Source organism: Lactuca sativa, chromosome 4 (genome assembly GCF_002870075.4).
Source record: "Lactuca sativa cultivar Salinas chromosome 4, Lsat_Salinas_v11, whole genome shotgun sequence".
NCBI lineage: Eukaryota > Viridiplantae > Streptophyta > Magnoliopsida > Asterales > Asteraceae > Lactuca > Lactuca sativa.
In genome coordinates this window covers 202,455,019-202,527,107 of record NC_056626.2, presented here as the reverse complement: position 1 = coordinate 202,527,107, position 72,089 = coordinate 202,455,019, and the positions used below count along the sequence as shown (strand labels likewise).

The following is a 72,089-nucleotide window of genomic DNA, read 5'->3' as shown; positions in this document are numbered from 1 at the left end:
AAAAAAACTAAAAGTTTAAAAATACTAACTTAAAATTCGTTAATCGTTTAAGGTTTGTAAAAAATGCACAAGGACTAAAATATGACCTTTTTTTTATTCCTAAATGAAACTTTTAACGAGTCGTGTTTAGTTTGTTTTAATGGAACTTGTGACTTGTCATTCTTTTGGAAAAAAAATTAATGTGATCTTCTTAATGTTATCATGAGTTGAGCTTTTATTTTCCATTTTTATTCATGAAAACATAATTTTAAAGTGAATATCTATTAAATCTTGTAATGTTTTAATAAAGGGCAAAAGGCACTTTAATTCGTTGCTAGAAAAAGATTAACCAACATAGGATTTGTTAGTAACTTTTCTCATTCATTGGTCACTTTATTGAAAATTATTTCTCCTTCGTCAACATTTTCTGTATTTTCTTCGACAGGTATTCCATTCAAATCAAAAGGAGCTCCTTTATGCATAGTTGCCCAAAAAATTATATGTAAAAATTGAATCTAAAAAAATGATAAATAATTCAACATTCCTTAAATTTCAATAATTTATTTTTTTCACTTCTTACAAAGTTTAAGATATTTCGGCTTAGAGCATGTTCCTCGGGAAATGGTTCATTATTTGGTGAAGATACTGAGACGTCTTGCCTTGCATTCGCAAGGTAACACTGCATTACCCTTACTGATAATCTTGATTGAAACTTCTAGAATTTAAACTTTAAACCTTCTCTATGTATGCTTACACAATGAGTCATCATAAAAATGATTATTTTAGAAATACAATAAGAAATCAATCAATGATTAACTATACATAATCAGTTTTTTCGAAAAACAATATAATTTCAACTAATAAGAATATTTCAAAAATTAATTAGGGTCTCTAATCCTCAAACTCCAATAATAAACCAATTTATTAAAGAAAAAAAATGGTCGCTTACCTTCTTGGACAATGAGTCACGTGTCTTTTTTTTGGTAGCCAATCCACGCATAGGAGTAACCCTTTTTTTTTTCTTTTTTTAAAGATATGTCCAATTTTTTTGGGTGATTAAGTTCTATTATTCGGCTTTTTTCTATATTTAATGTTTCAATCCTGTATATCAACTTTTATTTTTTTTAAAAGATTTGTTAAACCCATATGTTTAATAATGTTTATTAATAAAGGATAAATACAATTATATTTATGATTATTAATTTCTAAAATGAAATATAATATTTAGTCTTATTATTTTTAACTGTTTAAATCTTAGTTTGTATTGTGTTTAATGATTTGTAGGCATATTTTTTTCAATAAGGATAATATATTTATATTATATAAAAGAAATACTCCCTCCGTCCCAAATTTATTGTCCACAGACAAAAAACACACAAATTAAGAAAAGCAATAATTAGTTTTGTTTTTTTTTAGTAAAATGACTCCCTTGACCTTTTTTAAAACCAATGGGAAATATGTATTTGTAATTATTATAGTTTACTTTATTAAATGTTAAGGGCAACATGGTAAAAATGTATATCTAGTTTTGGTAGTGGACAATAATTTTGGGACAAACTAAAATAGTAAGGTGGACAATTATTTTGGGACGGAGGGAGTATAATTATTGTTACTTTATACTATGCTACATAAAAAAAATAGAAAACATTTATATGATTACGTCAATATGAACAATTTATTTAAGAAAAATACATCTTTTTCTATTTGATTTGATATATAATTTTAATATATAATAACACCTTATCGAACAATGTTATAGACTAATATAAGATTAAATGGACTTTAAAAAATAGATTTTACTTTTAATTTTTGTCCTATAAGTTTTATTAAATAATATATTTTACAAATTAAAATTAGGTTTTTTTATTAAAAAACAAATTTTTATTTGTATTATATTTATTAATTAATAATCATTACATAATTATTATTGTAATAAACTAATAATGACATTTGATAAAAAAAAGTGTTTTTAATCATTATTGAGAAAATAAATGAATAAAATAAACCTAAATACTCTCTCCGTCTCAAAATTATAGTCAATCTTTCCTTTTTGGTTTGTCTCAAAATAATAATCTACTTCTAAAAATAAATAACATTTTTACCAAAATACTCCCTCATTATTACTAAACAACTAAGCATTTAATGGAACATTAAATGTAAAGTAAGGACAAAACTGTCATTTTATTATATAAAGTTAGTGGTAATTAATGATTTTCTTAATCTGTGTGTTTTTTGTCTGTGGACAATAATATTGGGGCGGAAAGAGTATAATAGACTAGTGTGTCTAAAATAAGACCCTTACTTTTAACTAGAAAATGTAAATTACCTATTTTGTATTGCATTTATTTTTGAAATATTTCGTTTTGTATCTTTTTACCTATCAATAATTATTATTGATTCAAATTTCTAAGTTTAGTTAAACTTTCGTTGTGTTGTATGTACAAGATTTTAAGTGTTTGAAACATTTATTAAAATGTGAATATAAATAAGTTAGATCAATTACGTAGAATATTTCTACCAAATTTCAATTAAAGGTATTTTATTTTATCTGAACAATTTTGAAACTAAATTAAAAACGAGTAGAAGAAGTTGTTAAATATGAAGGGAAAATTGAGAAGTTACATAGAAACGAAGGAATTGAGAAGTTACATAGAAACGAAGGAAAGTTTAAAGTGAAAAAGAGAGATGACGTACGTGCATGGATTCTTTGTTTTCCTTTGCCTGCAAGTTATTGGTTTTCATTTATTTTTTAATGATGCAAATTCATATATTTATTTAAAGATATATGCACCTTATTGATGTGTCTTGCACAGATTTCGGAGCTTCTAACTTCTAATTTTTGACAAAACGTTTTAGTTTAAATAAAAAGATTCATTTGGCAATACAAACATTTAGCTTTTATTTTAAACAAAACGCTTCAAATCTAAAAACTACTTCATGTAACGTTTAACAAAAACGTTACTGAGTTTTTTAAATCAATTTCTAGAATTGTCCTTAAAAATATATTGTATATTTATTTTTTTAAACAATTGTCCTTTTAAGTAATTTTATATATTTCAAAGGTTTCCAACTATTTTTGTCAAACACTCATATAACAAATAAAAGTTACAACTTTCACTTATCAGCTACCTGCTATCTGTTGTCTGCTACCAGATAACAGCTACATTTGTCAAACACGCCCATATATAATAAATAAAACTAACATTCGGGCATTGCAAATTGCAACAGAGACTTGTGTTCGTTTGAAAAATACAATCTACAAAATATATAGGAAATATAAAAAAACAAATTATAAAAATGAAAAACTCCTTCAAAAACATGTATACATACAAATATGTAAAAAAAAATGTAGAGTTAAGCTCTTGAATTGTGTTTTAGAGCCAAAGGGGTAGAATGTAACATCTGATTTTCAGGTATTTCCATTTTAGCCCTTGGCCTAATTAAAGTTTGCACTATTGGTCCCTTGTTGTTAAAAGACTCGCACTTTAGCACGTACGTTGGGCGTACGCGTGAGGTACGCGCAACGTACTTGTGAGAGATCTAGATCGCAGGATGCATGCTAGTACGCGGGGCGTACATTTGGTACACGGGGCATACTAACTCAGCTCCTAAACCCTAGATTTAGGGGTTTGTTCCCTATTTAATCCACCTTATGTCTCCCTTGGAATTTTTTTTATCAGCCTCCACTCCTTTCAAGCCCTATTCTCGAGCCTAATCCTTGTGTGTGGATATTTTGAAGCTTGTTAGTGATCTTAGTGCTCTCCTGTAGAAGAAGAAGACTATTGAAGAAGGTGGTGTTGCTTGTAAGCTTGTGGATCCAGAAACTACCTCACCTTGTGCATCTTTTGAAGGTATAAAGTTTATACCTTGACGTGTTTCTTTTTAGATCTCTTAAATGGGTTTTTATGAGCTTTTTGTCCCAAAGATTGGACCTTTGTGAGTATGAGTTACTCTAGAGTATTTTGGTTGTCCTTTTAGATGTATTAGAGTGCTTAGATTCATAAAAATGGTTGCTTGATGGTCCCTTTCCAGCCATGCAAGAGTTTGGTGGTTTGAGTATAGCTTAAGTTAGGGTTTTAAGGTTTAAGCTCTTTTCAGCCATGCAAAGGCTTAAAGTTATGGACTTTATTGATTAAGATGTTCTATGGAGGTTAGATTTATGCTTGGATTGCATGTCTTAATGATTAAGACATTTTTGAGTGATTTTTGGGATCAAAAGACGTACGCCCAACTACTTTTGGCTACGCCCCACGTAGCCAGGCGTGACCCCGACCCACATGATTCTTTGAGTACGTCGTATGTAGGGGGAGTGTACACCCAACGTATGCGCTAGGCAGTTGACTTTTGCCGAATTTTGAATTTTGGTAATGATTTAGGGTTTTGGACCATGGGAGGGGCAAAATGGTCTTTTTGCCACTAAGGGCCATAGTTGCGAAATTTGGACTTGTAAGTTGAGTTATGGACCTTAATTATTAATTAGGTTTAATTATTGTATTATTAGGCGAAGTCTAGTTCTAGCAGTTTAGGTGTGAGATTTATTTGTCATCGGTATCAGGTCAGTCTCATCACTTTTTCTTACATGTGTGGTAGAATAGTTGTATTTGTGCTGACCAGCTGAGTCTAACTATTATTATTGTGTTATGATGTTTACGTGTAACTGAGATTGCGTATAGTCTCTAGGGTTGTTGATAACCCACAGGGGGTGTGACTGTCACACCCCCAAACCAGAATGGCGGAATCGTTCGAGGGCGGATGACTTCATGTAGTATCGTAACAGTTGCATACATAGTAAAGAAAGTAAACACAACCATCATATATATAATTTAAAAGTTACATTGTTGAATGATACTTGTTTCAAAAACAAATTACAATATGATGACAAAATGAGTTTTAAAACCGACGCCTTAGCATCACTTCTCCAAAAGCTGAAGTTTACCTGTATTACTAAATCCCTGAGAAATACAAGTAGATTTGAAAGAGTAGATCAGCATTTAAGCTGGTGAGTTCATAAGTATTTAATCTTAATATGTGTATAAATTTGAATGAAATTATTTGTAGATATTTGAAAACTCCTAGAAAATCTCATATTTCCTACTAGTATAAAAGTAGTCTTCTACCAAGACTTACTTTTTTGAATGTTTGCCTTTAGAATTCCAATATTTGTCCATAAGTGTGTGGTAGTTTAAAAGTTCCAAAACTGGAATGCAAGTGTTTTTCATGCCTAGAATAGTGGATTTATGTATGTATAAAATCGCTAAGGCACTTGATAACCCCATAAATCAACGTGTTCTTAATGCTCCATGTGAGTTTTACTACCATGCTATTGACCCAGACTGCGTGTAGCAACGTTCTTCAGGCATTGGAATGTTATGACATTTGTCACCCCAGACCTGCCCGTCTAACTGTAGCTAACAGTTTAGGTGCGGGATTGTCAATCCTGTATAGATCTATACACAAGTATCACGCTCTCCCTACAAGAGATAATGGTATATAATATAGGACTTTAACTGCATACTTGAAAGTACGTGAAGTTGAATGTCTCACAAAACTTAGTATCAAATAGATTTACGTATGAAAAGTCCATTTGTTCTTGTATATGAAAGTATTTCCTTGATATATTAGTTATAGTATGTAAAATCTCATGATTTCCTTGTAAACTATACCTATTATAGTTTTTCCAAAAGTGTGTTTCGTTTGTATGGTAAACCCTAGTGTAGTGTCGACTTTGTATGTAAAGTATAACATTTGAAATAACATTATTTAACATTTATACTCAAAATATAAATAAAGTGTTTGATATTTATATAACAACATGTTTCATTTTAAAAGGACAAAGTGTTATCGTGATATGTTGCATGAGAACGTTTTCGTATAATAGTTATAAATCACATATGATTGATTATAACCAAAAGTATAGCAAAAGACCTATGTTATTCACACGAGGATAATCGTGTGTTTACTTGTATTTCCCCCCTTAAAAGTGTATAAAAGCATTACAAAGCATTTGAAAACGTAGTTATAGGGGTATGAACTCACTTGGGAGAGTGAAGATGGTGAGATGAAAACCGAGTAAAACTTCGACAGGAGAATGTTGATTTCTCGGGAATCTCGGAAGTGTAAAACCTTCCTTCGGAACTTGGATGTGAAGACCGGGGCTTCGGGGGTTAAAACACAGAGCTTTGGCACGAGAGAGAAGAGAATTTAGCACCTAAACCCGAAACCATCGGTTTTCTATTTATAGGGGTGAATTTTGAGAATTCACGTCGTGAGCATGGGTGGCTCACGTCGTGAGCTCGGCCTGGTCTTCCTCCTTAGACTTGACAACTCGTTGATAGGCTCTGGAACCCATCAGTTATAGGTTCACGTCGTGAGCCGCCTGACAGTCTCGAGTTTCGTGTCTCGAACTTGTAAAATCCAAAACTTCCGCGTACGAGCTCCGTTTTCAACGTTCTTTGTATCCATGCGTAGGTGAGATTATGCTCTACAACTCTCGTTTAGACTCCGTCGGCTAATTTTGAATTTATTTTTAATATTATATTTTTAACAGGCCAGGACAGGAAAAGTCTGTTAAAAATCCATAACTTCTTCATCCGGTGTCCGTTATCGTCAGACTTTTTACCGTTGCGCTACTATTATTGAGATCTTCGATTCTTATTTAGGTTATTTCAGCCAAAAATCCCTCGATCTCTACTTCGAGTTTTTAGTTGTCTACCGCTATCCCGAAACTTAAAAAAATCATAACTTCCTCATACGAAGTCGGAGTTTGATGTTCTTTTTATGCATGTTCACGGTTCAATGATATCTACGATTTTCATTTAGATACTTAAGGATAAAAAGTATTTTATTAAAACTTCGCATTTTACGTTTAATCGTATTGAGGGTTTTGTTGTGAATCTTAGGTTGGTTATAACTTCTTCGTTATAACTCGGATTTTGTTGGTCTTTGTATTTCTGAAAACCTTGACATGATAACTATCATTTTAGGCAACCCAATAGAGAATTTTGAACATTTTATTTTTGACGCTAATTTCATTATATCAAAAGAGATTACAATTCTTGACTTTTTAGGTCATTACATTTATTTGAAATATCGGGTTGTCACATCATCCCCCCGTTAGAGAGAATTCCGTCCCGAAATTAAATGTAAAGTAAATATTTGTGGATTAGGGAAAGAGATGCAGATACTTTTTTTTCATCTGATCTTCTCACTCCCAAGTGTATTCAGGTCCCTGTTTTGCATTCCAGCGGACCTTCACAATGGGTATGTGACTTTGTTTTGTTCTTTTAATTTCCCTATCCATGACCTCAATTGGTTCCTCTATAAAGTGGAGACTCTCATTGATTTCGATTTCGTCTAGAGGGACGACGAGGGTCTCATCAGAAAAACATTTCTTCAAGTTTGACACATGAAAGGTAGGATGTACATTATTGAGTTCCTGCGGTAGTCGAAGTTTGTATGCTACCGGTCCGATCCTCGCAAGGATCTCGAATGGTCTGATATACCTTGGGTTTAGTTTCCCACGTTTTCCTAAACGTATTAACCCTTTCCAGGGTGAGACCTTTAATAGCACTCGGTCTCCAACCTAAAATTATAAGGGCTTCCGTCTTTTGTCCGCATAACTCTTTTGTCTGTCTCTTGAAGCTTTTAGTCGTTCCCGAATTTGTACAATCTTCTCAGTTGTTTCTCTTATAATTTTCGGGCCTGTGCGAGCGCTATCGGGCACTTGTCCCTTGGCTAGTTGCGTGTCACCCACTTCAGCCCAACACAGTGGAGATCTGCACCTGCGGCCATAGAGGGCTTCGAATGGAGCAACTTTAATGCTGGAGTGATAGCTATTGTTATACGAGAATTAGACTAGTGGTAAATGGGTATCCCATGCTTTACGAAAATAGATTACACAAGCTCTTAGCATATCTTCCAAGGTTTGTATAGTCCTCCCACTTCAACCGTCGGTTTATGGATGGTAAGCGGTACTCATGTCTAGTCTCGTTCCTAGTGATTTTTGCAGCGACTGCCAGAATCGCGAGGTGAACCTACTATCTCTGTCAGAGATAATGGATCTTGGTACACCATGTAGTCGTACAATCTCTCAGATGTATATTCGAGCTAGCTTCTCCATCTTGTCGGTTTCCTTTATTGGTAGAACGTGTGCGAATTTTGTTAACCTATCGACGATTACCCAGATGGTGTCTAGCCCACCTGCTGTCTTGGGTAATTTGGTTATGAAATCCATGGTTATCCGCTCCCACTTCCACTCGGGTATTTCAGGTTGTTGTATTAATCCTGAAGGCTTTTGGTACTCTATCTTGACTTTGGCGCAAGTCAGACACTTGCCCACATAGGTAGCGATCTCTACTTTCATGTTCGGCCACCAATATAATCTCTTGAGGTCCAAATACATCTTGTCTGAACCTGGATGCACGGAGTATCGAGTCTTATGAGCCTCATTCATGACCACGTCTCTGAATCCACCAAACTTCGGTGTCCAGATCCGACCCACGAAGTAATGAACTCCGTTATCCTTGACTTCAAAATTCTTATCTATTCCCCTCAAGGCTTCACCCGTCACATTCTCTGCTTTCAAGGCTTCCTTCTGAGCTTCCTTAATTTGCGTGGACAGGTGTGAATGGATCGGCATGGTTAAGGATTTCACTCGGCGGCTTGAGTATTCCTTTCGACTAAGAGCATCAGCTACCACATTCGCTTTTCCTGGATGATAACGAATTTCACATTCGTAGTCATTCAACAGCTCAACCCATCGTCTTTTCCTCATGTTGAGTTCCTTTTGATTGAGGATGTATTGAAGGCTCTTATGATCGGTAAAGATTGTGAATTTCGTGCCATAGAGATAGTGTCTCCAAATCTTTAAGGCGAAAATGACTACTCCCAGTTCGAGGTCGTGTGCAATGTAGTTGACCTCGTGCGTATTGAGTTGTCTCGAGGCGTAGGTGATGACATTTCCTCATTGCATCAGAACACATCCAAGACCTTGATTAGATGCATCACAGAAGACCACGAAGTCTTCTATTCCTTTAGGCAAGGACAATATAGGTGCGCTGCATAGTGCTTGCTTCAGTGTTTGGAATTTTGCTTCTTGTCTTTCTCCCCAATTGAAAGTTACACCCATATGGGTCAAGGTGGTAAGTGGTTTAGCAATCTTCGAGAAGTTTTGTATAAACCTTCGGTAACAGCCAGCAAGGCCCAAGAATTGTCGGATTTATGTTGGGGTTCTAGGAGCTGTCCAGTTCTCGATTGCCTTGATTTTGGAAGGTTCCACGTGTATCCCGTCTTTGCTAACTACATGACCTAGGAAATCTACTTTTCGAATCCAAAATTCTCACTTTGAGAATTTTGCGTATAGCTTTTCTTTTCTTATAGTTTCCAAGATTTGTCGGAGGTGTTGACCGTGTTCTTCTTTATTCTTCGAATAAATGAGTATATCGTCTATGAACATGATCACAAATTTGTCCAGGAATGAACGACACACTCGGTTCATTAAGTCCATGAACACCGTTGGTGCATTTGTTAATCCAAAGGGCATCACTACAAACTCGTAGTGACCGTAACGAGTTCGAAAGGCTGTTTTGGGAACATCTCCTTCCAAGACTCGCAGCTGATGATACTCGGATCTCAAATCAATCTTTGAGAAATAACTAGCTCCTTGGAGTTGGTCGAACAAGTCATCAATGTGTGGTAGGGGATGTCGGTTCTTGATAGTGAGCTTGTTGAGTTCTCGGTAATCGATGCACATGCAGAAAGATCCATCCTTCTTCTTTACGAATAAGACTGGTGCTCCTCAAGGTGAGAAGCTCGGTCTAATGAATCCTTTGTTGAGTAGTTTGTTTAATTGGATGGATAATTCCTTGCCACTTGGCAGCACAAAAGCCTACCACTGCTTCCAGGTTGTTATCTAAACAACTGAGAACACATAGAACTCACATGCATAGTCAACTTTGACTGGAATGGGCACAAAAATAAGAATATGTCAACACGATGGGTTACAAACCTCAAGTCGTGTGCTAGTGATAAACAATAGGTTTCACCCTTGATTAGTTTTTGAAACTTTCAAGACCTTTAAGACTCCCACTGTCCTCTTGACATATAAGATTCTCTTATCAAGAATCATTCCTTGACAAACAAATATTCAAGAATTAGTGCGGATTCTTATCAAGAAAAACACTTCACACAATTGGTCTTAGTTGGTCTTTGTCTTATCCAAGACATCAAAACTTGCCAATTTCAAATGTACAATAATAAGAAACATATCATTCTACATTTGACAAGTGTTTTAAAGCTTCTTAAGATTTTGTCACTCAAATTACAATCTTGGAGTATGACTCTAAGATTTGTTATGGAACGAAGTATGATTCATCTTTTTGATTTTAACCATTTCAACAATTCACGATTTCTCTTCTTAGCCAAACAAATGCACTAAGATGTCCTTTATAGAATCAATTGTGATATGGTTTCATAATCACTAAGATAATCATAAAACAAGATACTCAAGTACTCTCCCATCTTTTCATATTGGAGAAACTTTTATCTTTCTGCCTTATTTGATTCTTCTTATTCGTTCTGCCCAACATTGATACGTTTCCAATGTTTCAGAATTATACTTAAACTTGTAAGTATAATCATATTTACTAAGCTTTAGTAAATCATGACGAATAGTCCCATCATTCTTTATGGTGGACCTGACCAGTGTACACTCAAGTGTACCCGATCCCCTAATCCTTCACTTGACTCACATATACATGTGAACAATGAATTAGTCTTAATTTCCCAAAGATGAAAATTCTCATTCATCATACAATACAAGTCGCATGATTCCAAGTTAAATCCAACTGAAACTTGGGTGATGAGAATCTTTCCTTATTTGGTAAATTATGACACTTCCACAAACGAAAGAATCAAATCCATTTTTCCAATATTGCTATCAATGGAACCATATAAACAATAATTTTTCACAAATGCCATTGTAAGGATATTTAAAATAAATAAAATTAAAATTTTATTTTATTTTAAAACTTGCGGAAAAACTTATCCTTACAATGCAAATGCATATGAAAATTATGTTATTATGCATTCCTAAGCAATTTGTCATAACTCTTAAGCAACAGCTTAAAATTGTATTCACCGAACCATGTGATCGAAATCCATCTTCGCGATTAGAATCATCATATACTTCCTTTAATCTTCCTATCTTTCTTTGATTCTTAAAACATCAACATCTGATTTAGTCACATCATGTAATAAGAATCTCGGAATAGGAAGTTAATAGAGTTAGATAGTGGATTTTACCCAAAGTAGAGTCAAACCTTTTTGACTTTACCATCCATATGATCTTTCAGGTAAATAGGCAGCTTTGCAACCAATGCCCCTTCCTTTGGCAACAGAAACATACGGAATCTTTGGGAATGGTAAACGAGTCTATCTCATACTTAGCCTTTTTCTTTACCATTTGGTCAACCAAGTCGACTATGGTTGATCCCTTTCCATTGGGAAGAGAAAGCTTTTCTGGATTTCCAATGTTACCATTGTCAATGCCCATGAAAGTTTGGGAAGTCGATCTTCCATTCGAATTTGCTTCACCAGTGCTCAAAATCATTGCTGACTCAGCAGCACCAAGCAAATAGGTAAGATCATTAAGGGTCAAGTCATGGTCTGTCACATAGTAGTCCCAAAAGAACTCACTATGTGACTTAGAAAGTGATTGAACATCCAAATTTCTCAAGACTTGGTCAATATGTGACTTCATCTCCAAGATGTGATCACACATAGATCTTGCTTGCCAATAGGGATTGAGTGACCTTGAACTTGTGGGTTAGGGAGAATAATTGGAGGGGTGGAGGAAGTGAAATTCCAAGAGATTTTGGAAGATCATAGATGTCTAAAATAGACATCTACAATGGGATAGATTCAAGTTACTTGATTTTTAAGTCCTTAATATAACACCCAATATGCAATATTAAGGCTAGGACCCAACACAATATTTTATAACTTGGAAGAGGGATGTCGTAATCCAAGCTATAAGATATTTGAAGGTAGGCGAATGACGATTCACCAATTTCCACCATGAAAAACGAAATAATTTATTAGGTTTTAATTGGATTTGAAACTCCTAGATCTTTTGAGATTCATTGAACTTTTCAATGACATGTTTCAACCTCGATTGTGCCCTCTCAAATTTTGTAACTGGGATACCGAGGGTCACAAAACAAGGTGTGAATAACCATTCAAATTGACTTGGTATCCTTAATATTTATCACCTAATCGATGTTCCGGTTACACACACGCGCTCCACCGATCTATGATAAACATTAAGTCACCATTTGCCACTCTTACTAGTCCATGTTAGTATGTCGGTTACCCAAACACGCTCCACCAACGACTTGGTAAGCTACAAAGTGTAATTTCATGGGTTAGCACTAAATTCACACTTTCCTAAGTAACTAATATTGGGAATTTAATAAGTGTTTAGTTACTTAGTAATTATCATTATACTTTTAATGAAGCTAGAATTATAGTCCTGTCAAACCTGTTTGGATAACGACCATCCACCGGTCAAGGAAGCGGTGGGTGAGAGTAGACACCCATTAACCTGCCATTTTATAGGCAGTTACCTTATACCCCCCTTATAGACCGGCTTCGTGAATGAGGCCTACTAACGGTAAGACTGACTTTGTTCGTATACATACATATATATATATATATATATATATATAAGTATTAACTATTAATATTATAATAGTATAAAGGTTGAATTTTAACTTTTAAAACTCTAAGGGTTAACTTGGAACTAAAGTATTCATGGGGGGAAACTTTACAAATTCCAAAACTTGAGGACAAGTTTTGAACAATTCAAAAACTTATGGTTTCCATAACATAGGAGTTTTAAAGTGGTTTAATGGAAAAACTCTTCAAGTTCCATAACTTGTAGAAAAGTTTTGGAAGACTTTAAAAGCAATTAAAAAATGTGACTCTTCATTTTTCATAACTTATGGAAATTTTATGAGTTTTAAAATTCATAAATGTGACTTTTCATGTAACTTGAGGACAAGTTACAAAAACACATATTATGAACAACTTCTAGATTAATTTGGATTGAAAACAACTATCACATAATTTTTTTCTATTAATCTAAACTAACTCATAAACAAAAACAATTCATATCACCAATTTTCAAGAACTTAGCTAATCACATAAATTAACATAAATCTTGAAACTTTGACAATTATCCTTTATTTGAATGAGAATAAACATTACCATAGTATCAAAAACAAATTTTATGAACAAAAACACTTTGTGGTAATGATTCTAATCCAAAACAGGCCAAAAAAAACTCGAAGATATGTTGTCAGGGGGTCCAACTCGTCGAGTGCATGAACCAACTCAACGAGTTGGATGAATTTGTTCATGGACTCGTCAAGTCCATCATTGGACTCGTCGAGTCTACTGTCCAGACAGCAAAAAATTCGATTTTTTCAGTTTTTTTCTAGCAACTTGCATCAAGTATAATTGAAAACAACCCATGGATCTGATACCACTGTTGGGTTTTGGTATAATACAACATCCTATGGTGCACATACAACCCTAAATACCTTGGATCTATGTTTTCACTAATTATACATGCAAAGGTGATTCCAAGGTATTAAGCCTATAACTAGCATACAAAGATGTAAACTACACAAGATACTAGTTAGTGTAACATACCTTTTCATATGGCTGGAAGTCTTGATGCATTTGGCCTTAAGAGCTTAGCCCCAATAGTGTGGAAGCCTCAAATGAAGTCACAACACATCAAGGACAAAGGTAGGACTTGAGAGAGAATGTCCATGCACTCCAAAACCTTCATGAACTCCAAGAACATGCATGCACATACTAGGGGTGGCGGTTTTAGGTTATCACATATGTATTTATATGTGTTGAACTCTAGGAGTCATAGGTATAACCCAAACCCATACCCATGGGTTTTATGATCCATGGTTCATGTGGCCTAACTCTTTATGTATCCATACATAAACTTGGTCCAACATGGATCATAAGCCCAACACATATAAATATAACTAATTACCATAATTAGTCACCATAGATTTAATTGGTATCTTTTGATCACTAAATTAATTCCAAATTAATTATTGATCAACACTAATTAAAACATATGATTTCATATTAATATATTATAACTTATAATATATTAATAAACCATAAATAACCTTCTCTCAAAAGTCCATCCTAACAAATTGTCCTAATGATATGCAACCCAAATGGACCATGCTACTCTCGAGTCGAATACATACCAATAATAGTTATGGGCTTAGACACCTAATCCAACATCTATGACTTGTACTCGCCCTGATGTGGCCTTTGCTTTGAGCATGGTCAGCAGATATCAAGGGAATCCTGGCAATGCTCACTGGATTGCGGTAAAGAACATTCTCAAGTACCTACGGGGGACTAGGGACTGGGTCCTTACCCTCGGTGGGAGTGATGACTTGAGAGTGGTGGGGTATAGCGATGCCAGCTATCAAACCGTCAGGGATAATTTCCGCTCTCAGTCGGGATAGGTCTTTACTCTAAATGGAGGAGCAATATCACTTGGAAAAGTTCCAAGCAGGAGACAGTAGGTGATTCAACTTGTGAATCAGAGTACATAGCAGCAAGCGAGGCGGCAAAGGAGGAAATATCGCTGATGAACATCATGAGAGATCTTGGATTTGTGCTAGCTGAAAAGGAGCCTATGAATATTTTCTGTGACAGCAAAAGTGTAGTTGTCTTAGCCAAGGAACCAAGGGATCATGGCAGATCCAAGCACATTGACAGAAATACCACTTCATTAGACATCGAATAGAAGAAGGACTCCTCGTGGCAAAGAGGGTATCATTGGATGAAAACCCAGTAGATCCCCTCGCGAAGGATCGAGTAGGGTTAAGCATTGACCGCATGCGAGGCGCATTGAGCTGAAGGATGATATTAGTTTTAGTGATTAGATAGCTTTCGAAACTTGTAATAGTTGAAATGTAATTGACATTTGATGCTTAAATAAAAGGTGTTTTTATTTACTAGTATGGTACTATCTTATGTCAATCATTTACTATTGTTTCATTTTGCATGTTTTTGATGGGTTTTGAGCATTCTAACACTCCTATGGTGTACATGCAACCCTATAAACCTTGGATCTATGTTTTCGCTAAAATACATGCAAATTTGATTTTCCAAGGTTTCCTTCCTAACTAGCATGGCATGGGTAACATGTAATATAAAACTATTAGAAGTACATACCTTTCTTTTTGCTTGGATTCCTTGATGACTTTGTGAGCCTAGCACCCCAGATGTTGCGCCTCAAATGCTTCACACAACACCACAAGACTTGGAATAACTTGAGAGAATGTCACTAACACTCAAAATCAGTTATTCCCTTTTAGAATCAACTAGTTACCAATTTTGCTAGCCATAGGGTCCCTTTTATAGTGTTGTCACAATTAGGGTTTACACATGTATGCCCTTAATTGTCATGACTCTTCATTTCTAATGATCCATGGGTTTGTAACCCCCATGGAATATCCATGGAGCTCCTAATGGGTTATAGCCCAACTCCATAAACCATGGATCATTAGCCCACTATAAAAGAATAGATGATTGACATAATCAACCCTATATATTTAATTAGTCTCATATTGATCACCAAATTAATTCTAAACTAATTCTTGATCAACACTAATTAAATAATAATAATGTTATTATATAATATATTAATAACCATAAGTGTCCTTTCTCTCATTTTGTCTATCCAAGTATTGCAATGCCATGCAACCCAAATGGACCATGCCGGGTCGGATCAAGTACATACCAAATATAGTTATGGACTTAGACACTATATCCAACAGTTTTGACTTCCAGGATAATTATGTTACGTTATATCATATTATTCAAACTATCCACAGTTGATCATACGTTGGAAGTAGGTATTGAAGTAAGATTGTCATGAATATGGCTTGTAGATGTGTCTGAATCGTATTAGACATAGCAATGTTTACTGCAACATTCATGAGTGCTCATAAGGTATGAGTATTGGATTAAACCCGCGCTCACTTGTATCACTTCATGGAATTTATCTCGAGTGATCATGAGATGATAATATCATATAAGTCTTCAAACCTAGATATATGAGTTGTTGACTATGAGTTGGTTGTACATTGATAGCATGAAAACGTATCGGTAACTGGATGTTATAAAACGTTTTGTTGTGTACAATTTGATGAATAGTTAGTACAAGCATATACTGTCGAAGTTTATCTGTTCCTTTTAGTCCTTGGAGGATTAAAAGCGATATCTTGGGCCCCTCAATGATTTTGGTTTGACCTATGTATCGGGCACGGTCTGAGCTAAATTGATGTGTTCGATTAAGTTCTATGTCAAAAAAATCGGAAACCGGGAAACAAACTGCTGGACAATAAGTATGACATTGTTCCATGTATTTTTCCAGCTGATATCTTGAGAACAGAGGATTATATGATCACTTATCTAAAATGGAGCGTCTGAGTTCGACAGAGGCTTTTAAGAGCTACGATTGCTAGTCGGTGTTTTAAGTCGTACTTGCAGTTATAGTTATTAGACTTATCCAAGTGGGAGACTATTGGATTTAGTGTCTAAGCTCATAACTATAATTGGTATGTACTTGACCCGAGAGTAGCATGGTCCATTTGGGTTGCACGACACCGGAACAATTTGTAGGATGAACTTTTGAGAAGAGGATATTTATGATTTATTAATATATTATAAGCTCTAATATATTAATATGAAATCATATTATTTAATTAGTATTGATCAAGAATTAGTTTGGAATTAATTTTGTGATCAAAAGAGACTAATTAAATAAATGGGGAGGCGGCTGGTGACGGCAAGAGGCGGTAGCCACCACCTCACGGTGGTGTTCATGAGTTTCTTTTCATTATTCTAATCTCTAATTACATTTTACAATGCTTTCACCTAAAAAAAATAAACACACACACTATGATAAACACACACAACCACCCTTGTGGTGGCCGGCGGTGGCACATGGTGGCAGCCACCACCTCACTGTGGTGGTGGTGGGTTCTTTTCTTTGATTATTCCATCTAAAGCAATACATACAATTTTTACTTCATAAAATACACTCACACACAAAACACACACATACAGCCACCCTTCACGGTGGCTGGTGACGGCAGAAAGCGGTAGCAGGGGCAGCAGTAAGGTAATGGCCACCATGGTGGGCTGCCATGGTGGTTCCCACGTCTTCCGGCCAATATAGAGCATACACTTGCTTCGAAATACAACAGCAACGCACACACCTGCACAAGGTTCACTGAAACATGCACCAACACATCCACCATCGTGGTGGTAGGCGGCGGCCAGAGTTCGCTAGTATATTCCGAACAGCCGCATGGCGGTGATGGCGACGTGACTGAAGGCGAGAAAGAAGAAGAAGAAGGAGTGGTGGCGACAGAGGAAAACGAGATTGCAACCTCACCGACAAATGATAGCAGCAGTGGTTCACGATTATGACGTCCTGCAGTCACGGTGGTGGTGACGCTTCGATGGTGGGGTGGTCACTTGGCGGCTCGTCTGATCGGAAAAACAAATGAAAAAGAGTGATAGCGGCTGAAAACTCTCACATGGCGGCTGAGGAACCCTTTCTAGGGTTAGGGTTTGGCATGGCAAGGGTGGCGGGTTATAAACCCCGTCCACTTTAAAACTTTTGTATAGTTACAAGTCTAGTCCCTCCCCATAGGATCTTTTCACATTTAATCCAATATTTACCCTTTATCCCCTAATTACATAAATTCATTTCATTTTAAGTCCAAAACTTACCAACATACCTTGACTTCTGAAATCCTTTTCAAATTAAATACATAACTTACACTTTTAACCCCCAACTTCTAAAATTGTAATCATTAACCCTCGAGACCAACACCTTGCTATATTATTATTGATTTTAGGGCTACTATCATTCATGAATTTTTCTGTTTATTTATTTAATAAACGAGGTATTACACAACCTTAAAAGCTTTGGATCTATGTTTTCTCTAATTATACATGCAATAGTGTTTCCAAAGCTTGAAGCCTACAACTAGCATACAATTCACATAAATAACATAAGAGTGAGTTATATGATTACCTATTGTTGTAACTTGTTTTGTTTGGCCTTTAAGAACTTAGCACCCCAAGTGTGATGCCTCAAACGGTTCACAACACACCTACGAAAAAAGAGAACTTGAGAGAGAGATTACTAGCTTCAAAATCGGCTCATATGAACTCCAAGAACACATGTAGCCGATTTTAGGGGCTAAGGGAGTCCTTTTATAGTGTGGCAAAGACTAGGGTTACATCCATGCAAACCCTAATGCCCATGACCTTTCATATTACTTAGGCTCTATGGGTTAAACCTCCATGGACTATCATATTGGTTTAGCCCATCCTAAATAACAATTGGCCCACACTATAAGAATCATTGATTTACCAAATCAATACCCATATATTTAATTAGTCTCTTTTGATCACAAAATTAATTCCAAATTAATTTTTGATCAATAATAATTAAACAATATGATTTCATATTAATATATTAGAACTTATAATATATTAATAAATCATAAGTAACCTCTTACTCAAATATCCATCCTATCAAATTCTCTTGATGATATGCAACCCAAAATGGACGATGCTACTCTCGAGTCAAGTATGTACCAATTATAGTTATGGGCTTAGACACCTAATCCAACAGTTAGTAGGAGCATGATTATTATGTTAAGTGTTGAGAGTTAGCAATATTAATTATAGAATAACAAAAGTTTCAATTCACAAAGTTGCAAAGGTTGAAAAGTTGTTTTGCTATAATTAAGGGAGCGGAACTTAATTATATTTGGTTAAATGCTATGAAAGATGAATTTAATGATCTTATTTCTAACAAGACTTGGGATCTTGTGCCTCGGCCCCCTGATGTTAATGTGATTAATTATATTTGGTTATTTAAGCAGAAGCATAATGTAGATGGATCTTTTGCAAGGTACAAGGCGCGACTTGTGGCAAATGGTCATAGTCAATGACCTGGTATTGACTGTGATGAGACATTTAGCTCGGTTGTTAAATGGGCTACCATACGCACTGTTCTTAGCTTGGCCATTTCGCATCATAGGCCGGTTCATCAGCTGAATGTGAAGAATGCTTTTCTTCACAAGTATCATCATGAGACCGTTTACATGCATCAACCCCCAGGGTTTCGCGATCCGTCCGCTCCTAATCACATTTTTTACTGAAGAAGTCCTTATATGGCCTCAATCAGGCCCCTCGCGCGTGGTACCACCGGTTTGCTCAGTTTCTCATTAATCGTGGTTTTACTAACAGTAAATTCGATACTTCTCTTTTTATTTACAAACAGGGTGACCAGATAATGTACTTGCTTCTATATGTGGATGATATTGTCTTAACTGCTTCATCCAATGGTCTTCTTTGGCACCTTATTGCTTCTCTTCGTTCAGAGTTCTCCATTACAAACTTAGGGGCTCTAAACTATTTTCTTGCTATTGCTGTCACCCGTAACAACCATGACATGTTCTTATCTCAATAAAAATATGCCACAGAGATTCTTAACCGAGTCGGTATGCTTCATTGCAAACCTGTCCGGACCCCGACAGATACATCCGCCAAGTTTGATGGTACTGGCCCACCTGTTTCGGATCCGACTTTATATCGTAGTTTGGCTGGTGTGCTTCAGTACTTGACGTTTACTCGTCCAGATATTACTTGTGATGTTCAGCAGGTTTGTCTCTTTATGCATGATCCTCGGGAGCCTCACTTTATGGCTCTTAAGCGTATCTTACGATATCTTCAGGTCACATTGGATCATGGTCTTCAGTTATACGTTTCTCCATCTTGGGGTCTTATTGCTTATTCTGATGCAGATTGGGTAGGTTGTCCGTTTACACAGCGCTCCACTTCCGGTTATTGTGTGTTTCTTGGTCAAAATCTTCTCTCATGGTCGTCCAAACGACAAGGCACGATTTCTCGCTCTAGTGCCGAAGCCGAGTATTGGGGTGTTGCCAATGCTGTTGCTGAGACATGTTGGCTTCGCAATCTATTACATGAGTTACTTTATCCCCCTCTCACTGCTACCTTAGTTTACTGTAATAATGTTAGTGAGTTTTACTTGTCCACGAACCTAGTTCAACACCAACGCACTAAACATATAGAGATCGATATTCATTTTGTTCGTGATCAGGTTGTTATGGGTCAGATTCGTGTTCTTCATGTCCCCTCTTCATCCCAGTATGCTGACATTTTTACCAAAGGTTTACCGTCTGCATTGTTTCTTGATTTTAGATCTAGTCTAAACGTCTGATCTCGCTCTCCCGTTCAGACTACGGGGGATGTTAGATGTCACTTATATGTATCTATATGGTCTTTGTATTTGTGTTATGTACAGCCCAATATATAGCAGCCTATATTTGTATACCTAGCCCATTTGATGTACGTGTATGGTTTATATACCGTTTAATGAAATCATTGTTTTTATGGGGAAAACATAGATTGTTACATATGCCTTTTTCAGTTAGATCAATGTAGCAAATGTTTAAAATTTTACATAAACAACCATTTTATCGGTAAGCGGGTCTACAATATTTACAATATATGTATTAAAGGTTGAAAGTATAATCCAGGCCGATACCTTTTGTGTTAGTTTGTATAAAAAAATTTACTATTTTACCACTCTTTTGTTTTAACCTTGAAAACCAAATGGATCTGTCTTGTTTTTCTTTTTTATGACCAACGACCCATATACCAGTTTACCGTAATATCCTTGTTATTTTTGTTCATTTTACATATGTAAACAAAAATTGTCAAACAATAAAAAGCAACTTACAAACTAATTGCCTTCTAATACCGCATAAAGCTAATCCAAACAATTTTTTCTACATTCCAAGAAAAGTTATAAGTTTTAAATAAGGAAAATCCCAAACACTAACAACCACTTAATTATTATTGAAACAATGATTAAATTCTCATACAACATTTCAATGATAATGATTTAACTCTAAATTTACAACTCACAATTGATAAGAATGTGTTGATTCATTTAACCTTATTCAACTATATGAGACACTAGATCCATTTCTCCAGCATTCTTTAAATACTCAACTACACTCTTCAAACAACTACCTTCAAGTTGGATACCCATCTAAGCCATTAACCTAGCAAGCTTTGAAGCTTCCAACAAATGCCTTTTCCTACAAAGCCCATCCATCAAGATAGAATAAATCTCTGAATCAATCGAAATCACAAACCCTAATTTCTCAATCTCATTATACAACTCAAAACCTTCCAACACCCGTTCTTCCTTTAAACACATCTTCTTCAACAAAACACTACATGCCACCCCATCTGGCTTCAAACCACCACCCAACATCCTCCTAAACACCTTCTCACCTTCTTCAAATTTTCCACCCCTGAAAAATGTCACCACAAGAGAGCTATAGCATTCACTTTTTGAAACACTCCCTTTAGCTACAACTCTATCAATCAACTTATAAGCTTCATCTACTCTATCCTCCTTGATAAGGCCATTGATAAAGGTACTGATTGTGACCCTATTTGGTGCACAACCACAAGCTTCCATTCGATCTAAAATGGTGAATGCCTCCATTGATCTACCTTTTTCACAGAAGCTTTGGATTATAGATGTGTAAGTGACTACAGTTGGAGAACAACTCCCACGTTTTTTTTCCATTTCATCTAATAACTCTAACCCTCTTTCTAAATCACCAACTTTGCAAACCCCATCAAGAAGTGCAGAATATGCAACAACATTTGGAGGTAATCCATGTTGGTTTACAATCTTAAACAATCTGTTAGCATCTTGGATCCTACCCAAATCACAAATCCCTTTAACCATTGTGAAAAATATCACCATATCAGGATAAAGATCGATCAAACTCATCTCCTCTATTAACACTAAGGCCTCATCCATCTTACCCTTTTCACAGAACAGCCTAATCACGAGATCAACCCCTACCTCCCACATGTTGTCCTTTGATCTCCGATTACTGCCTTACTCACCCTGCATTTTCCAAGTATTCATTTTTCTTGCAATTTCTTTATCCAATTTGGTCCATTATGTCATTCAAAATCATCAATCTTCATTAATTGTAGAGATAATTGAATCACCAACAATCATAAAATGTCGAATCCAATTTAGGGCTACTTTTGATTTCACAATTTTGATGTTTGTTCATAAGATTTTAGGGCTTGGATTTGATGATGTCGTCACCGTTCATAAATGCTTTCATAATGATTTGTGTATTTTGTCTTCAATTTCTACAGCCTTGACTCATGTATGGTATTTGATTGATCACATTGAGGCAATTTTGTGCTCTTGAAACATACAAAAGAACAATCCAACCAGGTTCAACGTCCAGCTCCATTGGATGTTGCCACTTTCAGCATGAACCCACCATTGCCAAGGATTACAGGCCACATCCGATTTTCAAGAGAGATCGGGATAGGATTTCAGGCGCTTCCACTTCTTGCCATGTTGAAGATAGTATATGTATGAGCTATGAAGTAATCTTTTTACCTTGAGAAGCTCCATTTCTTGTTTAGTAGGACAAAATTTGATAAGATTCTCTACTTGATCAGCGTCTAAGATTGATTCATCCATAGCTAAAGCTACAGCCTGTAGATGCCAGATAAAATTTCTTTTATTCAACTTATTCATAGGACAAATTACAAAAATATTCATAAACAATGCCATTTATTCTGTATCAAGAATTAATCTGAGAGCTATAATGAAAAATTAGAAACTGCAAGAAATTTCTTTCTTGAAACACATTTTGGTGAAGAAGTTGATCTAAAAAGAAAGCGTTTCAATAAGCATACAAGATTCAAGGAAAGAAAGGTTGAAAGAATGTTAGTAGAGACAGATTTACCATCATTTAAACTCCATTTGATAAACAAGTTTGCAATAATAATGAGTAAAGGTGAATATGTAAAAAAAATATTGGATGCTATAAATGGCAAATATCCAAAAACTAATGTAGTCCATTTTTCAAAGAGTTTAAATGAAAAAGCTTATCAGTATTCTAAAGTATGTCATTTATTTACTTGATTTATTAATTTACAAAGCATTACCAAGTGGAGTTTTTCAGAATTTGAAGCTTTAAAAGTATCTTTCTTTGGGGCTATGGCTGAGAACAGTGTCTCAAATTCTGACACATCAATTTCTGGTGCACTACAATTCAATAACAACATAATTATAAATCAAAAACATCTAAAACTTTGGAGTAAATTACAGAATTGGGTTCCATCATTCATGATCTGGAGGTTTAGTTCATCATTCCAAATCTGGATTTCATGAAGATGAAGCGTAAAATTTAACTAAAAGGTTTTCTTAGTCACCTTACTTAAGAACAGAATCATTACAAAAAATTATTTTCGAGTGAAACTGTTGTTTTTTAGTAGACCATTTCTGTAATTAAGTCTAAAAATTTGTGTGTATAATAATGTTTTGCAAAAAAGTGAAATACCTTTGGGGTTCTCCGGTTCTTTGCAATTCTTCCCACATGGTAACCTTGCTATAAAGGGGTGGCTTTAAGCTGGATCTTTGAGTTGGAAAACAACCAGGCAGTGGTGCACCTAGGAATGGCGGTGGTGGACGTGGAGGTCCAGCATAAAGTGGTGGGGATGGAGCCATAGGGGGAGGTGGTGGGAATGGAGCACTCCGCGAAGGAGGTAGTGGTGGTGGTGGTGGTGGAGATGGAGGTGAGGCTCCTCCATACATTGGGGGTGGGGGCGGGGGCAGTGGAGATGGAGCTCCATACCTGGGCGGTGATGGTGGCGGTAATGGGGCATTATAACTAGGATATGAAGCTGCGTACATTGGAGGTGGGGGTGGGGATGGTGGAGGTGGTGCGGCAGCATACATTGGAGGTGGTGGTGGGAGTGGACGTGGAGGTGGAGGTGGAGGAGATGCAGCTGCATACATTGGAGGTGGGGGTGGAGGAGATGTGGCTGCATACATTGGAGGTGGTGGTGGGGGTGGAGGTGGAGGTGGGGGTGCAACCTGTTTAGGAGGCAAAGGCGGAGAAGCAGGCACAACTTCATCATCGATATAGATGTCATATGAGCTAGGTGGTGGAGGTGGTGGTGGTGGAGGAGCCCTGCTTGCTACTGGCGGCAGTGGTGTAGGAGGTGGAGTAGTAACCTTCACTGATTTCTCTTCCAAAATTCCAACAAGATCTTTCAAGGCACCAGAACCCAGAGACTTACCAGATCGCCGAACAGGTGAAGATTCACCCGCTTTAACATCTTTCTTTGATCCATTCCCTGCACCTTCACCTGATTTTTTCTCCCCCAATTGCGTCAGGACAGGTGGCGTGCTATTATACCTCGTTGGTGGATAAGACACATGCAATGAATTTGTATACGATCCTTTATTAGGAGGAATCCACCTTGACACCACATTCGCTTTTGCAATTCTTGAATTCACAGAAGCTTCCGGTGGCTTTCCTTTTTGCTTTGAGTTTCCCAAAACTACATCATAATTTTCAGCATCCAATTCATGGTCTTTAGGTAAAAGGGCATCAGATTCCCCTTTCACATCTGGCTCATCAACTAAATTACTAAAAAACTCTTCCGTATCATAAAACTCTTCAGGTGTAGGACTTTCTGTCTCACTCCCATCTTCAAATTCTCCTTCTGTGTTGATCATAGATGATAGAGCATCAGCATCCGAAAAAATCACCTGATAATACATCATGTATCTATATATATGAGTATATGCATTCAACTTCTTTCACTTCTCAAAAAAAAAAAAAAAAGATTCAAAAATAAAATCAAAGTTTTCGACTTTCCTACCTCTGCTTTAAAGTTCTTGGGAATCTGGTCTCTTGAATCCCACATGACATCAACTTCATCGCGACTCAACATAAGCACATTACCTCGAATAAACGTTGTGTGAAACATCACTCTAAACATCATTTCCTCTCTTACATGATCCAAATGTATGCATTCAAGAACAACATCACCTTGTACACGATGATGAATATCTATCTTCACAAGCTCACAGTCTTCTGGTTGATAATAACGCGCTTGTTTTTTGGTTTTTGAAGATGAAAACAAAAGCTTAGAACTTCTATTAGCTGTTGTTGAAGATGAATCTTGACCATATATACGAACAACAGGTCGACAACCCTTTTCACCAAAAATCGGAAGGACATGAAGTATGATACAATCCAAAGCTAAAGGTGTGTCTGAAGGTGGCCAATCAGAACCCAAATTTCTCCTTGATATATACTGAAGATACCTCAACTGTGAAGGCTGTGATTTAAAGGTGTTAGAAGATGAAGAAGCTCTTTCGGGGCTTGTTTGTATACCATATCAAGAGTCTTCTGTTCACCATTGTATTGTTTGCGAAATAGAAGAAGAGCTGCAAGCATAAAAGCAAGAACAGGCCACCCTCCTCTTTCACAGTGCATTAAGAGCACGTTTTGTTGTCCTGCTAATGATAACCAGCTTTCACTGGATCGAAGAAAGTGATGGATCATTTCTAATGGTAACATTGGGCACCCTTCATATTGTCTAGGGTACTCCATTACTGTCATGTCGTATTGAGATAATTTGTCTGAAATTTGGGTCCTTTTGTCGCCTTCTCTGATGTTGAAAACCATGAAAGATGAATCGGGATAGTAGTCTTGGAGTTCTGCAACAATGCCACCCATGTACATCTTGTATTCATCTTCTTCCAGTACTTCACTCGAGAAGCAGGAATCAAAAACTGCAAATAAGTTGTCAATCAAAAGGTAGAAACTTTTTGGACCTAAACCAAATTTCAACTCTAGAAGAAAGAAGTTTGACACAGAAAGGTTGACAGCAAAAATGGTGGCTGATGAATCCGATATAATAGGAGAAAAAATTCGAACTAATTCGAAGAAATAATCATAATCAACCAATTATGAACGCAACCCAGAAGAAACGGGAAAGAGGGAATTTGAATAGAATTTTTAGCAGGTGAACTATATCTTCTATGGGTTCCGAGATTCTAGAAGATAAGCGAAATTAGAAATGTACCGTAAACCCTTTCGGAGATCTCAACGAGGCGATTAAAGAAGCGTTCGAACAGCACCATCTACGCTTCCACCGGATCTAAAATCCTGACTCTTGTATAATCAATTTCTTTAACCCAAAAATGTTGACTCTGTAATACCTACATCGTTTGAACTCACTTAACATGATTTTTTAATCTTTATTCGCCATAATTGAGGAGACTTTTCATTTTATAAGTTTTATTCGGTTACCAACAACAGGCAACCCTCTTTTGCAGGTTACGCAATTCACTCGAGTCACCAAAACGTCAATCTCAGTCTATGATTTGAGAGAGTGTGTAAGTAGAAGAAGAGGGTTTTCAAATGGTTTAGTTCGTAACACCATTGTAGCATGCAAGCAGCCTACCGTTCGAGTTGTTGTCTTGTTGAATTTGAAATCTGTTGAAACTGGAAGGTATGTGTGTGTAATGATCATCTCCATAGTCGATTCCAGTGTTCTATTTTGATTATTGACTAAGAAAATCGCTTTTTAAAAGGGTGTTTGGGAGTGCTTTTTAACTAGAATGCTTTTATTGAATGCTTTTAATAAAAGTGTTTATTTGCTTATATTGATTATAGTGGTAGTAAAAGACCTTTTTAAAAAGTGTTTGGATAAGTTTTTAAAGTGAAAAAGTCAATAAGTCAATAAGTTAAAAAGTGTTTGGCTTAAAAAGTGCTTTTTGAAGATATTTTGGCTGAAAAGCCATAAGCAGTTTCAAAAAGCCACGTTTTTCATGCTTATTAAAAAGTGCTTATTGAAGCTTATGGAAAAGCCATTCTGAAAAGTGCTTTTGAGTTTGCCAAACACTTTTTTTAGCTTATTAGCTTTTCAAAAAGCCAATAAGCAAATAAGCATTTTTCAAACGCAATCCCAAACACCCCCTAAGTGTTTGAAATGGCAGAGTCATCTGGTTGGCAATTGAGCTCTGCGCGGGTGTAGAAGACATCTGGTTTGTTTGACTATTTCAACATGTTGTTTGACTATCTCAATTTTGTTTTTGTCTACAGTTGTGTTTATTTGATTATTTAACTAGGTTAAAACCCGTGGAACCCATGGATGTTGATTTTGAATTGAATTTAAAAATTAATTATTTAATAAAATAATATTTCATTAATTTTGATAACTTATGAATTATAACTTTTTTTATAATATAATTTGTATATTTGTTTATATTGTGTACCAGTGAATTTAATTAAAGATATTAAAGTTAAAATGAGTCGGGTCAGATCCAAAGCTATAAATGGGTCGGAGTCGGATCCATAAGAGTAGATAACCATACGAACTGTAACTCGTAACGTGTGTTGTATATGCAGAAAGAAATCGGGTGAAGAAAGCAATACTATCCCAACAACTCTCTTTCTCCTTCTTCCACTGCAACCCTAAAGTCATTACCTGATGTGAATCACGTGTCATCATCCTCATTTCCAACTTAGGGCTTATTCCATTTCCATTTGTTCTGTCCCCAATTTGAACGAATTTTGAGTACGCCTTGCACGTGCTCCTGTAGTCGAGAAGAAGAAGAGAGAAGGTAGGCCCAATAAGCAATCGGAGCATTTGGTGGGTAATCACATTAAAACTCGAGCAACTGCAGCTAGGGAAGCGGCGACGGTTAGTGTTAAGCCGAAGCAACAAAAGAAGTCGAGGTTGCCGACTAAGAAGAAGAAAGAGGGTTTAGCAAAATAGTCGGTGGTTGTCATTTCTGAAGCAGAGGAGGATAAAAAGCGAACAGAGGAAACCGGAGAAGAGACATTCAAAGTAGCAATGGCAGATGTAAGCGGTGGCTAAAGCGCTAACAGGGTTACAGGCCAGGAAGAAGAAGGGAATACCGCCCCATTTCATGAAAGGGTATCTTGTCTATTGCTCATTCGATTTTTGTAATGCTTCTTTACTTATAAAATGCATTGATTTTCAGGTTCAAGTAGGTGGATCACCTCAATATAAGGTCGAAAGAAAATTAGGGAAAGGTGGATTTGGTCAGGTATTTGTTTGTCGTCGTGTATCTGGTGGAACTGATCGCATATCAGGTCTTGGTGCTACAGAGGTAATGTTCTTGCATCAAACAATCAAGCTTACATTTTATATAAAATCTGATTTCTGCAATTCATCTTTTTTAATTTTGGTTGTGACTTGTGACAGGTAGCTTTTAAGTTTGAGCATAGAAACAGCAAAGGCTGCAGTTATGGTCCTCCATACGACTGGCAAGTTTAAAAGTATGTGCACATTATGTTTTTGTGATCAGTACACAGATTAAAATTGTTCTTTTTTGAATTTAAAGAAGTGGATTTGTTTTTTCTTGGTGGAACAGTACTATGGGTGGGAGTCATGGAGTGCCTAAAGTTCATTATAAAGGAAAACAAATAGATTACTATGTTATAGTATATGTTAATACTTGATGAGTTTTTAGTTTATTTAAATGAATAACTATATAACATTTCTTTTTCTTTGTTTACATTATAGGTCATGGACACGTTAGGGCCTAGTTTGTGGGATGTTTGGAATTCTTATGGACAAACGTGAGCTCTCCATAAACCTATGAACATCAAATGATAAAAAATGCTAAATTAATTAAAGTAAATTATAACATAGATTAGTATGTTGTTGTTTTGAATTTTTTTTAAACATATACGTAACCAAGATATACTTTTATAGAATGTTAACTGTGTAGATGTAAAATTAGAGAATCGTCCTTGAATTTAAAAAATCATAAGATGTTTCTAAAAACATTCCATTTTTACAAATTATAACAAAGATTATTACATAGTACATTGCTATAAAACATAGAATACCAATAAATTGTTAAAATGTTAATTTTTTAAAATAATATTCGATTTTCTCAAATTATAGTTATTTACATTTGAAAGTACATTGAAGTTATTGTTATATAAGTCATATAATCTAATAAAATGGATTTAATGGTCATTAAATTTTTTATTTTAAATTCATTTTTTTTACAAAATAAAGAAATGTAATTTTTAAAGTACATTAGTATAAGAATTACAATTCTATGAAACTGTAAATAAAAAAAAAAATTAAAAGAAAACTAATTACTATGAAATTGTAGGATATACCTTTTCATCTACGAAAATCATTTCAATTGAATGGAAATCGTTAGGATTTGTGTTGTTTTTAAGGGTCCATAACTTTAATATTTTTACCTTGATAGTAAAATCAAGATTGACAGGTCAATTTTTTTTAGAAAAGTAAATTTTGTAGCTGTCATATGGGGAATATTTTAATAATTTGTATTAGACATAACACATATTTATAAAAAAATGTTTTAAAAAGAAAATGTAAAGTACATTGCCAATAAATACAACACAATTATAAACATACAAAAATAAAAGTAAGGGCAAAATGGTCATTTCAATTAAATACTAACATCAATGAATTGTGAAATTCTATAAAGTTAATTAAACATAGTATTTGATACATAAATGATTATGGTCTCTAAAAAATTCTTTATACCAAATATGATATCCATACTAATATATGCAGTTATAATTTAACACATACGAATAAATATGAGTACCGAATGCCCAGCCTACTTGACTATCTTTATACAAAATTAAAGATTAGAGCAATGTAAATTGAAAGTACAATGCTGTAATTAGGTCCACAGTAACAGCAAAACAAAGAAAACTTAAAAGCCAAATAAACAAAACATATTAGAATTGTTAAAGCTTTGGATATGAATCCGACTATTTTTTTTTACAAACATATCACTTATTTATATCATCGTTATTATAGCAATGTAAATTAAAAGTACAGTGATATAAATAGGTTCACAGTAACAACAAAATATTACAACCTTTTTGTCCTTTATTTAATTTTGGGTACATTTAAATCATTTTTTAGTTGAAGTTAATTATGAAAAATAAGACTCACGGCTATTAGGTTCCTATGAATAATAAATAAACTTGTAATTGCAAATAAGTAAATTTCATGTTTTGAAGGGTATCAACCTATTAGATGTAAGTTGTTAAAGCTTTGGATCTGAATCCGAATTTTTTTTTTAACAAAGATATATGTTATTGTTAATCATTTTTTCATGTTGTCATCGTGTTAATAACTGAAGAGGTAGAAGAAGAAGATGATTAAGAAGAATAAGAAAAAGAAGAAGAAGATTACTCATAATGTTAAATGTTAAATTAATACTACAAATAAATTTGAAAACACTAACCTGATTTTTGTTTGTGGAAGCGTTGCAGAATTAACAGGGAGGAAAACGATTATGTAGTAAACCTGGTACCGACAAGAAGGATTGAAGAAAAACTCAAGAAGAATAACGTTTTGAAAGAATTTTATGGAGCAAAATCCTGAAAACTAAATAAGCGTATAAATGGTATAATTATATATATTTCGGAATTTGATAAATAGGGGCAGATTTTTTGGGATTTAATCACTGCAATTTATTTAATTTCTAATCACAATTAACAAACTGCCATATTAAATCAGGTTTTTCAAATTTCAAATTTGAAGAACCAATTTTTCATATTATTTTGAAATCTTTTATTAATTTTAATTGATTGGTTGCATATTTTGAATGCAGGTTTTTCCGGATTTTTGGGGATTTATTGCAATTGCAACTCGATCTTTTGATTTCAGTCTCTTAAAGGGCATTTACGTAATAGGGTTTCATAAAAAAAGCGGGAAAACTTATTGGTTGGGGTCTAAGAGACTGACACGTGGCATGATTGTACTTATTTATTAGAATAGGGGATTCTTTTTAATTTTTTTTAAAGGTCATTAAACTTTTGATTTTGTGCTCATTTAATCACTTAACTTTTTGTTTGGTCATTTTGTTTTTAAATTTGTGCTCATTTAGTTACATAACTTTTAAAATTATGCTCATTTAGTTACTAAACTTTTGAAAATTTTTAAATGTTTAGTATTTTTCAAAAGTTTAGTGACTAAATGAATACAATTTTAAAAGTTAGGTGACTACATATGCCCAAACCAAAAGTTAAATGACTAAATGAGCATAAAGCCAAAAGTTTGATGACCTTTTAAAACTTAAAAAAAGTTAAGTAACCAAATGAGCACAACACCAAAAATTAAGTGACCAAAAATGATATAAACTCTATTTATTTTGCTAGAGTAATTTGGGTTTTATGGCCTATATTTTAAAAAACTTTTACTTTATTTTGATCTAACCTTTAAAAAATTATTAATTTTAAAGAATTACTAAACTTTTTTTTGTGGGACCCGCTAACACACATCACACGCTAAACCTATTTTTAAAATTTACTTCTTTGTGAACCCTCAACCATTATTTGGAGAGGAACACAATCTACATCATGTCAGTATAAACCATTTAGATTTAAACTATATATAATGGTAATTTTAATTTCTTTATTATTATAAGTCTTAGTTTTATGGAGTATTAATTTTATTAGGTTAGGTTTTTTAAATTAGAATAACAAACACACATATTTGTTTATCTATTTTTAATTTTTTTTATCTCGAACGAAGCTAGTTTATTCTTAACTAAAATTTGTTTAAATGTTATGTTTTATAAAACTATTTTGTTTATTTATTTTTAAAAAAAAAGAAAAAAAAATGTGACATGGAATTAAAATGGTGTGGTGTGTGGTAATTATTTCCTAACAAATATGAAATGGTATAGAGAATGACATGGTAAATGATGTAGTAAAAAAATATATGGAACATAACCAATACCCACCAGCCTAACGTCTCAATTCTTTAACATGTTATGTGGTTATAGTATGTTAAAGAACACATAATACATAGTGGAGGATGAATATAGAGTTGATGATGTCTACAAAGAAGAGCATGAACACATGAAGATGAAACTGAGCTCGAAGTAGTGAGTGTAGAGTACAAGGTGCATGATCCAAACATTAAGTGGAACAAAATGAAGTATGGTGTGTGAGAGTTGTACATGTCACTTGCTCAATGTAACACCTCATTTCGTTAATCTATAGCCATAAATCGGGATGTAGTGATCCTTTAAAGAGTGTTCGTTGTATTATAATAACGCTTGAACATGTTGGTAAAATAATATTATCAAAAGTTGTATTTGTTTTGGAAGAATTTGCTAATTGAGTATCAATAATGAGCAAATGACATAATAATTTTATATGACGAATTTTTGATGGATGATATTTCAAGATTAAATTTACTAGTATTTTCAATTCAAAAAAAGATGTAACTTTTTAATAACATCACCCATAAAAACGTTCCTGGCGAAAATACAACAAGAGTAGATCATAGCATCAACTTTGTTTAGCAACAAATGTGAAAAAAAAAACTAAAAAAATATTTATGGCGACTGATGATAACTGATAACACATTTAGCCTCATTCTCATCGTCGTTAGCACATGAGGAAAGAATCAATAAAAAATGCATTAAATATGGTTTTTATTATCCATAAAAAGAAGGCGCACCATCTCTGTAGCATAATCCTTTTGCTCGCCTTTCTGCCATCTCTGTAGCCGTAAGCCGTTTCAAAGCCGGGTTCCGCACTTCAGATTTCACTGTTCCGTCTCCACCACCTGCTGATTCTTGGTTTTTGCTTCCTGCCGAGGGTTGATTCCCAGTGGTGCTCCAAAACTCCTTGGTCGTCCCTCCTCCGCGAGTTTGAACTCAATCTTTCTGGCTAGGTTCATAGCATAGTATAGTGTGATGGGTCTAGCAAACTCTACTTCATGACGGATAGCATTAGTCAAACCTGCACAAAAATGCCAAATGCTTTGCTCCGGAGTCACACCCGTCGTTCGCCCTAGCAGCAACTCAAAGCCTTCACAATAGTCCTCTACTGTACCTGTTTGCCTTAATCGAGTTAACTCGCCTAACGGGTTCATGTTCATCGGGGGTCCAAATTTGATTTTGCACTCTTCTGAGAACTCAAACCAATTCAAGCGGGTCTTCATTCTTCGCAGGTTATGGTACCACCCACTAGCCCGACCTTGTAGTGAAAAGGTGGCCTGCCTAACCCAAGCTTCAGTAGGGGTCTGTTGTTCTTCAAAGAAGTCTTCACATCTTTGAAGCCATTCGACTGGATTACCCTTCCCATCATAGGTGGGAAACTCCATCTTGGCGAATCTCGGTACTCTTCCCCCACCGTATCCCATATCTTCCGTCTTTTCCCAGTTTTTTGGTGCCCCCTGATCCATTATGTTTGACCCTTTTGGTTTGAGGGAGTCCCAATGGTGTTTGAAAGATTGGTGTTCATCTGTCCGCCATGATTCAAAAGCCTTGCTTGATCCTCTTCCTGCTCCTTCCTGGATCACACCCTTACCTCTTCCAGTAAAGCCTCCTTGGTACAAAAACTTACTGTTTGGATTGGCACCAAAGGTGGCGCCACGTCCTCTTCCACGCACCTGTTCCGAGGGGTCATCAAATCTATCAGACTCGAACATGTTGTCCACGCTTTCATCTTCTTCTTCTTGTCTGTTGGATTTGTTTTGGGTTAGGGTTTGCAATCTCTCTTCCATCGCTGCTTGCTTGGCCTGCAAGACTGCTATAGTCGCCTTTAAATCATTGGTACTTGTCTTCAAATCATTGTTGCTTTGCGTTTGCTGGATCATGAACGCTTCCAATTTCTTCATCAACTCTTCCTGTTGTGTCGACATCACGAGCGGCTCTGATACCAAATTTGTTATGACCCGAGATCTAGACCTCGTGACAGGACCAGTGCTAGTGCTTAAAAAAGTCGTGAACTCCCCTAAGAAAGGTGCAGTACCTCGTAAGAAAGGTGGTGGTTGAGGTGGAGATGGAGGTGGGGCTCTTCCATACATTGGGGGTAGGGGTGGGAGTGGAAGTGGGGGCGGGGGTGGCGGAGGAGGAGCTCCATACCTGGGCGGTGGTGGTGGCGATAATGGGGCACTATAATTAGGAGATGAAGCTATATACCTTGGAGTTGGGGGTGAAGATGGTTGTGGCCCAACTCCTGGAGGTCTTGGTGGTCCAATTGCACGACCTCCAGGTGGAAGGGGTGGAGGTGGTGGTCCAGGCGCATGGCCTCCAGGTGGAAGGGGTGGAGGTGTTGGTTCAAACGCACGGCCTCCAGGTGGAAGGGGTAGATGTGGTGGCCTAGGTGGAGGTGGTGGAGACGGTGGTCTCCGCATTGGTGGAGGTAGTGTGGTACACCACCACCAATCATTAGTGGAGGAGGAGGAGGTGGTGCTCCTTGGAATGGAGGTGGAGGACGTAGAGGTAGGTTTCCATGCATTGATGGTGGAGGTGGGGGTGGCGGGGGTCCACGCATTGGAGGAGGAGGTGGGGTAGGGACTCAATGGGTTGGTGGTAGAGATGGAGGTGGGGGTGGAGGTCCACGTGTTGCATAAAGCGGTGGAGATGGAGTTCCATATGTCATCCATAGGGGGAGGTGGTGGAGGAGGATGTAGGAATGGAGCACTTCGCGAAGGAGATAGGGGTGGCTGTGGTGGTGATGGGGAATCATACTTTGGAGGAGGAGGTGGTGGTGGTGCAGTACCTTGTAAGAAAGGTGGTGGTGGAGGTGGGGCTCTTCCATACATTGGGGGTAGGGGTGGAGGTGGGGGCGGTGGTGGCGGAGGTGGAGGTGGAGCTCCATACATGGACGGTGGTGGTGGCGGTAATGGGGCAGTATAACTAGGAGATGAAGTTGTATACATTGAAGGTGGGGGTGGGGGTCGCGGTGGAGGAGATTCCCCTTTTACATCTGCCCCATCAACTAGATTACTAAAAAACTCTTCCGCATCATAAAATTCTTCAGGTGAAGGACTTTCTGTCTCATTCCCATCTTCAAATTCTCCTTCCGTGTTGATCATAGATGATAGAGCATCAGCATCCGAAAAAATTACCTGATAATACATCATGTATCTATATATATATGAGCATACGCATTCCACTTCTTTCACTTCTCAAATAACATAAAAAATACTAAAAAAAAATCAAAGTTTTCGACTTTCCTACCTCTGCTTTAAAGTTCTTGGGCATCTGGTCTCTTGAATCCCACATAACATCAACTTCATCGCGATTCAACATAAGCACATTACCTCGTATAAACGTTGTATGGAACATTACTCTAAACATCATTTCCTCTCTTACATGATCCAAATGTATGCATTCAAGAACAACATCACCTTGTACACGATGATGAATATCTATCTTCACAAGCTCACACTCTTCTGGTTGATAATAACGCGCTTGTTTTTTGATTTTTGAAGATGAAAACAAAAGCTTAGAACTTCTATTAGCTGTTGTTGAAGATGAATCTTGACCATATACACGAACAACAGGTCGACAACCCTTTTTACCAAAAATCGGAAGGACACGAAGTATGATACAATCCAAAGCTAATGGTGTGTCTGCAGGCCGCCAATCAAAACCCAAATTGCTCCTTGATATATACTGAAGATACCTCAGCTGTGAAGGCTGAGGATTTAAAGGTGTTAAAAGATGAAGAAGCTCTTTAGGGGCTTGTTTGTATACCATATCAAGAGTCTTCTGTTCACCATTGTATTGTTTGCGAAATAGAAGAAGAGCTGCAAGCATAACAGCAAGAATAGGCCACCCTCCTCTTTCACAGTGCATTAAGAGCACATTTTGTTCTGCTAATGATAACCAAATTTCACAGGATTGAAGAAAGCGATTAATCATTTCTAATGGTAACATTGGGCACCCTCCATATTGTCTAGGGTACTCAATTACTATCATGTCGTATTGAGATAATATGTCTGAAATTTGGGTCCTTTTGTCACCTTCTCTAAAGTTGAAAACCATGAACGATGAATCAGGATAGTAGTAGTCTTGGAGTTCTGCAACAATGCCACCCATGTACATCTTGTATTCATCTTCTTCCAGTACTTCACTAGAGAAGCAGGAATCAAAAACTGCAAATAAGTTTTGTCAATCAAAAGTTAGAAATTTTTTGGACCTAAACCAAATTTCAACTCTAGAAGAAACAAGTTTGACACAGAAATGTCGACAGCTAAAATGGTGAACTCTATCTTCTATGGGTTCCGAGATTCTAGAAGATAAGCGAAATTAGAAATGTACCGTAAACCCTTTCGGAGATCTCAACGAGGCGATTAAAGATGTGTTTGAACAGCGCCATCTACGCTTCGACTGGATCCAAAATCCTGACTCTTGTATAATCAATTTCTTCAACCCAAAAATGTTGACTCTGTAATACCTACATCGATCTCGCACGTATCCAGCTGTCGTTTCTAATTTACACCCAACAATAAATAATACCAATCCAATCACAGAGAACTATTGAATTCGATTTTAAACTCCAACTGCGAATTCGATCCCGTCATCTTCAAGAGTAGACTTTTCATTTTATTAGTTTTATTGATTTTTTTATCTTTATTTGCCATAATAATTGAGGAGACTTTTCATTTTGTTAGTTTTATACTTTTATCCGGTTACCAACAACAGGTAACCCTCTTTTGCAGGTTACGCAATTCACTCGAGTCACCAAAACGTCAATCTCAGTCTATGATTTGAGAGAGTGCGTGAGTAGAAGAAGAGGGTTTTCAAATGCTTTAGTTCGTAACGCCATTGTAGCATGCAAGAAGCTTACAGTTGGAGTTGTTGAAGTTGAAATCAGTTGAAATCGGAAGGTATGTGTGCTTAATGATCATCTCCATAGTCGATTCCAGTGTTCTATTTTGATTATTGACTAAGAAAATCGTTTTTAAGTGTTTGAAATGGCAGAGTCATCTGGTTGGCAATTGAGCTCTGCGCGGGTGTAGAAGACATCTGGTTTGTTTGACTATTTCAACATCTGGTTTGACTATCTCAATTTTGTTTTTGTCTTATTTATTTTGCTAGAGTAATTTGGGTTTTATCGCCTATATTTTAAAAAACTTTTACTTTATTTTGATCTAAACTTTAGATAAATGATTAATTATAAAGAATTACTAAACTTTTTTTTTGTGGGACCCACTAACACACATCGTGTTCGGGATAGCTTTTTAAACTCTAAAAATGCTTTTAAATAAAAGTGATTATTTGCTTATAGTGGTAGTAGAATGAGCTTTTTAAAAAGTGTTTGGATAAACTTTTAAAATGAAAAAACCGATAAGTCAATAAGGGTGTGTGTTGGGTTAGCTTTTTTTATGACAGAAATGATGTTTAAGAAAAGTGTTTATTAGCTTATGGCTTTTAAAAAAAATTGTTTTTAAACAGTGTTTGGATAAGAAAAACTGTTTTTTAAGAGTAAAATTGCTAAAAAGCTAAAAAACTAAGAATTTTCAGTTTTTTGAAAGCTTTATTTTTTCCTATTCAAAAAGTTGTTTTAAAAAGCGAATACACAAACATTTTTTTAGCTTATTAGCTTTTTGAAAAGCTAATAAGCTATTAAGCTCATTTCAAAAGTTTCTCCAAACACCCACTAAGTTAAAAAATATTTGGCTTAAAAAATATTTTTTTAAGTTATTTTGGTTGAAAAGTCATAAACTGTAGCCAACTTTTACATGCTTATTAAAAAATGCTTTTTGAAGCTTATGAAAAAACTATTCTGAAAAGTGCTTATGAGTTTACATTTTTTTTTGACTTATTAGCTTTTCAAAAAGCCAATAAGACAATAAACTTTTTTGAAAAGCTATTCCAAACACCCCCTAAACCTATTTCTAAAATTTACTTCTTTGTAAACTATGACCATTCAAAGAGGGACACAATCCACAACATCTGATATTGTTGGGCTATAAACTATTTAGATCTAAACTATATATAATGGTTAATTTTAATTCCTTTATTATTATAATTCTTAGTTTTATGGAGTATTAATTTTATGGGGTTAGGTTTTTTAAATCAGAATAACAAACACACTTATTTGTTTATTTATTTTTAACTTTTTTTCTCTCGAACGAAGCTTGAACCTTCAATTTATTCTCAACTAAAATTTGTTTAAATGTTATATTTTATAAAATTATTTTGTTTATTTATTAAAAAAATGTGACATGGAATTAAAATGGTGTTGTGTGTGGTAACTATTTCCTAACAAATATGAAATGGTATAGAGAATGACATGGTAAATGATGTAGTAAAAAATATGTGGAGCATAACCAATACCCACCAGCCTAACGACTCAATTCTTTAACATGTTATGTGGTTATAGTATGTTAAAGAACACATAATACATAGTGGAGGATGAAGATAGAGTTGATGATGTCTACAAAGAAGAGCATGAACACATGAAGATGAAACTGAGCTCGAAGTGAGTGTAGAGTACAAGGTGCATGATCCAAACATTAAGTGGAACAAAATGAAGTATGGTGTGTGAGAGTTGTACATGTCACTTGCTCAATGTAACACCTCATTTCGTGAATCTATAGCCGTAAATCGGGATGTAGTAATCCTTTAAAGAGTGTTCGTTGTATTATAATAACGCTTGAACATGTTGGTAAAATAGTATTATCGAAAGTTGTATTTGTTTTGGAAGAATTTGCTAATTGAGTATCAATAATGAGCAAATGACAATAATTTTGTATGACGAATTTTTGATGGATGATATTTCAAGATTAAATTTACTAGTATTTTCAATTCAAAAAAAGATGTAACTTTTTAATAACATCACCCATAAAAACGTTCCTGGCGAAAATACAACAAGAGCATGTCAAAAATAGTAATGAACTTCACAATCAGCATAAGTGTCACCATTAAAGCACTGGGAATTTTCCAGCATTGTAATTTCTGTTTCTGAACAACTAAAATATATAAGCTAACAACAAATTTTCATATGCTAATTTATGCTTCATGGACAATATAACTAAAAAATCTAACACCAACAAGAAAACTCTTTCATTGATACCTTATTCAACCACCATTTGCCTTTATATAATATGAGACACTAGTTCGATTTCTCCAGCATTCTTTAAATACTCAACTACACTCTTTGAATAACTACCTTTCAATTGGATGCCTTTCTGAATCATAAACCTAGCAAGCTTTGAAGCTTCCAACAAACACCTTTTCCTACAAAGCCCATCCATCAAGATAGAATAAATCTCTGAATCAATCGAAATCACAAACCCTAATTTCTCAATCTCATTATACAACTCAAAACCTTCCAACACCCGTTCTTCCTTTAAACACATCTTCTTCAACAAAACACTACACGCCACCCCATCTGGCTTCAAACCACCACCCAACATCCTCCTAAACACCTTCTCACCTTCTTCAAATTTTCCACATCTGAAAAATGTCACCACAAGAGAGCTATAGCATTCACTTTTTGAAACACTCCCTTTAGCTACAACTCTATCAATCAACTTATAAGCTTCATCTACTCTATCCTCCTTGATAAGGCCATTGATAAAGGTACTGATTGTGACCCTATTTGGTGCACAACCACAAGCTTCCATTCGATCTAAAATGGTGAATGCCTCCATTGATCTACCTTTTTCACAGAAGCTTTGGATTATAGATGTGTAAGTGACTACAGTTGGAGAACAACTCCCACATTTCTTTTCCATTTCATCTAATAACTCTAACCCTCTTTCTAAATCACCAACTTTGCAAACCCCATCAAGAAGTGCAGAATATGCAACAACATTTGGAGGTAATCCTTGTTGGTTTACAATCTTGAACAATTTGTCAGCATCTTGGATCCTACCCAAATCACAAAAACCTTTGATCATTGTGACAAATGTCACCATATCAGGATAAAGATCGATCAGACTCATCTCCTCCATTAACATTAAGGCTTCATCCATCTTACCCTTTTCACAGAATAACCTAATCACGAGATTATAAGCTGTTGTATCCGGTTTACAGTTGAAGTCTTCCATCTTCTTCAACACCCATAAGCCCTCATTCGCAAGCCTAGCCTCTTTACATAGATTCAAAACAACCTTGAAAGCTTTAACATTTACTACAGAATGATCAATAGTGTAAGCCTCGATAACATCTTTAATCACGTTAGGGTTTTGATTAATCTTGAATGTTTTACAAGCAATGTTATACATGTATGAGTTGTGTCGATACTCGCGTTGAATCCCAGCCCAGATGAAGAATCTAAGACCTGAAGTAGGATGTTTACTGGTAGAACTGCATCTCGTTATCAACTCCTTCACGCATGAAGGATCCAATTTAGCTCCAACTCGTGTTAGGGCTTTTTCGATGTTTGGATCATTACTCTGTAAATGCGTCCAATATTTTTCCACTGGATTTGTAAGTGCACGAGTTGCGAAAGAAAAACTAGGGTTTTTGATTCGGAGTGATGATGAGAGGGATCGAGAGACAAAAGGAATTGACATATCGAATCAAGAAGCTAATGACTGTAGTGAACTATAACAGACAGAGAAAGGGATTTTGAAATAAATACCTATATGTGTGACGATGGATGGAGGAGTTAAACAGGGGAACCAATGGTCGGCAACATGTTATCGGCGACGGCTACCGCTTGCTTACCAGTCCGGCGGAGAACAGGAGATCGGCAATTCACGTAGCGTAGCCGAATGGTAACCTGAGATTCAGAAATGTTTCAATTTCAACCCTGTATTTTGACATTCAGTCACTTCGAATCATAGTAATTTGAGCTTGTGTTTTCATTTATGTTTATGTTTATTATATATTATAATATAATATAATATTATTACATTATTAATTGTAATCAAATCAAATTTATATGTATTTACATAAAATTCTAGTGACAACAAAAGTCTTGACCATATATAAATACAAGTATACAACAAAAGATATAATAATCCTAAGATTAGTGTTTAGTTAATGAACGACTAACTTCTTGGCCACTAAACGGATCCCAGCATTTTGTTGATAATTATACGGATCCAAACACAAGTAAGCATCCACAAATCCACCTGGACGAAACAACCAATCCAATTCTGCCACGTCATACCTACTACTTGTAACCAGTTGTGGTATAGACAAAGAAGATAATGATGACGACTCCTTCTTGTATATCTCTGTCGTCCATCCACTACCATCTCCATCTTCAGTCCTTAAGCTGTACAAAATTACAAATTACTCATACGAATAACTCAAATCTAACCATATTTTTTATTTTTTAATAAAAACACCAAACTTACTGGAATCTAATCGTGGGTGAGTCATAAAACCCGGGTTTTCTGCTAACAAGAGGTCTCCATTCAGAGTTGGAATCAGAATCCATGAATCGTTTAGTAATATTATCACATGCATTAAGTAGATCACATAGATTTGAAGAATTTGCATCAACCACAAAACTTAAGCGAGGTCTTCCAGCATGATCGAGGTATTTTGTGCTTAATCCAAACCGTATTCTCATGGAATCACATCGGATCTGTAACGGGATGTCTCTGTGAAGGATTTGTATTTTGTGGGACCCGTGAAAATAGGGAGAAACGGAGGATGATGATACAGTGATTGAAGCCATGGAAACTTCATTAGAGGGGAGGAATTCGGTTTGTGGGGTGAATGCGTCTGATTGTGTGGTGGAAGATGAATCTTCCACCATGGCTTCATTTGATGGAATTGGAATTGGAATTGGAATGTCTTCCCCTGGATTTGCGGATTCCTGTGTGATTGGTATGTTGGAGTGAATTTGTATTGAAGGAGATAATGATAGAAAAAGGAATGGAGATGTTTTAATTCCATGAGAAATTACCAAGAAAAGAACTGTTGCGCAATGCTTCACAACTTCAAAATTCATTCGAACGTCGTCTAAACTCCTGAAAGTAATTTTAGAAGGAGAATAATTAAGAACATGAAGCTTTTTTATAAATTTAAAAAAAAAAAAAAAAAGTTTACAAATTTTGAATTTTAAATCAAGCTTTTTTATGTGGAAAAGCAAATTACCGGTGACTTTGCTGTCCGAGCCCAAAATAAGCCGCCAGACTGGCCATCTGAACGAATCAAATCATTAACAAAAAATAAAAAAAAAATGGACAAATTACGCAACATAACAACAACGTACTTTGGGTTCCTTAATGCCATGTCACTTGCCACGTAACGTGACACGTGTAAAAGTTAATAACTTGGAACATTTTACATGTTAAATTATTGTTTCTTGTACGTTTATGGGTTTTTGTAATTTAACCAAAAAAAAAAAATGAAAATTTTATTTACAAAATTCAAATTTCGACGCTTCGAAAAATTCAATTTTTAAAGATGGTTTAATCAAAGATTTTGGGAATCAGTAACAACATACCTTCATGTCACCGGCTCTCCTCCCAAACCTCTGTGTCAACAACGCCAATGAATCAATGGTTCCTTTGGGTTCCGGCGGCGGCCGATTAATCTGCACATACGCCTCCCTTAACCTCACGCAATCAAACCTTAATATATTGTGACCCGCCCATACTCTTCCTGTTAAACAATCCAACGATTCAAAGCTAGCACTTTTATACAAAAATCTGTAGTATAAAGGGAGATTGGCTGATTGGGGATATCAATTTTACCATGTAAGATGTCGTAAACCCTATCTGCGATATCTGAGAAGGTCGGGGCGGAGACGACGGCGTCGGCGGTGATTCCGTTGGCGCGAACGGACGAGGCGGAAATGAGGGAGAGATCATGTGGTCTAACCAGTGTCTCGAAGCTCTCCAGCTCAATGAGCTTCTTAGGGCAAACTAATATCGACCCGAATTCCAAGATGGCATACGGCTGTCCGTGTCGGGTTGGGATAGTTGTTTCCAAATCGAAGAAAGCTATCTCCGATCGGTCTACGCTGAACACCATATCGCAAACTGTGTGTGATAGATAAGAGATAAAATGAATGAATTAAGGCGCGATCGGTTTTATATATTGGATTTGGAAATACAAGTGGTTTATACTTTATGGGATTTGGCTTTGGAGAGGAAACTTGTGCGTTTTGCCTTCGTATTTTGATATGGACTCACAAAATTTGTAAAATATTTGTTTTTTATACAGATGGATAGTTTTATGGTTTCAATTTTTTGCATTTGGATATTGTCATTTATTTTTATATTATTTTTTATTTTAATAATATTTTAAGGGGCGTTTGGTTTAGCTTTTCACAGGCCAAAAGTCTTTTTTAAGAAAGAAAAAAAAACAACAGATGTTTGGCAAAACTAGTTTTAAAAGCTACTTTTGAATTTTTATACAAGGAAAATGAACTTTTTTGAAAAATCAGGAAATCCTGACTTTTTATAACTTTTCCAAAAAGACTTTTGGGCTGTGAAAAGCTAAGCCAAACACCCCCTAATTATTGGAAAATTCCCTTCATTTATCGACGTGGCTTATATTCTTTGTGTGTTTTGTCTTTGTGATTTCAATTTCATGTTTTTCTCCACCTTCTTTTTTTTAGGACATCCACAATGCATTGAACGTCATAAAGTTCAATGGATTGACTTATCATATTTCTATAATTCATACAACTCTATTTTTTTTTCTCTACAATACACTGAACTCTACAAAGTTTAATAGAATGTTACAAAATGTAATTTATATAAGTAAATATTTAAGAAATAAAAACTTTCCTTTTTTCCATTAAAGAGTTCAATGGTCATTGAACTCCAAATCCATTTAATACCAATATGGCATCTCAGAATGGTAGGGTTTCATCCACTGGATAACACATGTACTTGTCACATCATTCAACTCCCCCGTTTGAAGTCACCATTGTGGATGCTCTTATATCTCATTATCATCGGCCTTTAGAGCTAAACCTTACCGGAAGATGAAGTCACTAGAAATGGGGTCAAATATGGTGTTAGAAAAGGAGGAAGGTCGATGTTAAAGGGACAATGGCGGATAGCAAACATCCACATAACATAATAAAAAAATGTAAAGACTAATCACGCTAACTTTTGTAACATCTGGGTCCCAAGGTAATTCAATTTCCAAAATCTTTAAGCATTGTAAGGTTGCCACGACGTGGGAGAGGTGTCATGACGTGGCGCTTTGAGAAAATCACGGGTTCATTTAAGGCCGCCATGGCGTGGCAGTTGGCAAATGGTAAAACCTTATTTCCAGGTTTTGCTCCATATTTAAAGGAATGAGGAGGCTAAGGTTTTCTCACCCTCAGCCTCCACCAACCTCTTTGAGATTTTGAAAACCCTAATCCTCTACTCTTTTGTTTGAACATTGTTTTGGTGCTTTTGAATCCATTAAAGAAGGGAGGAGGATGAGGAGGAGGAGGAAGAAAAAGAAGAAGAAGAAGTGAGCTTTGAATCTGCAAGCAAGCCATCATCCTTTGTTGTAGCAATCTTCTAGACCCTTGTAAGTATCCAAGACCCGATTTTTATTATGATAGGTAGTTAGATCTTGAATTTTGTCCCTAAATCTTCATGTCCTTGATTATTGGGTGGTGAGATCTCATAAAGTTTGCAACTTTATGAATCTCCAGGCCATTTAGCGCATTTCATGCTTTGGATCTAGAGTAATATTGAGTTTTAACATCATGCATGAGAGTTTTGGCCAAAAACCCTCATTTTGACCTAATAGAGTCTAAGACATGCATTGTACATGCATTTCTAGAAAGTAAAGGTTTTTATGTTGTTATGTGATGATAGAAACGTTTCTGGAAATGTGGAACTAAGAGCCTTTATGATTAAGTGCTTAATGAGTTAAGCCAAGTTATGTTTTGTCCTTTCTAAAACTAGGAAATGAGATCTCTATCTCTTAAAGGGTCTAAAGAGACAAAGTTGGAAACTTTATCCACTTGGACGTTAGGATGGACCAGATCTGGGCTTTGGAGCCCTTAGGATCGAAGAAATCAACTTAATCCATTAAGTTGTTGGGAAACCAGTGCCAACGGCGTGGCGACTGGGCTAAGGCCCATCTGTTTTCCGATTAGTGGCCAAGGATGGCCATGCGCGTGGTGACCAGCTGGAGTTGACTTTGACCAAGTTTGATTTTGGGTCATTTTAGATATTTTGAGTAGTAGATTGAAGTTTGAATCGTTGTTATTGTATAGGTGATCAGTAGAGGCAGTATTTGATGCAGTGATTGGTTTAGCTATCATTTCAAACTGTGAGGTGAGTTTCCTCACTGTATTTGTGGGTCGAAGGCACCAATGTCGGCCCAGTAGATTATGTATCTTGGTTAGGATGTTGCTATGATATAGTGATATGCTTAGATATGCATATTTATCTATTGTTGTTATATGTTTTTATGTTGCATATGTCAATATAGTGTGGTTGGGTTGAGGAAATACTGCTCTGTGCGGAAGCCAACAAACCCGAGAGCAAGCTAAACATAAGTTGTGGGCCAGAAAGGGCAATCCAGACTTATGTTGTGGAGTCGATAACAATCCAAACATGAGCTGTGGGCCAAAAAGGCAAGTAAGACTCATGTTGTGGGCTCATGGGTAATCCAGTTCATTGACTGTGGACCTAGTATGCATGTTGTTATATGTTGTGTGGTAGTATTTTGGGGGAACTCACTAAGCTTTGGCTTGCAGTTTATGTGTTATGTTCGAGGTACTTCTGATGATAGGGGAAAAGAAAATGTGTGATCATACACATCCTTTGGTGACTTGTTTTTTGAGATTTTATGATATATTGATTTTGAGATATTTGTATTTGGTACTTGGTTTCTTATGGTTTGGGTTTTGATTGAAACAATAGTTTTATTTTAATTGAAAAACAAAAATTTTATCGTGATTTTTGGGACGTTCACATTTTGTAAACTACTAGGGAGCAATCACTTGTCTAAAATTATGTTTAAAAATTCTAACATATGACTTTATACATGGTTCAAATTCGTTAAATTATCAAGTTATTGCCATAAATGAGTAATGACTTATTAAAATGTTTAAAAACCACTTCCATCATCAAAACTATATTATCAAAGGGTATGATAATCGAACGTTTTGTTTAAAAAAATATCATGCTTACCCCTTACATTATGTTTTACCGGATGATGTGCTTGTGGCTAAAATGTTGTCGTTTTACATCGTACGTGTATTGAACGATTAGAAGTGTTTATTGGTTTTACGTAGTAAACATATAATTGGCCAAACCCATTGAGATAAAACCAATAACACTAAACGTATTTGAAGAAACCCTAACAACTTTTTGATTATGTAAGAATGTAATAGTCCATTTTGGAGTGTTAGACTAGAGAGAGAAATTATATACAAACCCATTTGTATAATCTTTCTAGATCTAATAAGAGCTTACAAAGATTTATTTACTCATTGTGTTCTTGATTTTACATGATGATTCACTAGATCTTTCTAATTTCGCACATGCCATCATAATCAACACCACTACAATTGGTATCAGAGCGGGTGTTCTTGATTTCATCAAGAATTGATCCTTGATGGCGATTTTTGATTTGGTGATTCTTCATGTTCTTATGGATCTTCGTGATTAGTGTGTTTTTGTGTTCTAGAAGTCGAATTTTTCTTTGATTTGATCCATAATTCGACTTTCTCTCTCTAGAATACTTGTTTGTATCACTTTCTCTTTCTAGAAAACCCATTCAAAATCACTTTCTCTCTCTAGAAAATTTCAAATTCTTGTAATCATGGAGCAATGGTTGGTTCGAAATGAAAGTTTTCTATACGTATACACTTCTTTTGAATGCATTCTTTATCAATTGACTGTTGGATCGCAAAGTGAAGATGCACTTATGTCAAATGGAGAAAGGGATAGAAAGGGAGATTACATTGGTTATCCAATTTATCAAAACAAAGATTTGTTTGATTGATTGATTACAACATATCAAGAAAGACGAAGAAATAAGAGGAATGGTGAAGTCATAAAAGGAATTCCTCTTGCTAATTGTAAACCGTGAAGAAATAGACTTGAATATTATGCAAATTGTCGTGAAGCGCAAGAACATGTTATTGATGATGTTCATCGTGTTCATGATGTTCAAGGAAAAGAAGTTCAAAACAATGGAGTTCAATGTGATGTTCTTGATGTTCAAGAAAAAGGAGTTCAAGTTGATTCTCAAGATGAAAAAGTTTTTTGCTCAATTGGAGTTCAAACTGATGATATTTTGTGTTCTTGTGATTCGTTTGAAGGAATGATTCCTTATCGGAAGCCGGTGATCCAAGAAAATCACAAGTATCAAACTCCAAAAGATTTGATTCAAACTCAAAATGTTCATGTTGTTGAAAGTGGGTTTGTTCATGAAGTCAAGTCTTCAAGATGCAAAAAGATGAGAAAGAAAAAGAAGAAGAAGATGAATCGGAAGAATAAGTGGGTTTACTCACAAAAATCGTCATATGTTGTGAAGCCAAAATGCGTGAAGAAAATTTGGGTTCCAAAGAAACAATCTCCAAAGGTTGCATTGAATTTGAAGTCAAAACCCAAAAGTGTTGGTGGTTCTTTTGAAGATGTTCTTGGATCGTTGAAGAACACGAAGAACGAGTTGTACATCTCGCATGATGGGTGGTACAATGTTCGATTTGGAGATTTTCTCATTCCAACAAAAGAGCCAAGATCTTCCAAATTTGATTTGTTCGTTGAAAATGGATATCGATTTGTCAAAAAGGTATCACAAATTCTCAAATGGATTCCAAAACATCCATGATTTTGATTTGTGCTTTGCGTTTTTCATTTTTGATCGATTTGTCTCATTGGATCTAATCCGTTTCAACCTCATTGTTGATCCAATTATTTTTGTTTAGATCAAAACCAAAATAAAAATCAAAATTCTTTCTGTTTTGTTACTTTCATTTACACAAACATTGAGCCCAAACCAAAATATTGAACTGATACTGTTCATCAATTCTTATTAAGCCCATATAACTCAATCTTTCTCTATTCGTTTGATCCATGGTTGTTTGAGCCTATAATAAAAAAATTTTAGCCCAAATCATCGGTTACTGTTTGAATTCAGAGACATGAGAACGAATAAAAGTCAAAATTTGACTTTGATGGTTGATTTGGGAACTGTCAACTTCAATAACTGGATGTCGATGAGGATTGATCAAAGAACAAAATATAGCAAACTGAAAGCGAAGACTGAGAAGATGTAATTTCGAAGGGATGTTGTCAGTCTTGACTTATAGAAGTTGATTTCTGTAAATTGAAATTAGATGGGATAGAACAATTTGGAATCGATCGTTTTGGAATCAAAATCGACTTCGATAATGGTTGATCAGAATCGAATTGAAAGGATCGAACGATGTTCCTTAGAGTGAAACGTTTTTTTACTGCTTTTGACCATTAGCAATATTCGATTTTGAAGTCGATGATTGATGACGAACATGAAGGTTTGGAGTCAGGAATCTGATTTCATAGATTTTTGTTCACGTAGAATCAATGGATTGATTTTCGAAGGTTTGGGAAGTTTTTTTTTTGGAATCAAAGACTTGAAGTTCACAGCCGATGATTAGGAATCAAAAATCGATGGTTAGATTGTCAAAGAACGAAGGTTGTGAAGTCATTTTGGGAACTCGATTGGAACGAACTTGGAAGGCTGATGAAATCGATTGAAGTAAAAAGTCTTGAGTTGAAGAACCGATTGCGAAATCGATGTTTGGAGTTTTGATTTTGGTTGTCAACAAGACAAGTGGTCGAACTCGGTTTACATATGGTTGGCGATTGATAGCAGATAACAAAATTGTTGGGTTCGCATATGAAATTGGGTTCGCATATGAAATCAGATGAGTTCACATCTATGAATCGATTCTGTTGTTCACTTGGATTTCGCATTTGGTGAGACAAGTGTGTGGTTGATGATTTTTTTTCGTTCGCATATAAAATCAACTGAGTTCGCATATGGGTGAATCAATATTATGTTCGCATCTGGGTTTCAAAGGTTTCAAAAGCAGTTCGCATTCTGTTATGGATTGGAGATATTCGCATTTGGGTCTCAATCAATTTCGCATATTTGGTTACTTGGGATAAAGATGCGAAGTTAGGAACGTGCGAAGCTTTTCACTGATTAGTGAATTGGGGAAGAAGAAAACAAAGAGTTTCAGTTTGCACCCCTTATATTTTCACGAAATGACAAAAGTAGCCCAACTTCGCAAGTTTGAAGAACATGCAGAAATTGTCAAAACGAGTACCTGCAGTTTCTCATTTTTGACAGTTTATACCCAACTTCGCAAAATGGGTAATATAAGCTGAAAAAATGCAGAATTTTCAAAACAGGTCCCTGTAGTTTGTGCGAATTTACGCTTTATGCCCGGTTTCGCAAATGGGCTAGAGTTTCGCATATTTAACTGTTTTTGGCGCAACGGGTCCCTGCAAGTTTCAGAAAATGACAATATCTACCCGGATTTTGAAAAATCTTGCAACTTTCACCCAAAAAGTCAAAATTTTTCATAAATTGGAAATTTTTGTGGCTTTTTCGTGATTGTTTTTCCGTGCAAGATTTTTGGTGATTCATTTTTGGTACACATCAAGGGGGAGTTTCATGAAGACTATTCCTTGGGCGCTTCTCATCCTTAGTGGGTTTTACAATCAATTTTTGATTATAAAAAGGGGGAGAATGATGGGTATTCAAAGCTTCTCGGGTTTGTCGAATATTTATTTGCGGATTTGAAGACCGGTGTTACTTCGAGGGGGAGTTTGGTCTTGATCGTGCTAGCTCATTGGAGATTAAATTCGGACATCCAATCCTAACTTTGAGGGGGAGAATGTTAGGGTGCAAAGTCATGCTTGGATGTAATGTGTTTAGGCTTTCCTCTTTGTATGTGTAAATGGGTTGAGTCTTTTCCTATAAATAGGAAGTGAGTGACTCCCATTATGTAAGAATGTAATAGTCCATTTTGGAGTGTTAGACTAGAGAGAGAAATTGTATACAAACCCATTTGTATAATCTTTCTAGATCTAATAAGAGCTTACAAAGATTTATTTACTCCTTGTGTTCTTGATTTTACATGATGAGTCACTAGATCTTTCTGATTCCGCACATGCCATCATAATCAACACCACTACACTTTTGATCAACAAAACTAGTACAACTGAGTATATATGTTCATGCATGCTTTATATGCTTATGGTTGATTATCTCATGGACAACGAAAATTGTATTTTTGGCTTTTTACAAAGAGTTTGGTGTGTTGATCACCTTTGAGGCTCCTTACGGAGGTGTGTTTGTACCGATATCTGACCATTGCGATGATTTATTAGTAATGATAACTTAAATCATTTTTTGCTTCTATGGAATTTGATTAATTTGTTATGTTTCTACAAAAAATTAGTCAGGGAACAACGTCGCAACTTGTACTATCAAATACCCTAAAGGCTTTATGTAAGGGTTTAATTTTCAAACATGTGATGTGGATTACAATAAACCTTTTGAACATGCTTTTCGTTTTGGTAGTATTAATCTTTACATTAAATATCTATGTTACAATTTAACTGAGTTTGTAGGAAATGATACAAAGATAAACTATATGTTAGTGAGGATGATATATTGTTATCTTATACACTCTCATTAGAGCATGAACAATAAGTGAGGTAGTCGATTGTAACAAGTCTAAAGTTGACATTTTTTTTAACAAAATAGGCGTTGATGATGAGCAATAATGTGAAGATGAACTTGTTTTCCAGAATATGATCCATCATTCATTGAAATGATATGTTGTTTGTTGTATTAACTTCGAGCATTCGAAACGACATCATTAGTGATATGGTTGGCAAGAACACACATGAAAGAAATAAGTATGAGGTCATGTGCTTTAACTAGTATTTCTTAGCTCCCCCCTCAATGAGTTTCCTAGGAAAAGCTAATATTGATCTAGATAATTGTTTATGAATCAAAGAAAGTTATCTTTGATTGGTCTACTTTTGACGTCACATCACAATTGTGTGCAAGATCTATAAAAATATATTAGGGTGTGACATTAGATTCAAGCATCAATGGCGATGTGATGTACTCGTTGTAATTATCGGCTTTGTAACTAGGATTAAAAGATAAAATTTAGACATGGAAAACATGTTTTCTGTTGAATTCATGTCGTGCAAAACAGTAAATGGTTTCATAGAACTTCACCTTAACCTGAAGTGTTTAATTTATATGGCGTGTCTTGTCAACCCGTTTATTTACATGTGTCAGGTTGGGGGTTAAGGGTATACTTTGAAACGTAATGTAACATGTGAGGTTGAAACACTAAATATATTGAAAGAGTATAAATTTGATAGACAGAAATGAAAAAGTAATAATTGTAGGACAAAATGACTAAATTCATAGGAAATTTATAAAACAACTAGGGAAGAATCCCCACTTTGTGGGGTTGGGTACGTCAAAGAAATGGACAAAACGGAAAGATTTTATTAGGTTACAATACCCGATATTTAACAATTGAAACAAAGATGATTAAAATAAATTGCAAATCCAAAAGTTGAAATTCTAGCATGTGATGTCTTTAGCCTTCACTTCAGACATGAGAAATTCAAATATATCTTTATCTTTATCAGATCCAACTACAAATCACAGGTCATAACTTATTAATTAGTTCACATTTCACAAAAACAAAGCATATACAAATATAGGGAGAATAGATTTCTCTAATTGAAGTATAAATTAACAAAATTCCATGTCTTCACAATGTTATCATTTTCATCTTAAGTCAACTTCTGAGTAGGGCCAAACACACCATACCCGATTTAAAGATGTTGGTGTCATCGATGTGGCCTATGTGATAATTGCCCATGCTAACAGGGTGATGTAGTCAACCTATATATTTAATACAACATTGTACTTCAAAATTTTGCCCATTTATAAATACAACTTTGATAGATTTTAGAAAGTATAATGCTTTAATATGGAATTCATTGTTGCACATATAATATTTCAAAAAGGGTAAAATGCAAAAAAAGACCATTGTACTTTCATTCATTTGTTACTGTAGCATCCTACAATCAAATATTTCTTCCTATTAAAATTTAAAACATCAAACATTAAAAAATCTACCCAATTACATTAATATCATCCAAATACAAATCAACTTCCCCGGCTATAATTGTGTAATTTTTTTAAAGTATAATGTTATTATTAATAAGAGAAAAAAAATGAAAGTAATAATAGAAAACAAACCTCAAGATGCTTTGCCATGTAGTTTGCATTCAATATGGCTATCTTTGATGCATCTGTAAGTCCCCTGAGATCCCATCATGGCAATATATGTCTATGATATGGGCAAAATTAGTGTGAAACCCCAAGGTGCTACAGAAATGGTGCCAAGCGGCTCAACCTTTTTAGGGGCTGGCAACCCTCCTGTTGCCACCTAAGTAACCACAATCATCATTAATACCCTGATAATTATTAATTATTAAGAAAGAAAGAATTGAAAATTTACCACAGGGTGGGAAGGCAAGTATGGTGCCAAGTGTTTCTTGACTCCAATGGGACACATTCCTGGACCACTTCCGCCATGTGGAATGCAAAATGTCTTGTAAAGGTTGAGATGATAAACATCAACACCAATCCAACCAGGACTCGTCAGTTCAACCTGCAAGACAAAACAAAACCATCATGAAATTTTAAATATTTGCGTAATGAAAAGTAATATACAAATTGTTGGGTTTTGAGCATTCTAACACTCCTAAGTGTACATGCAACCCTAAATACCTTGGATCTATGTTTTCTCTATTATACATGCAAATAAGAACATCCAAGGTATTATCCTAATCTAGCATATAAAACTATCAATATAACAAGATAGAATACATACCTCTTTGATGTAGAAAGTCTTCATGAAGCTTGAGTGCCTAGTGCCCCAAGTGTGACACCTCAAATGGTTCACACAACACCAAATACACTTGGAATAACTTGAGAGAATTCTACACTTCATGAAAATCGGCTAGCCCTTCTATTACACTCACTAGTGGCCGATTTTATCAAGAATAAGATCTTTATATAGTGTTACAATTAGGGTAAACCCTAATTGTCATGACTTTCCATTTCCTTGGATCCATGGGTTCAAATACACCATGGAGCATCCATGGACCATCCTATGGGTTTTAGCCCAACTTGATTATCCATGGAGCATTAGCCCACTATACAAGTATGGATGATTTACACAATCAACCCATATATTTAATTAGTCTTCTTTTGATCACTTAATTAATCCTAGATTAATTCTTGATCAATACTAATTAAATAATCTTATTATTCTTATTATTAATATACTAGAACTTATAATATATTAATAACCATAAGTGTCTTATTTCTCTCATTATAGTCTATCCAAGTGCATGATGCCATGCAACCCAAATGGACCATGCCGGGTCGGGTCAAGTCTTACCAATTATAGTTATGGACTTAGACATTAATCCAACAGTCTCCCACTTGGATAAGTCTAAAACTATTATTGCGTATGACTTCAAGAACCGACTGGCAATAGTAGCTCTCAAAAGCTTATGTCGAACTCTGAACTTGTCGATGAACTCTGACCTTTGTCAATGACTTGTCCATTAGATAAGGGATCATATATTCCTCCATTCTAGATATCATATGGACTGAGACATGGATTATAATCATTCTCTCTGTCCATTTGTTTTTTCCCGATTTCCAATTTATGACGACTGACTAATTGAACAAATCAAATCAGTCCTGGCCCGACCGGGCACTTCCATTTGCCATCATCAAATCATCGAGGGGCCCACATATATCGCTTTTATCCCGAAGGTAAAAGGAATGGATAAACTTCGACTCATATGGCTTGTTCTACTACTTGTTGAATCATACATAAAGGCACGTTTTATAGCATCGAGTTACCTAATGCGTTTTCGTGCAATCAATGTACTATCAACTCATAGTAACAACTCATATCTCTAGGTTTGAAGAATATAAGATATTATCGTCTCATGATCACTCGTGATAAAATCCATGAAGTGATTCCAATGAGCGCGGGTTGAATCCAATACTCAGAACTTATGAGCACTCATGAGTGTTGTAGCCCTTTGTCCAACACCTTAGACCTCTACAAGCCAACCCATGACAGTCTTAATTCATATCTACTTCCAACATATGACCGAATGTGGATGGTTTGAATAACTTAGTCATTCCGGAAGAATAACCTAGTTTATTCTGGAAGTCAAAACATGCAAAACGAAACACAATAATAATTGAATCCAATATGGTATCAAAACCTATGAACATAAATAAAACACCTTTTATTTATCACCATATGATTACACATTATTCATTGTATACTGTTTCAGCTATCAACTTTATTCTTGAATTTAAAACAATAGTTGTCCCATGCTCCAAGCATGTACACTATGTTTTCTAAACACTAGTCATGCCACAAACCAAGTATGCATACTATGTTTGTCTATGATCTTTACTTTGTGAACTAGATCAATTGAACATAACTTCAATGATTCTCTTTTCACACTCCCAAATCCTTACTGCAAATGCAAGAATTCCAAATTCATGCCATTTACTGGAATCTATTAGATTCTAAACTTATATGCATTGATATTCTTGTAGTGATTATGCACAAAATCAGAAAGACTTGACAACAACCATTACAGAGCATTCCAAAGGATATCAACTCCTTAGAAACATCCTTCCTGCATTAAGTTTCCTAATCTTAAACAGATTGAAAATTCTAACTTTGAAACATTTCTAGATTCCATTTTGACTTATCCCTTATGAATAAGAGTTACCTCCTTACAGACTATGTCAATATGCTCCTTCCAGAATTATCACTATTCTTCCAATTGTCCTTGAGCAACCAATCTTTGGTAAACCATAGATTGTCCTCGACAATTGTTTAATCCTTTTAGTCATATCCAGTTCTAAACCTTTTCCCTTCTTAATGCCCCAAGCATTTGGAAAATTTTAGAAAGGATGAATATAGCACATGTAATCGATCCTATATCCGAATCATATGGGACATGATTCATGATGTCTCACATAAAGACTAAACCAGTCTTTTGCTATAACATTTCCATTTCAATTTGCCAGGTTCTCATAATTCAGATTATGAAAAGGGATGCCGTAATCATAATAGAATTTTAAAACGCAAATAATGGACCCATTTACATAATTTCCTTATGTTGAACCATTCCAACATGAAATTCATATATATATATATATATATATATATATATATATATATATATATATATATATCCTTGACTAAATGATTAAAACCTCCTGATCTAAGCTTATAGATTTGAGATGAAGTATAATTTCCTCTCCCTTAATTATAGCAAAACAACTTTTCGCAATTGAAACCTTTTGTTTTCTATAATTAACATTGCTAACTTGCAATACTTATCATAATTATCATGTTCCCACTGGCTCTGAGATTATTAGCATAACACTTATGCTCCCACTAGCTTTGACATGTACTCAGAAATCAGCTGACTTTCTTACCAAAGTTCAGATTTCTGATACTAGATTGTTTTGATAAAACTTTATCAAAATCATACACCTTCCCTTAGATAGCACACTTGTGTGTCTAAACAATTATGAAGAGGGATGCCGTAATCATAATGGTTAGACCTTTTTGCCACTTCTCACAAGTCCAGGTTAGTGTGCCGGTAAACCACACACGCTCCACTAACGACTTTGAGAATGCAAATATCACAATTGCTATCTAGCTAAAATCTACTTAGTGAAAGTGTTTCCTCACCATCATTTTCATGAATCGGAGAGAAACCTTATGACACTTAGATTTACTAGTGTATGTGTTCTTATCCATGTGAATTGTCAAAACCATAGTCACAAGACAGGGATAATGACAAATCCAAACTCATATGGACTGAACTCAATCTTAATTTCTTGCCACCTGGCAGCTCAAGGGCCTTCCATTGCTTCCAAGTTGTTGTGCAACCAATTGAGAACTCTAAGAGCTCATATGCAAAGACAACTTTTACTAGAATGGCCCAGAAAATGTCAACATGATAGGTTATAAACCTCAAGTCATGTGCTAGTGAAGAACTTCAGGTTTTATTCTTGATTAGTTCTTGAGACTTTCAATACCTTTAAGACTCCCACTGTCCTCTTGACATATAAGACTTTCTTGTCAGTTATTCAAGAGATAGTTTAGATTCTAATCAAGACACACACTTCACAAAATTGGCCTACGTTGGTCTTTGTTTTATCCAAAACATCACAACTTACCAATTTCAAATGTACAAGAGTAGAAATCTTTTACTCTCACATTTGACAAGTGTTTTAAACCTTCTTTGAGACATGTCACTCAAGTTACAATCTTGGAGTATGACTCTAAGACTTGTATTGGAACAAAGTATGACTCATCTTCTTGATTTAACCACTTCTATAATTCAAGTTCCTCTTCTTAGTCATAAGAATGCACTAAGATTTTCCTTAGAGAACTACTTTTGATATGGTTTCTTAATCATTAAGATGATCATAAAACTGATACTAAAGTACTCTCCCATCTTTTCAGATTTGAGAAACTTTTATCCTTCTGCCTAATTTGATTCTTCTTATTCACTCTGACATACATTGGAACCTTTTCCAATGTCTCAGAGTTACACTTAAGCTTGTAAGTATAATCATATTTACTGAGCTTTAGTAAACTATGACGAATAGTCTTATCAATCTTTTATGGTGGACTTAATCAGTGCACAAGAATGTGTACTCGATCCCTTAGTCCTTTACTTGACTCACACATCCATGTGACCAAGTAATTAGTCTTAATTTTCCAATACTTGAAAGTTCTCATTCATCATGCTATACAGCTTGCATGATTCCAAGTTCCGGTCCAATTGAAACTTGGGTGATGAGAATCTTTCCTTATTTGGTAAATTTAGACATTACCACAAATGAAAGAATCAATTTTATATTTCCACTCTTGCTATTAATGGAATCTTATAAGCAACAAAAATTTCCACAAATGCCATTGTAAGGATATTTTTAAAATAAATAAAATCAAAATTTTCCTTTTATTTTAAAACTTTGCGGAAAAACTATCCTTACAGTGCAAAAGCACATGAAAACTTTGTTGCTATCCATTCCTAAGCAATATATCATAACTCCTAAGAAGTAGCTCAAGAATCCGATCTTCAAACTACGCGATAGAAATCCATCTATGCGATCAGATTCAACATATTCTTTCTTTAAGTTTCTTCACTTTTCTTTGATTCTTAAAACATCACCATGTGACCCAGTCACATCATGTATCAGGAATCTCAGAATAGAACTTAACAGAGTTAGATAATGGACTTTACCTGAAGTAAAGTCAAACTTATTGACTTTAACATCCTTAGGTAAATTTGGCAGCTTCGCAACCAATGCCCCTTTCTTTGGAAATATAAGCATATGGATCCTTTGATAATGGTACACGGGACTATCACAGACTTAGCTTTTCTCTTTACCATTTGGTCAACCAAGTTGACTATGGCCGATCCCTTTCCATTGGGAAGAGAATGCTTTCCGGGATTTCCTGTGTCACTATTGTCAATGTCCATCAAGTTTTAAGGAAGTTGATCTTAACAAATAGATAAGATCATTAACGGTCTTGTCATAGTCTGTTTCATAAGTGTCCCAAAGGAACTCACTATGTGACTTAGAAAGTGATTGAACCACCAACTTTCTCAAGACTTTGACACCCAACTCTCCCGGCTTGTCAATATGTGACTACATCTCCAAGATGTGACCACACCTAGACCTTGCCTTGCCAATAGGGCCTGAGTGACCTTAAACTTTTCAAGAACTTGTGGGTTAGGGAGAATAATTTGAAGAGGTGAAGAAGTATGATATCCATGGGACATCATCTTCATTAGGAAAGCTTGTTTCAAGAGATTTGGGAAGATCATAAATGTCTAAACCAGACATCTTTTGGGAGATATTCAAGATAGTTGATCTTAAGTACTTAATATGACACCCAATATGAAATATTAAGGCTAGGACCCAACAAACTATTTTATAACTTAGAAGAGGTATGCCATAATCCAAGCTATAAAATATTTGAAGGTAGGTGAATGACGATTCACCAATTTCCACCAAGATAAATGAAATGTATTATTAGGTTTTAATTGGTTTTGAAACTCCTAGATCTTTTGAGATTCATTGAACTGTTCAATGGCATGTTTCAATCTCGAGTGTGCCCTTCAGGTTTTGTGACTGGGATGCCGAGGATCACAAAACAAGGTGTGAAGTAACCATGCAAATTACTTGGTACCCTTAAGTGTTTACCCCTCAATCGTTGTGTCGGTTATCCACACACGCTCCATCGATACTATGATAAACATTAAGTTACCCTTTGCCTACCTTGTTAAATACGAGTTAGTGTGCCGGTTAACCACACACGCTCCACTAACTGACTTAAACAAAGTGCAAAGTGTAATTTCATGGATTAGCACCTTATTTACATTTTCCTATGTAACTAAGATTGGGTATTATTAAGAGTTTAGTTACTTAGTATTTATCATTAATACTTTTAATGAAGGGAGAATTCTAGTCTTGTTAAACCCGTTCGGCTAACGACCCTCCACCAGTCAAGCAAGTGGTGGGTGAGAGTGGACACCCATTAAGTTGCAATTTTATAGGCAACAACCTTATACCCACCTTATAGACCGACTTCGTGAATGAGGCGTACTAGCGGTAAGACTGACTTTACTCTTATATATATATATATATATATATATATATATATATATATATATATTATTAACTTATAATATTATAAAGTATAAGGGTTGAATTTAACTTTTAAAATTCTAAGGGCTAACTTGGAATTAAGTATTCATAAGAGAAAACTTTACAAATTCCAAAACTTGAGGGCAAGTTTTGAAACTATTCAAAACTAATTAATTCCATAACTTATGTGTTTAAAGTAGTTTTAATCCAAAAACTATTTAAGTTCCATAACTTGAGGACAAGTTATGGAAGACTTTAAACTAATAAAAGAATTAACTTTTCTTTATTTTATAACTTATGGAATTAATTAAGGTTACACTTTTTATTTATTTATTTATTATTTAATGAAGAGACTCTTGGTCCCCCATAACTTGAGGACAAGTTATGGAGTCATAAAACCATTTTAATTAGAACTTGACTCTTCATTTTTTGTAACCTTTGCCAACTATTATGAGTTTTATGAAACTTAAATGTGACTTTTCATATAACTTGAGGACAAGTTACAAAAACACATTTTAGCATCAACTCTTAGATTAATTTGGATTGAAAACAACTATTTCACTCAACTTTTCTATTAATCTAAGCAACTCATAAGAACAAGATAATTCAAATCAAACTTTTTCATGTAATTAGTCTAAACCTTAAACTAATACAAAACATGAATCTATTGACAATTATCTTTGAAATTGGATTAGCATGAACATTACCACATCAAAAACAGGTTTATAAGTTCAAAAACATCTTAGGGTAATGTTCCTAGTCCAATTCCAGCCAAAAAAGTCGAATTTATGCTGTCTGGGGGTCCAACTCGTCGAGTGCACGAACCAACTCGGCTAGTTGGGTGTTTTTTGCCTTGGACTCGGCGAGTCTGCTGGGCAGACAACATCAAAACTCGATTTTCCAGCTTCTTGTGCGAGTATAACAAGAAAACAAGCTTAGCTCTGATACCATTGTTGGGTTTTGAGCATTCTAACACTCCTAAGTGTACATGCAACCCTAAATACCTTGGATCTATATTTTCTTTATTATACATGCAAATAAGAACATCCAAGGTATTATCCTAATCTAGCATATAAAACTATCAATATAACAAGATAGAATACATACCTCTTTGATGTAGAAAGTCTTCATGAAGCTTGAGTGCCTAGTGCCCCAAGTGTGACACCTCAAATGGTTCACACAACACCAAATACACTTGGAATAACTTGAGAGAATTCTACACTTCATGAAAATCGGCTAGACCTTCTATTACACTCACTAGTGGCCGATTTTGTCAAGAATAAGATCTTTATATAGTGTTACAATTAGGGTAAACCCTAATTGTCATGACTTTCCATTTCCTTGGATCCATGGGTTCAAATACACCATGGAGCATCCATGGACCATCCTATGGGTTTTAGCCCAACTTGATTTTCCATGGAGCATTAGCCCACTATACAAGTATGGATGATTTACACAATCAACCCATATATTTAATTAGTCTTCTTTTGATCACTTAATTAATCCTAGATTAATTCTTGATCAATACTAATTAAATAATCTTATTATTCTTATTATTAATATACTAGAACTTATAATATATTAATAACCATAAGTGTCTTATTTCTCTCATTATAGTCTATCCAAGTGCATGATGCCATGCAACCCAAATGGACCATGCTGGGTCGGGTCAAGTCTTACCAATTATAGTTATGGACTTAGACATTAATCCGACACAAATTTCATCAATACATGTGCGTTAATGTTTGCTCCATCCATGTAAACCTGAAGATTTAGGTACTATGGGATTTCAAATTTGATATTACTAACCTCTAGTAACAGATGGCTTTGGCATTGATTTTTGTTCTTATAATAGAAAGTCAACAGCTTTGTGATGTCATGACAAAGATGATCTCTTTAAGAAATTTTTGCATATATGGTCTACGTGACAGGAAACTATTATGAAAATGATCCATGTTAGTATAAAGATTCAGAAAGAACACAAGTTTAATAATAGATTTATATAAGTAATCAAATAAGCAACTTAATTACTAACATTTTTGAAAACCCATGAAGGCAATGAGAGATTTCAACGGAACCCGCAATGTAACCCAAAATTTTGTCTCATGAGGTATAGTGATTTCACCAAAAGCTCTCCATCTAGGCTACCAAGATCAGTAACTTCAGATTCAGTACCACACGAAACAGGTAAACAATGTTTAGAAAACTACATTAAAGATACTTTAAAAAATCTGTAACATCCCAAAATTTAAGGCCAAAAATTTCATTTTTAAATAAGTTATTACATAAAACCATCAATATAAAAACATTCATTATAATATCTCGTGACAAACCAAAGTGTCGGTAATCAAAACATATTATCATAAAACCATATCAGAGTGTAATCCCAAAGATCTCATGTGTGGAAAACATAGTGTGATGCGCTGCGATCGAGCCGACTCCTTTCCTTGAAAACAAAATACCTGAAAGCAAAACTGAAAACCGTAAGCACGAAGCTTAGTGAGTTCCCCAAATACCACATACCATACAAACCAACTGATCCATACATTCCATACATAGCCAAGAGCGATACATAACCAACATATCCATAATCAAGTAAGGTGCTATGTGCCAAACATAGTCTTGCCAAGGTGCTATGTGCCAAACATAGTCTTGTGGTTATGCCACGGGCCGCACGTGGTCTTCCTGGTCAAGCCTGGGGCCACTCCTTGGGTCTTACAGACAAGTGCCAAGGGCAACCCCCGGTCTTTCATGCAAGTATCACAAAGACAACTATACATACTACTCTACTAGGCTACTCCGCATATAGTGTGCCAGGAGCCACCTCTTGGTCTTCCATACACAATAGCATACAGTGCGCCAGGAGCCACCTCCTGGTCTTCCTTACATATTGCCTAGGGCTAACCCCCAGTTCTTCCTATCATACATTATAACATACTGTGTGCCAGGAGCCGCCTCCGGGTCTTTCATGCATAATGCCTATGGCTAACCCCCGGGTCTTCCTATCATACAAAACTACATGGGCCGACATTGTGGCCGTAGACCCATACAAACAGTGAGGAGACTCACCTCGCACTGCTGAACTTTGCTGATAAACCTCTGACTGCTGCCCGACAACTCTCTGAACCGCTGCCCCACTACCTCCTCAAGCAACTAATATTAATATAACACTTAGTTCAAATTGAACTCTAGAAGTAAAACTAAGTCAACTTTGGTAAAAGTCAAAGTCCTGGTCAAAGTCAACCTTCCAGGTCAACCCTACTCGACGAGTCTGCCTACCGACTCGCCGAGTTCATACGCTTAGAATCCTTTCATTCGCGACTCGACTCGCCGAGTCAGCCCCTAACTCGCCGAGCCTACCGATTTCTGAGTCCTGTCCTGTCCATTCACTGAGTCCCCACTCAACTCACTGATCCGAGTCTTAATTCGAAGGGTTTGGGGTTTCGCGACTTAACTCGCCGAGTCCAAGATCAGACTCGCCGAGTCCAAGAATAGACTCGCCGAGTCCAAGGCAATCTTCAACAGACTTGCCGAGGCGTTCATCCAACTCGTCGAGTTCATCCCCATCTTCATACTACTCGTCGAGTCCACTCGAAGGACTCATTGAGCCTATTCAGTCCTTCATACATTCAGAGGCTTTTGAGTCATGCATGGACTCCAAACTGTAGATCAACTCCTATAAAGCCTATCCCTCACGTAAAGGTGCAAACTTTACGTGTAGCTAAGGAGATCTAGGCTCAAAACACTATAAACTAGGGTTTAAGACAAAGAGGCTTAACAATCAACCCATAGACTGATGCTTTATGATTCTCTAGGCCAAGATACACTTAGATCTGAAGTAGCAGCTTCAGATCTGGGCTTCTAACTCGAAATGGTTCTTAAACTTGCCCTAAAAGCCCCAAATCTCATGTTAAAGGTTGATCTATATGAAAAAGAGTGAAGGTAGCAACTCATTACCTTCAAATGCTCTGGAAAATCCCACAAACTCTGGATCTGCTGCCAATCCTTGAATCCCCAATGGTTCCCTTCTTCCTTCTTCCTTCAAATCACCTAAAATTGCAAGAAAGCTTGAATGTGCAACAATGGAGGCCTAGGGTTTCGTATTCTGGATAAGAGAGGCTATAAGGAACCCTAAGGGAGAGAATGAGATGATTAAATAGTGCATAAAGTCCCTGATTTAGGGTTTCCCTCAAACCGGACTCGCCGAGTCCTCTTTGCAGACTCGCCGAGTCGGTCACTTAATCGATCCCCCGGATCCCGCTCCGAATCGTCGAGTTCCTCCCTGGACTCGATGAGTTGACCCTTTGACTTAGGGTTTTCTTTCCTTTCTTGGACTTCTGATTTTGGGTGTTACAACTCTCCCCCACTTAAACTAAACTTCGTCCTCGAAGTCTGCCACGGCCAACTACCTTACTATCTGGTCACCACTTTACTGCTAGGTACACCCTACGCCCATCCGATCCAAAACTTGAAGATGTCATCTTCAGAATAACCCGTTTCCTTACTACCCTTGAGTACAACACCTTTATCCAACCGGTAATGATATTGATACTCCTGTTACACTTACCCTTGATTCGCAAGGGGCTTACTCTTTTACCCTACACTGTCACTGGTCCTTCTAAGGTATTTTCCACAAGCAACAACCTTCCCAATTTCCTCCGAGGACCGATCTTCTGCTGAAACCGCAATCTCGGCCACTCCCAGTACCGGCCATCATACTAATACTCACAGAATAACCCCAATACTGAAGGCTCCACCCTATCGTGAAAATTTAGACAATCCTTCGGGTAGCAGATCCCTCTCTGCTACGCTTAAGGCTCGGACGAGAACGGCGCCACCGAGCCAAATCCTTTACTCTGAGATCATTTGATCCCGCGAGGAGCAGCTTAGCATCATCCTATCAGTTCACGGCTTTTCACACCGAATCCCTTACCATCATTCCTGCCTGAAGTCCTGTGGACTCCCATCCGCCTACCGGATGAACCGATGCCTCCCTGATCCCGATTGATCTATCGTTACCCGGAATACCGGTTTCCCGCATTCTACCTCGGAGATACGGGCCCCTCACCCACTCTCCGCGAACCAAGCTACTAATGAAAGCCACGACTTACCCGCAGTCTTACGCCACTCCTGACCTCCAATGACCTACCGTATTCCGGACCCAATCATCACGTGGCCCACTCACATCCGGACGGCTGCCCTGCCCTGAACTTAACTATCTGAAAAACCCTGCCAATGAATCACACACCAGATATATTTGCACTAGCGAATAGGGACCGATGAATGCTACGGGCCACCCCGTAGTCACACTATACTCGCTCTGCCAACTAGTGAATGCTACGGGCCACCCACATAGTCTTGCAACACTTCAGCACTGCCAGCCATCTAAAGCTACGGGCTACCCCACGATCTTGCTATACCAGTGCTACGGGCCACACCGCAGTCTTACTAAACTAGTGCTACGGGCCACACCGCAGTCTTACTAAACTATTGCTACGGGCCACACCGCAGTCTTACTAAACTAATGTTACGGATCACACCACAACCTTACTAAACTAATGCTACGGGCCACACCGCAGTCTTACTAAACTAATGCTACGGACCACAACACAGTCTTACTAAACTAATGCTATGGGCCACACCGCAGTTTTACTAAACTAATGCTACGGGCCACTCCGCAGTCCTACTAAACTAATGCTATGGGCCACACCGCAGTCTTACTAAACTAATGCTACGGGCCACACCGTAGTCTTACCACACTCCTCTTACTATCTGACCACTGGTGAATGCTACGGCCATCCGGTAGTCTGACAACACCTGTCCACACCAACTGGCTGCCAGTGGATGCTACGACTAACCCATAGTTGAGCATATCAGCACCACCGAGTTGTACGCATGTCCTATCTGAAGCCCCTAACCGATTCTTGTGCAATCGGTTATCAGGAAACTCGAGAATGCGACCTCACAATTGGCAGGTTTTCCGAACTTCCACTTCGCACTTTCTTCGATTCACACAACCACCTGGGCCGTCTTCCTTCCCGATAGGAGAGCAAAACTTATCCCGGTTCCAAAACCGCTGCTGCTCCCATAACATGATTTCTTCTCCCCCACTTAGCTTCAGCTAAGTCTTTACTGCACGTGAAAAACCCGAGGATTTCCACTCCTTCCTCCCTTGCACAATAGGCGTGATAACTACCATCTCCTTGATGTCGCTAGCGATCCACCACTAGCCCATTCCAAATACCGTACGATTACCGAATACTAGACGAACACCTCCTGCATCCCGATACTGATAATCCCCTGGGCTCCAACTAATGTCCTTAAGGTCCGAATAACTAATGCTCAGAGCAACTCCATCAGTGATAGGTCACTTCCCTTGATGCTTCCCAAAGCTATCCTAAGTACCAAGACCAGAGCCACCAAACCCCGATAATGGTGGAGGGCTACTCCCTGTACCCTGCCCATCGTCCTTCACGCAACGCTCCTGAACCGCTTTTGGTCATAATCGAGATAATACTGGAAATTTCGAACCCGAAGTGAGAGATGACCCTGCACTAGCTACTAATAGTTCCTAGTATGCAATTGGCATAAGATAATTCTGAAAGTACAATCCGAATACAAGCAGAGAGACAACTCATACATACCATCACCATAGTTCGGGTAAGAACAACCCTAATACATATGGAATCAAAAATGCCATAGATACATACCTGCAACATTCCCTGCTGTAATCCAGATATCCTCATTTGTCATTGCAAAGCCCTACCCTCTCACTCCTCCGCAATCCTCGAAGTTGTCGGGGCAGACGCACTCCCTGCTCCTCCACTTGCCGTCGGACTATCGGCCTTCTTGTTACCCACCTGATTGCAGTGAACACATAATGGGCTTGCCCCCTGTGGGCAGTCCCTGCTGACGTGACCATCATTGCCACACTTGTAGCAGCCTGAAACTCTGGAATGACAAACTCCCTCGTGCCGTTTCCCGCACGTGCTGCACTGACTCCGGCCCTACCGGTCTTTTATCCGCTGATCTGAAGTCTTGGGTCTCTTCCTGGGACCGTCCGAAGTATACATCTGATCCGACTTCCTCTTCGCAATGTGCTCCAAATCAATCTCCCTTTCCCGCGCCCTGACAATCATAGAGTCCAAGGTCGGGCATGCCGAGAAGCTGACATGCTCCCGAATATCCGCTCTCAACATGGCATGATAGCGGGTCCTCTGCATCTCATCATCCCCTGAATACTGAGGCACCAACAAGGCCCTCTCCCGAAACTTGGCGGTAATCTCCGCCACCGACTCTGTCGTCTGTCTCATGTCTAGGAACTCTCTGGCCAACTGCTGAAGCTCCACTGCCGGTGCAAACTCCGCCCTAAACCTGGTCACAAAGTCGGACCAGGTCATAGCCTCAATGGTTGTGGCTCCCAAGGAATCACCAATTGACTCCTACCAGTCTCTGGCTCTGTCTCTCAAACATCCCGCCGCAAAGCGGACCTTCGACCCCTCCAGGCAGAAGCTCGTCAGCTGCGCAGACTCGATGTCTGCGATCCATCTCCTTGAAGCAATAGGGTCCTTTACCCTGTGAAAATCCGGCGCACCACTCCCTCTGAAGTCCTTGATGGACAGTGTGTGTACTCGCATGGCCAGACGCCAAATCGCTCCTTAAAGCTCGGAGGCGATCTTCCATCAGCTCAATGATCCCCTCCTTGATCGACCCGAAAATGACCAGGGTCGCCTCAAGGTTGCGTGTGACAACCCGAAATTTCTATTATGTACAAACAATATCAATTCAATAGAAGTTAGAACAGCTGCAGTAAATTTTCATACTTTTGGTATAAGTTTGAGTATTTCAGGATTTACACTTAAAGGGATATCAGGAGAGAGGATGCACTAGGGTATCGTGCAACTCTGTTATTCCAAAACTCTATGATATTAGAGCTCACTGCCGGAATAAAAATATTTCTGCCAAAACCCCCAGCGGTATATATATGGTCCTTAGCCATATTTATTCATTTGTTCCATTTCCAACTAGAGAAAAGCCAAATTCTCTCTCACGGATCTTCGGACTTTCGTCCCAAATTGTGAGTACCTCTATCTAAGTGTATTATAGAGCTTGATATGTGTCTAATAACCTAGAAATTATATGAAAACATCAAGATCAAAGAGTTTACGGCCCAAGAACATCTTGGACTGTAAACCCTTCTTTAAGGGACAAAAGAGTGCCCTAGTCCCTTCCTTTTGCAACAAAACTAGCCTAGACTCGTACCCTAATGTATGTAGGACTAGAAACGACCCCAAGAACACCAAGAGTAAGGTGTTCACGGCCCAAGAAGTTCTTGGACCGTGAACCCCAATCAAGAGTGCCAAAGTGTGCTTTAACTCTTCATAAGCCTTGGACACTAGCCTAGATTCATTCCTAGTTAAGTTAGGGACTTGAAAACACCAAAAACACCATGCCCATGAGAGATTACGGCCGTAATCTCTAAGGGATTTGGTTCTAGGGCCGTGAACTCCTCAAAGGAGTTGAAAGGTGCCCTAATCTCTTCCAAAGACTTTACCATCAAGTAGAAATGCTTCTTAGGGTATTGTAAAGCCTCAAAACATCAAATGGTCAAGGAAGTATGAGCTTACGGCCGTAAACCCATGAGTTTATGACTGTAAACTCATTTGTTGATGACCTTAGGGCCGTGAACTCCATTAGGGAGTTTTCCTTGAACCCTACACACACTAGCCTTTCCCTACAACACTTAGATGCAATCCTTGAGACTTATAACACTTGTTTAAGGTGTTTATCATGTCCTAGGGTGTCTTGACTTTTTTTATTAGTTGTTTAAAAACTAATTCGATACATATGTGATATTATATGTTAACTAGGATCATAGAGCGTGTTCAACACTTCACTTGACACCTAGCAATCCTACATCTTCAGTTCATTCGTACCACTCACTACAGGTGAGTTCATACCCCTTAATCAATGTTTTAAATGTTTTTAAATGTTTTTATGGGGGGGGGGATACAAGTAGAATCATGCTAGTTATTATATCAATCACATGTGATTAATAAGCAACATTCAAATGATTTACTACTCATTAGCTGTTTTACCAAACAGTTTTCTTCAAATGATTTTCATAAACATTTTATATGTTTAAAACTCCTTATTAAACTATTCATTATACACTGTATGTTTCGTTTCAAACTCATCTACAATTGTGTTTCAAACAAATGTTTCTTTATACTTAAACTATTTTATCAAACGAATACTTTCAACCCGTTTTATAGGCTGACATCAAGTCGACCTTTTCTTAGATAGTAATCATGTTCAAAGGTGTTACAAAACTTATTTTATGCTTTTATATTGTCAATTGCATGCCTATGTATGTATAGTTATATAATAAATGTTTAAAGGACTTAGGAAGGCTAGCCGCTTTATTTCCTTTTCCCCGTTGGGATGTGGTCTGGTAAGGTACCGGGTATCCGTCCGAAGGTCGTTTAAATATTAGTTATGTATCATGTGTACATATATAGTCATAAAGGTTCTTCCAGTAAGTTCAATACCCTTGGGTAGCAAGGGTTTACTTCCATGTTCATACGTACCAGTTATATTACTAGTAAGATACCATATGGGTAGTTTAGGAAGATACTAATACGTGTACTAGAATGCGGAATCATACCACGAGTCAGTTCATTCATGAGTCTATAGATGCTAGATAGAGAGAGAACACACATTACAGCTAGTACACATAGTACATTACTATACATGCTAGATAGAGAGAGAACACACGTTACAGCTAGCACACGCAGAACATTACAATACACTACTATACTATTACATGATTACGTTTACATGATTACGTTTAGATGATTACGCTTACATGAGTACGTTTACATAGATACACTTACATGAGTACGTTTACATAGATACGTTTACATGAGTGCGTTTACATAAACGATAATAGGATAGACATCACTAGGTGCTATAGCATGGAACGATTTCAGGATCTAACTAAACCAATGAATCACAACACATTGTGATAGTTATATTGGGTATACATGATCATAGTAATGTGGATGTTCACGGCTTGCAAATATGCAGGGGTCGTGTATGGGTCCCAAAATCTCTTTGACAGGGGAGCATCTAGCCTGGGATCTAGCCATCACATTATGCCTTATCCCTCAAATAAGGCAATATTAGTACAAAAGTAGTCACTTATTACAATACTACAGTACTTACAAGATTACAATAGGATAAAGGGAATTAGTACGGTTGTAGTTATTTGATACTACACCATAGTACTATTTCATTTTCCCATTACATTCACTTTGTGAACATTCACACGATGCACGGTAATGTAGAAGCTATATTTTGAATAATGATAGTCGGATTTGGGAAAATACACACTCTTACAAGAGACAAACACACAGATACTAGATGCCTTGGTAGAAGGATACTTATAGTAGGAAACTTATGGTTTTCTAGGATGTTCAAAGCGTTTTCATACTTACAGTTCATATACATACAAATACTTACATTTCATATACATACAATTACTTACATTTCACATACATACAAATACTTACATACAAATTAAGACACTAAAATACTTATGATCTCTCCAGCTTTAAAGCTGATACTCTCTTTCAAAATAACTTGTATCCTCAGGTCAACAGTAGACAGGTACCGATGCAAGGTTTAGAGAAGATGGTGCTCGTTCAAGACTCATCTTTCATTTTTGATTTATACTTTAGTGTCTATTATAATTTGACAGAACACACTTGTATTAAAATTATATTATTAATGCAATGGAAGATGTTGTTGCTTGTTTACTACTTTTCATTGTTGTGATACTGTACATGGCGTCCTCCGCCCCAGAACGTTTCCGCCGTTCATGGTTTTGGGGTGTGACAATGCCTCTCATAATCTCAGACGCGATGAACTCGCGTAACCCGTCATCAACTTGCTCGGATCCCGCGCCCGTGCCCGTTCCTGACCCAGATCTTGAGCCTCCTGCTCCATGTCGCGTGGTCACCATACTGGAAATAAACACATAAATGTCCGGATCAAAACATACCCCGAGAAATCTCACACACTATCCAAGATTCCTGGTTCCATCTCAGCCCTCCTTGACTCGAGTACGGATCCTCTGCTTCCAGTAGTACAAAACCATACTACCTTCCACATCTATCCGTACTTTACTCAAGGGTTGCTTCAACTTCACCAAGTCCCTTTCACTACTACTAACGCTGCTCCCAACACTACTCTCATCCTAGGCTTGCCCTAGGGCAACCTCCAACCCGCAACCAGTCCTCAGCTACTGAAGGCCTCCTTGTAATGCCAATTAGCCATTTCCTGAATACCATCACATGTGATGAGGCTCAGATAATCCTTCGAGTAACAGACTCGTCCCTACAACGGTTAGACTCAGATGAGAGTTGTGCAATAGGGCCAAATCCAACACTCTGAGATTATTCCACCCTGATCACATGTGACTTGGCGTTTTCACCTAATGGCTAACTCTCACCACTCAGAGTCCCACAAAGCACAAAGCAAGTAGCATTCAGACAAAAGGGAAATCTAACAAGAACATAATCAAGCAATTCTATCCACGCAACAAGAATCTGTACTAGCATGCGATGCTAAGCTCATATAATCAGGCATAACCTAAACAGGCTATCCTATTACTATCTACTTAATACTAACATGCAATCCTCATAAGCTGAAGCACATAAAGCAGGCACATAAGGCATCACTCCTAGATCCTTAGTCCTATTCTAGCATGTTGTCCTACTGAAACTGATAACATAATAATAACTTGTATGGGTATCCTGGGGTAAACTTACTCGAGCTTGGCTGATTGCACACATCACACACTTTGTTCTTCTCAAAGTCCTTTTCTCTTTTCAGATTCTTTTCAAACTAATTTATAAAATGGTTTTCCTCTTGAAAACTTTCATACCAAGCCCTTAGTTTGAGTTCAGACACACTTAAGGGTATGTCCGAATCCCTCAAACCAAGGCTCTGATACAAACTTGTAACATCCCAAAATTTAAGGCCAAAAATTTCATTTTTAAATAAGTTATTACATAAAACTATCAATATAAAAACATTCATTATAATATCTCGTGACAAACAAAAGTGTCGGTAATCAAAACAGATTATCATAAAACCATATGAGAGTGTAATCCCAAAGATCTCATGTGCGGAAAACATAGTGTGATGTGCTGCGATCGAGCCGTCTCCTTTTCTTGAAAACAAAATACCTGAAAACAAAACTGAAAACTGTAAGTACGAAGCTTAGTGAGTTCCCCAGATACCACATACCATACAAACCAACTGATCCATACATAACCAAGAGCCATACATAACCAACATATACATAATCAAGTAAGGTGTTATGTGCCAAACATAGTCTTTCCAAGGTGCTATGTTCCAAACATAGTCTTGTGGTAATTATCTAAAGCAAAAACAGGAAGAAAATCGTGAAAACGAGCTGTCAGACCCTTTGACTCGTCGAGTCTAGACCTGGACTCGTCGAGTACAGCTGACTCGGCGAGTCAAACACTCAGAAGCAAAAAATTTCGATTTTCAGTGATACTTTCGATCAAATAAGCATTAATAGAATAGAAACCAATCAAGGCTTTGATACCACTGATGGGTTTTGGCCATAAGAACATCCTATGTGCTCATGCAAACCCTAATGCTTGGATTTAGGTTTCTCTATTGTACATGTAATTCATCCAAGACTTTAAACCCTAGTTCTAGCATACAATTAATCAAATTAACTCATGAATGGGGTTTAGATCTTACCTTGATTGTTGTGTAGCAATAACAATCTCAAATCCTCCTTGTAATGACTTTAGAAAGCTTAGAGTCACAAATGTCACTCCTCTAATGGTTCACAAACACCAAGAGCAAGAGGATGAAGAATAAGGAGAGGGGAGGCTGCCCAAAACGTGTGGAAACCCTAAGGAATAAGTTCACCACGTTTTTGAGTCTCAAGGGTCCTTTAAATAGTGAGGCTATTAGGGTTATCTAACAAGGAAACCCTAATTTGGATGCTTAGGCCCTAAGCAACCCATGGACTCTCTCCTTAGAAGCCTAGGACGATTTCTAATGGGTTTCCCCATAGAATTCGTCCACCCCTCTAATATGGAGTCCATTAGCCCAATATTCAACTATCACACAATTGATAGTTCTAGTCCCTTAAGTTTAATTAATGTATTTTAGCCACAAACTTAATTCTTGACTAATATTAATTAAACAATATGATTTCTTCTTTAATATATTATTCTCATAATATATTAATAAATCATAATTAATCCTTTCTCTCTATAATTCATCCTATCAAGTTGCTTTGGTGAAGGCAACCCAAAAGGACCATGCACCATCGGGTCAAGTACATACCAAAATAGTTATGGACTTAGACAATAATCCAACAGTCTCCCACTTGGATAAGTCTAATAACTATTCTGCGTATGACTTCAGATCCTGATCTACAATCGTAGCTTTCCAAAGCCGCTGTCAACTCTGATCTTATCAGATACGCGTGTCCTTTAGATAAGGGATCATATATTCCTCCATTCTAGATATAGTATAGATATAA

General features: G+C 36.5%; 6 protein-coding genes, 2 long non-coding RNA genes and 1 pseudogene across 11 annotated transcripts in view; 3 read left to right on the top strand and 6 right to left on the bottom strand.

Annotated features, from left to right (window-relative positions):
- The window catches only part of LOC111894886 (protein NEN1), a 16,907-nt gene extending 16,888 nt beyond the window's left edge, over positions 1-19 (bottom strand). Inside the window, exon 1 of the mRNA XM_023890973.2 lies at positions 1-19. This exon is cut by the window's left edge and continues 512 nt beyond it. The gene's annotated coding sequence lies outside the window, so the exon portion shown is untranslated.
- Positions 20-19,011: 18,992 nt separating this feature from the next.
- On the top strand, positions 19,012-20,359 carry LOC111894875 (uncharacterized mitochondrial protein AtMg00810-like). The gene is made up of 5 exons (XM_023890964.1): positions 19,012-19,071; positions 19,400-19,556; positions 19,602-19,780; positions 19,853-20,152; positions 20,240-20,359. Exons 1-5 carry the CDS (start codon positions 19,012-19,014, stop codon positions 20,357-20,359), a joined length of 816 nt encoding a protein of 271 aa, XP_023746732.1.
- Positions 20,360-20,975: 616 nt separating this feature from the next.
- On the bottom strand, positions 20,976-26,549 carry LOC111894874 (formin-like protein 20; annotated as a pseudogene).
- Positions 21,197-22,039, bottom strand: LOC111894892 (pentatricopeptide repeat-containing protein At5g47360). Its single transcript, XM_042901699.1, has one exon. The coding sequence runs from the start codon at positions 22,037-22,039 to the stop codon at positions 21,197-21,199; it is 843 nt and encodes a 280-aa protein (XP_042757633.1).
- Positions 26,550-26,739: 190 nt separating the features above from the next.
- Positions 26,740-28,629, top strand: LOC111894893 (uncharacterized). Its single transcript, XR_002851353.3, has 3 exons — positions 26,740-27,942; positions 28,010-28,138; positions 28,234-28,629. It is a non-coding gene; the product is annotated as an uncharacterized LOC111894893 (long non-coding RNA).
- A 3,234-nt stretch (positions 28,630-31,863) lies between these two features.
- Positions 31,864-36,243, bottom strand: LOC111894873 (formin-like protein 20). The gene is made up of 3 exons (XM_052770519.1): positions 36,104-36,243; positions 35,018-35,937; positions 31,864-34,905 (listed from the first exon to the last, which is right to left on the bottom strand). The coding sequence occupies exons 1-3, from the start codon at positions 36,159-36,161 to the stop codon at positions 32,593-32,595; spliced, it is 3,291 nt and encodes a 1,096-aa protein (XP_052626479.1). The 5' UTR covers positions 36,162-36,243; the 3' UTR covers positions 31,864-32,592.
- A 51-nt stretch (positions 36,244-36,294) lies between these two features.
- LOC128133306 (uncharacterized) lies at positions 36,295-38,550 on the top strand. Of its 2 annotated transcripts, XR_008231751.1 has the most exons (4): positions 36,295-36,374; positions 36,505-36,672; positions 36,752-36,814; positions 38,172-38,550. It is a non-coding gene; the product is annotated as an uncharacterized LOC128133306 (long non-coding RNA). The 2 variants fall into 2 exon arrangements; XR_008231750.1 differs by lacking the exon at positions 36,295-36,374 and having other exon boundaries at positions 36,483-36,672.
- Positions 38,551-38,682: 132 nt separating this feature from the next.
- LOC111894889 (pentatricopeptide repeat-containing protein At5g47360) lies at positions 38,683-40,324 on the bottom strand. Its single transcript, XM_023890976.2, has one exon. The coding sequence runs from the start codon at positions 40,309-40,311 to the stop codon at positions 38,887-38,889; it is 1,425 nt and encodes a 474-aa protein (XP_023746744.1). The 5' UTR covers positions 40,312-40,324; the 3' UTR covers positions 38,683-38,886.
- A 59-nt stretch (positions 40,325-40,383) lies between these two features.
- On the bottom strand, positions 40,384-42,897 carry LOC111894890 (protein NEN1). 3 transcript variants are annotated; one of them, XM_023890977.3, is made up of 7 exons: positions 42,454-42,894; positions 42,204-42,361; positions 41,852-41,898; positions 41,661-41,724; positions 41,104-41,570; positions 40,797-41,021; positions 40,384-40,520 (listed from the first exon to the last, which is right to left on the bottom strand). In XM_023890977.3, exons 1-7 carry the CDS (start codon positions 42,731-42,733, stop codon positions 40,496-40,498), a joined length of 1,266 nt encoding a protein of 421 aa, XP_023746745.1. In that variant the 5' UTR covers positions 42,734-42,894; the 3' UTR covers positions 40,384-40,495. The 3 variants fall into 3 exon arrangements, with proteins under 3 accessions (XP_023746745.1, XP_042757192.1, XP_042757191.1); XM_042901258.2 differs by having other exon boundaries at positions 40,386-40,520; positions 40,914-41,021; XM_042901257.2 differs by lacking the exon at positions 40,384-40,520 and having other exon boundaries at positions 40,573-41,021; positions 41,104-41,724; positions 42,454-42,897.
- Positions 42,898-72,089: the final 29,192 nt, after the last annotated feature.

Coding starts and splice junctions, on each gene's coding strand:
- LOC111894875 (XM_023890964.1), top strand. CDS start 19,012: ATGGATCTTTTGCAAGGTACAAGGCGCGACTTGTGGCAAATGGTCATA. Junction 19,072..19,399: donor TGGTCATAGTCAATGACCTG/GTATTGACTGTG, acceptor ATTTACAAACAG/GGTGACCAGATAATGTACTT. Junction 20,153..20,239: donor CCTTAGTTTACTGTAATAAT/GTTAGTGAGTTT, acceptor GTTCGTGATCAG/GTTGTTATGGGTCAGATTCG.
- LOC111894889 (XM_023890976.2), bottom strand. CDS start 40,311: ATGTCAATTCCTTTTGTCTCTCGATCCCTCTCATCATCACTCCGAATC.
- LOC111894890 (XM_042901257.2), bottom strand. CDS start 42,733: ATGGTGTTCAGCGTAGACCGATCGGAGATAGCTTTCTTCGATTTGGAA. Junction 42,362..42,453: donor GGTTTACGACATCTTACATG/GTAAAATTGATA, acceptor ATTGTTTAACAG/GAAGAGTATGGGCGGGTCAC. Junction 41,022..41,103: donor TCACCCACGATTAGATTCCA/GTAAGTTTGGTG, acceptor AATTTTGTACAG/CTTAAGGACTGAAGATGGAG.
- LOC111894873 (XM_052770519.1), bottom strand. CDS start 36,161: ATGGCGCTGTTCAAACACATCTTTAATCGCCTCGTTGAGATCTCCGAA. Junction 35,938..36,103: donor GATCTCCGAAAGGGTTTACG/GTACATTTCTAA, acceptor ACTTATTTGCAG/TTTTTGATTCCTGCTTCTCT. Junction 34,906..35,017: donor CCAAGAACTTTAAAGCAGAG/GTAGGAAAGTCG, acceptor ATGTATTATCAG/GTAATTTTTTCGGATGCTGA.
- LOC111894892 (XM_042901699.1), bottom strand. CDS start 22,039: ATGTGGGAGGTAGGGGTTGATCTCGTGATTAGGCTGTTCTGTGAAAAG.